This window comes from Oncorhynchus tshawytscha, unplaced genomic scaffold (assembly GCF_018296145.1).
Source record: "Oncorhynchus tshawytscha isolate Ot180627B unplaced genomic scaffold, Otsh_v2.0 Un_contig_11232_pilon_pilon, whole genome shotgun sequence".
Taxonomy (NCBI): Eukaryota; Metazoa; Chordata; class Actinopteri; order Salmoniformes; family Salmonidae; genus Oncorhynchus; species Oncorhynchus tshawytscha.
This window is the reverse complement of record NW_024608227.1, coordinates 1-54,321: the sequence shown is the minus strand read 5'-3', so window position 1 is coordinate 54,321 and position 54,321 is coordinate 1. Positions and strand designations below refer to the sequence as shown.

Here is a 54,321-nt window from a genome sequence, read left to right as displayed (position 1 = left end):
AAGCAGTCAGTTTTTATGGTAAACAGATGAGGGATGAGACTGGAGAAATGTAACCACTCTCAAATTCAGGATCCTTGGGACTTCCCTACCCTAAACACTAACCCTGACCTTGACCCCTACCATTACCCTGACCTTGACCCCAGCCCTAAACCCTGAGCCTGACCCCTACCTTTACCCTAAACCTCAACTTAAAGGGATACTTCAGAATTTTGACAATGAAGCACTTTGTCTACTTTCCCAGGGTCAAATGACTCATGGATACCATTCATATGTCTATACATCCAGTATAAAGGAACTTGACGAGTTTCGCAAGACAATGCTAACTTGCGTTAGCGCAATGACTGGAAGTCTATGGTATCTACAAGTATGCAATTTATTGATATCTCCAAACACCTGTCGTATAACTATTCTCCAATAGAGGGCACTAAACACCAAGGTTAGAAGAAGCTATATGACGGGCCTTTTTTTTTGCCTGCCACTGCAAGGTGTCTGAAAGAGGTGTCTGAAAGAGATCCTGGAGGGGAATTGGAGGAGCCTAAAGCATTGTGGAATGGGAGGAGACTAAAGCATTGCGGAATGGGAGGAGCCTAAAGCATTGAGGAATGGGAGGAGCCTAAATCATTGCCAAAACAAACAGTTAATAATAACCAGAGTTAACCTCTCCACCCTGACCGTCTGCGAGTCAGCATGTAGTGAGGGCTTTCCCTGACAGTTGGTTGTTTAGCATATTTATAGACAACTTATGTGAGTGTTTTAGGAAGCTGGGGATCACGGCTGTACTCAGCAAGGGCTTCCCCTAGGCTGGCTGACAGTATTTATGGTCTACCGTGGTGTGTGTGTGTGTGCTCTTTAAGAAACAGACGGGATCACCACTGTACATATGTGTACGTAGAAGGAAATTTAATTATTTTCCCATCCAGTTTTTTAAAACCTTAATTAGCATGAGCAGTGCAAACTGGTAATAATTATTTATAATTATAATGTATTAAACTTCTATAGCGATTTTTCAACAGAAAGAAATCTTAAGGTGCTTCAAGAGCAATAAACAAACAACCAATACATCATCATGAGTAGCTTAGCTATAGCTAGTTAGGTCAACCAATATATCATCATGAGTAGCTTAGCTATAGATAGCTAGGTCAACCAATTTATCATCATGAGTAGCTTAGCTATAGATAGCTAGGTCAATCAATACATAATCATGAATAGCTTAGCTATAGATAGCTAGGTCAACCAATACATAATCATGAATAGCTTAGCTATAGATAGCTAGGTCAACCAATACATAATCATGAATAGCTTTGCTATAGATAGCTAGGTCAACCAATGCATCAAAGGTAGGTCAACCAATCATGAGTAGCTTAGCTATAGCTAGGTAGGTCAACCAATACATCATAATGGGTAGCTTTGCTATAGCTAGCTAGGTCAACTAATACATCAACATGAGTATCCTAGCTATAGCTAGCTAGGTCAACCAATAGAGGCCAAGTATTTTCGTGCATGCATGGAGAGGGACAGTTCCTGGCTTGATCAGAGGAAGGTGGTCAGAGAGATGGTTGATGAAGATGGGAGTCTAGTGACGATCTTGTAGAGGGCTACTCTGTGAACCAGCCTGAGTCATGTAGCCACTGGAATTCTCCTCCTTTGCAATGTGTAGCACCCACTTGGGTGATTCCTCAGCAGCTCTGGGTGCCAGAAAGCTCTCCACATATACAGTTCAGAGTAGTAGCCAGTCGTCCTCACTGAGCCCTCTGCCTCAGTACTACATTCCTACTGGATCTCCTATTCCTCTCAAGCTTCAGGTGACTCCTCAAATGAAGGAACCAGCAGCCAGGTGAAACAAGAAGCTGGTACTGTGTCCAGATGCATCATTCAAACAAAAACATAAGCCAGCTAGCTAGCAATGAAGAGTTACCCTGCCAGACAATATGCAAACCTGTGGGTGAAAACCACCAGATATATGCAATAAAAACTACATGTTACCAAAAACAAAATACCTAAACATATAACTATTAAAAACACTTCAACATCCTGAGTGGTGTAGCGGTCTAAGGTGCTGCTCAGTCCAAGAGGTGTCACTGTAGTCCCTGGCTCAAATCCAGGCTGCATCACATCTGGCTGTGATTGGGAGTCCCATAGGACGGTGCACAATTGGCCCAGTGTTGTCTGGGCTAGGATGTCATTGCAAATAAGAATGTGTTCTTTAACTGACTTGCCTAGTTAAATTAAGGTTACGCATGTAAATATTTACAGAGATTGTGCAATTCAATGAGAAAATATATATTTCATGATATGCATAACATTACTCAGTGTTTAAATTCACGGATCAGTGATGACGACACAATTCAGCACAGATATGGGGAAACCAGTATCTCCGCTCACACCCTGCAGCCAGGTTTTCACACCAGTAGACTAGCCAGGTTTTCACACCAGTAGACTAGCCAGGTTTTCACACCAGTAGACTAGCCAGGTTTTCACACCAGTAGACTAGCCAGGTTTTCACACCAGTAGACTAGCCAGGTTTTCACACCAGTAGACTAGCCAGGTTTTCACACCAGTAGACTAGCCAGGTTTTCACACCAGTAGACTAGCCAGGTTTTCACACCAGTAGACTAGCCAGGTTTTCACACCAGTAGACTAGCTCGCTACGTAAGCAACGCCTTCTGCGGACATGTGATGATGGTTACAAGGCAGTGCATATTTAAATTTGTTAATATAATATTTTTAATACGTTATGGTGTATTAAAAGGAACAGTGTGTGACACAGTGGCGGCAGCAGGAATATTTCCCTGAGGGTGGATTGGTCACTGAGTAGGAGTGCTTGCAATAACAAGTCCATACCACGTTTAGAATAAAAAAAATGTTAATGTATTCGGTAATGTTACACTTATCCACGTTTACCAGAGGGTTCAAATTGCAATGAGTTAGATGCTAGATAGCGTTGTCAGCATAGGTCTACCAAACACATAACGGAGGCTTCACAGTTTTATGAGAAGGCTATAAATAGAATCCACAGTGGCGGGAGAGGTTGGAATGAAGGCCCAACAGTCAGCCAACACAGACTAGATACATGGTGTCAGAAGGCAGTCATGGAGCAGTGAGCAGTTACCTACTCTGTCAGATTACTTTAGTTGCAGGTTTTGTGAAATCTGTGGTTTTGAAACACAATGGCCACCCTCCATGCTGACAACATTGAAGACACATGCAAGTTCTCAGAACGCCTGGATTGATGTTCATTAACACATCAGCTAACCACATCATATGGTGTAGCAATCTGACATGGCACACAACCAATAAGAGACTCTGGAATCATGATTCTATGTGAGCTAAAGAGAAAGGTACTGTCCCAGGACCATGGAGTGCGAGGAAAGTTGATCAGACACATTGGTCCCACACTAATGTCACTTCAATGTGATTTTGAACATATTTAGTGTTCAACATGTAAAAATGAAGTGGATTATGAACAGGTTCTGAAAGAGGAAACATTAACTACTGGAGAAAGGAAGGTTAGCTAGAAAGTCACAGTCTCTATGTCACATTAGTGTAGCTATTAGAAAGCTATTGGGGCGGTTCCTCACCAAAATGCAACAACAAAATACAGATTTGGGAATTTTCACCTCATTTAATCCATAGAAGGGTCCGTTGGAGGAAGGATTGTTGACATATATTGGACATTTATATCTTAAAACATAATTAATTAATTAAAGTTGGAACATTTCTGACTTTTAACGACCCTGTTCTAAACATTGATCATTGGTGGGGTCATCTAGTGGATTGGGCTGTCACTTGTCCTGACTCTTCTGAAAGCCTTGGCTAGGATGAGTCCCCTGCTCCCCAGAGACGGTTGTGTTCCAACAGATGCAGCTGAAGGGAGGTTGTGGGATTCCCAGTATTTGACTAGTCTATTTAATAGCCATATCAGGTATAAGTCTGTTTTGTATATGGTCATATCCTCTGGTGCACAGCTCAAATGGCAATATATCTGTCAATAAAGCAATGCCAAATTACCTGAGATATATTGTTGTGGAAGCTGGATGTATTTCGGACACACCCGTTTTTGAACATGGCCATATTGGGATTGTAAATGATGTGTTGCTTTGGCACTCTTCTTGTAACTTTACCATCGACTGTATGGGATCAAATTGGAGTTTCAAGAACAGTTCAGCAGATGAGGTTTGATACCGTCTTTATGACGCAGGGTCATGAATCAATCCCAAACTACTTTAGGCTGCATGTATTTCTGACACCCGGTTTAGAACAAGGCCATGTTAGGAGAAGGTCGCTGGCAGGGGGTAATACTTGTGGAGTTGATGTGTAGATCTTACTGAAAAACACAACAGCTCCCCATTTGATCCAAGTGTTTCTCCTTGTAAATGTATTAGATTAATATTACATTTATCCCTCCATTAACTTCACACCGTAAGCTGAAAAGTGAAGACCACATACCTATACTGAGAGATCTGATACAGGCCAGCACATTATTTTGACCTTATTAGTCGACCATGAGGTCCTCACATTGCTGACACCATAATAAATTTACAGTGAGATATGTGACCCTAGGAAATAAGATCTGAATTATCCGAGCCAAGCTTGGTGGTTTTGTGGATACATGGCACAGCATGTGACATTTCATTTCCAGATTTAGATTTTTACTGGCTGTGACATTTGAATGGATTGAATCATGAAAATAATTCTGACGTGAGCCAAGGCTCTGGGGTGTCTCAGGTCAAACTCCTGTCTGTGGTGATAAAACTACTTTGTGAGTCGTTTCAAGCACCCTTAAAATGTATTGGATCAAGAGTTTACTATCCAATCCTTCCAATACCCTGTTAAAATATGTAAACAAGGTATAATCAGTTTTATAATGACAGTTTCCTCAACTGCTTAATGACATCTGAAACAAACTCCATCATGGCCACATAGTGAGTAGTGTGTCTGCCAACATTTTGGAGAACATTTGTGAGCAAGTTGGTAAATCTTCATGTATTTTTCAGTAGTGTCACTACCGAACATCTAATATATGAAAAAAATATGTAAAGTATGGTTTTGGGACTAAAAATTTCTGGGATGTTCATCTGTCCAAATAAAAGATAACCAGCCATATGTTAGCCAAGGGGATTTTTTAAAACAAAATGATAGTAGTTAAACACATAAATGACAACTTAATGTATTTTGATATTTTTTTTTACAAATGTTTTATGCCTCCACTGCCTTGTTGTCAATGATGTAACCCACATTGCCTTCAGAAAGTACTACCTGTTTCCACATTTTGAACATTACAGCCGTATTCTAAAATGTATTAAATAGTTTTTTCCCTTCATCAATCTACACACAATACCCCAAAATGACAAAGCAAAAAAACAGATGTACACAATATTACAAACTGAAATATCACATTTATGTAAGTATTCAGACCGTTTACTCAGTACTTTGTTGAAGCACTTTTGGCAGCGATTACAGCCTCGAGTCTTCTTGGGTATGATTCTACAAGCTTAGCACACCTGTATTTGGGGAGTTTCTCCCATTCTTCTCCAGAGATCCTCACAAGCTCTGTCAGATTGGATGGGGAGCGTCGCTGCACAGCTATTTTCAGGTCTCTCCAGAGATGTTTGATCGGGTTCAAGTCCGGGCTCTTGCTGGGCCTCTCAAGGGCATTCAGAGACTTGTCCCGAAGCAACTCCTGCATTGTCTTAGCTGTGTGCTTAGGGCCGTTGTCCTGTTGGAAGGTGAATCTTTGCTCCAGTCTGACATCCTGAGAACTCTAGAGCAGGTTTTCATCTCTCTGTACTTTGCTCCGTTCATCTTTTCCTCGATCCAGACTAGTCTCCCAGTCCCTGCTGCTGAAAAACATCCCCACAGCATGATGGTGCCACCACCATGCTTCACCGTAGGGATGGTGCCAGGCTTCATCCAGACGTGACTCTTGACATTCAGGCCAAAGAGTTCAATCTTGGTTTCATCAGACCAGAGAATCTTGTTTCTCATGGTCTGAGAGTCTTTAGGTGCCTTTTGGCGAACCATCACATTTAACCATGGTAAGGTGACTGGGAATATGGCCGAATACAAACAATGTAGTTATTCCCTCCTCAATGCAATCAAACAGGCAAAACGTCAGTACAGAGACAAAGTGGAGTCGCAATTCAATGGTTCAGAAACAAGACGTATGTGGTGAGGTCCATAGACAATCACGGACTACAAAGGGAAAACCAGCCACGTGAGGATAACACAGTGCCACCGGCCAGCTACCAAGGACTGTGGGCTCTCCTTCTCCGTGGCCAACGTGAGTAAGACATTTAAGCGTGTTAACCCTCAAGGCTGCCGGCCCAGAAGGCATCCATAGACGCGTCCTCAGAGCATGTGCAGGCCAGCTGGCTGGAGTGTTTACAGACATGTTCAATCTCTCCCTATCCTTGTCGGCTATCACATCCTTTAACATGTGCACAATTGTTCCTGTACCCAAGAAAGCAAAGGTAACTGAACTAAGCACTCACTTCTGTCATCATGAAGTGCTTTGAGAGACTAGTCAAGGATCATATCACCTCTACCTTACCTGACACGCTAGACCCACTTCAATTTGCTTACCGCCCCAATAGATCCACAGATGATGCCATCGCCTTCACACTGCCCTATCCCATCTGGACAAGAGGAATACCTATGTAAGAATTCTGAAATGGTCCACCCACACAAACAGTGTGGTGAAGAAGACGCAACAGCGCCTCTTCAACCTCAGTAGGCTGAAGAATTTGGCGTGGCACATAAAACCCTCACAAACTTTTACAGATGCACAATTGAGAGCATCCTGTCAGGCTGTATTAGCACCTGGTATGGCAACTGCACCGCCCGCAGCCACAGGCTGCTGCCCGAAATACATAGACTTGAAATCACTGGCCACTTTAATAATGGAACACTAGTCACTTTAATAATGTTTACATATTTTGCATTACTCATCTCATATGTATATACTTTATTCTATCCTATTCTACTGTATTCTGTTCTATTCTACTGTATCTTAGTCTATGCATTACTCATCACATATGTATATACTTTATTCTATCCTATTCTACTGTATTCTGTTCTATTGTACTGTATCTTAGTCTATGCATTACTCATCTCATATGTATATACTTTATTCTATCCTATTCTACTGTATTCTGTTCTATTCTACTGTATCTTAGTCTATGCATTACTCATCTCATATGTATATACTTTATTCTATCCTATTCTACTGTATTCTGTTCTATTCTACTGTATCTTAGTCTATGCATTACTCATCACATATGTATATACTTTATTCTATCCTATTCTACTGTATTCTGTTCTATTGTACTGTATCTTAGTCTATGCATTACTCATCTCATATGTATATACTTTATTCTATCCTATTCTACTGTATTCTGTTCTATTCTACTGTATCTTAGTCTATGCATTACTCATCTCATATGTATATACTTTATTCTATCCTATTCTACTGTATTCTGTTCTATTCTACTGTATCTTAGTCTATGCATTACTCATCTCATATGTATTTACTGTATTCTGTTCTATTCTACTGTATTCTATTCTATTCTACTGTATTCTATTCTACTGTATTCTATTCTATTCTACTGTATTTTAGTCTATGCCACTCTGACATTGCTCGTCCAAATATTTGTATATTCTTAATTCCATTCCTTTACTTTAGATTTATGTGTATTCTTGTGAAATTGTTAGATATTACTGCACTGTTGGAGCAAGAAACGCAAGCATTTCACTACACCCGCAATAACATCTGCTAAACATGTGTATGTGACCAATAGAATTTGATTCGATTTGAAATGGCCGATTCCATTTTATAGGGTTACAGAGGTATTCATTCTGACTAATGGGCCATGGTGGCAGCAGAAATCCTAAACCAGTCAGTTCTATAGAAAACATCCTAATACTGATCATAATCAAGTCCAGTATGTTTGTGCTGAAGTGGAAGAAATACAATTCAGTTAATTCAAGAAGTACGTAAACTGAAATAAAAAATGTTCACAAGGCTTTAAAAGAGAAATACTTTTAGTTTGCTTCCTGAATTGACCTGGATTGACCCCAGCCCAGATCTCAATACAGTGCTCACTGCATTGTGAGAAGACCATGGCTGTAAAGTCAGTTGAGGTCTTTGTGGAAAAATGCACAGTTGTCTAGTTGGGTATGACAGCTGTACATATTCCTCTGACACTGATCTAAGGTCAGTTTTATCCCGGAGGGTAACTTCTGCCCAGAGCAAGTTTGGAGCTAAACATGTCCCTCAAATACAAAAACACAGGTCATATATCATGCAAGATCTTTGCACATTAAAATGACTTGAATGTCTGCATGGTGCTAATGTTCCCTCCACCCACAAACATGGCAAGTAAATATATTGTCTAATAACAGTGGTATTGGTGCCAGAATTAGGCTGTGTTGGCAGATATACCAAACAATAAATCTTGGCTGCAGTGAAGACGAGACCACAGTCCAAGAAATGAAAAGGTCTTGATGGGGTCCCTCCAGATGGTCACCCTGCTCAACTAGTGTATCCAGCAGATATGGGGCTTCTTGTACTGATGTGCTGGGTGGACACGGACCCTGAACAAACAGGGTGTATTCAGTGAGGTGAAATGTTCTGAACATTGCTGATAGAAATGTATTGAATAGAGACAACATGATTTCCATGTATTTGATGCCATTCCATTTGCTCCGTTCCAGCCATTATTATGAGCCTTCCTCCCCTCAGCAGCCTCCCCTGATGCAAAGGAATTTGTTACTGTATTGTAACTAATCATTTTATATCAGTTTTATTGAAGCCAACTCAGCTGTGAAGCGATTAACTTCAGAGTGTAATAAATGTTTGAGGCAGCTATATCGCTGTCAGCAATATAAGTGGATAAGATGATTGAAATACTGGTATGTTGTTAAGTCATAACAATCCTACTGGACCGTTTTAGCCAACTGAAATGTGAGACAAATAAAAGCCCCTCCAGAATTCATTAGATCATACTGTAGATAAATACAGTGCCTTGCGAAAGTATTCGGCCCCCTTGAACTTTGCGACCTTTTGCCACATTTCAGGCTTCAAACATAAAGATATAAAACTGTATTTTTTTGTGAAGAATCAACAACAAGTGGGACACAATCATGAAGTGGAACGACATTTATTGGATATTTCAAACTTTTTTAACAAATCAAAAACTGAAAGATTGGGCGTGCAAAATTATTCAGCCCCCTTAAGTTAATACTTTGTAGCGCCACCTTTTGCTGCGATTACAGCTGTAAGTCGCTTGGGGTATGTCTCTATCAGTTTTGCATATCGAGAGACTGACATTTTTTCCCATTCCTCCTTGCAAAACAGCTCGAGCTCAGTGAGGTTGGATGGAGAGCATTTGTGAACAGCAGTTTTCAGTTCTTTCCACAGATTCTCGATTGGATTCAGGTCTGGACTTTGACTTGGCCATTCTAACACCTGGATATGTTTATTTTGTGGCACCTGACCACATGAATGAACAGTAGTCCAGGTGCGACAAGAGCAGCGCTTTAGAATGGACAGACCTCCCCAGCTTAGCTACTATTGTATCAATATGTTTTGACCATGACAGCATACAATCCATCCTCAATTTCCACATGATTTATTACAAGATTTAGTTGAGGTTCAGGGTTTAGTGAATGATTTTTTCCCCTAATATAATGCTTTTAGTTTTTTCAATATTTAAAATGAACATATTCCTTGCCACCCATTCTGGATCTAACTGAAGCTCTTTGTTAAGTGTTGCAGTCATTTCAGTCCCTGTAGTACCTATAGTGTCGAGTCATTCGCTTTACTCAAAGCCAGTGGTATGTTGATAAAGTAAAGATTTTATGATGTAATGTCTGACAACATATGGCTGACATCTTGACAGACAAGTCAGTGAGAAGATACTTTACTTAATCAACATTTGTTAAGTCAAACAAGTCAACGAGAGCAAAAAGTCCTTGTATTAACTTTTTAAATGACCATGGACATTTTACATTACAATACCAGCTTTGATCACGCTCTCCGACTGTGTACTCCGAACATGCGCTGACCAACTGGCAAGTGTCTTCACTGACATTTTCAAACCTGTCCCTGACCGAGTCTGTAATACCAACATGTTTCAAGCAAAACACCATAGCCCCTTGTGCCCAATAACACCAAGGTATCCTGGCTAAATGACTACCGACCCGTAGCACTCACGTCTGTAGCCATGAAGTGCTTTAAAAGGCTGGTCATGGCTCACATCAACACCATTATCCCAGAAACCCTAGACCCACTCGAATTTGCATACCGCCCCAACAGATCCACAGATGATGCAATCTCTATTGCACTCCACACTGCCCTTTCCCATCTGGACAAAAGGAACTCCTACGTGAGAATGTTATTCATTAACTACAGCTCAGCGTTCAACACCGTAGTGCCCTCAAAGCTCATCACTAAGCTAAGGACCCTGGGACTAAACACCTCCCTCACTGGATCGTGGACTTCCTGGACTTCCTGACGGGCCGCCCCCAAGTGGGAAGGGTAGGTCCTTTTTGGTCTTCCGAGTGATGCAGTGGTCTAATGCACTACATCTCAGTACAAGAGGCGTCACTACAGTCCCTGGTTCGAATCCAGGCTGTATCACATCTGGCCGTGATTGGGAGTCCCAGGACACCAGAAACAAAATTGTAGACCTGCACCAGGCTGGGAAGACTGAATCTGCAATAGGTAAGCAGCTTGGTTTGAAGAAATCAACTGTGGGAGCAATTATTAGGAAATGGAAGACATACAAGACCACTGATAATCTCCCTCGATCTGGGGCTCCACGCAAGATCTCACCCCGTGGGGTCAAAATGATCACAAGAACGGTGAGCAAAAATCCCAGAACCACACGGGGGGACCTAGTGAATGACCTGCAGAGAGCTGGGACCAAAGTAACAAAGCCTACCATCAGTAACACACTACGCCGCCAGGGACTCAAATCCTGCAGTGCCAGACGTGTCCCCCTGCTTAAGCCAGTACATGTCCAGGTGCAGGGAGACAGATCCACTGTGCAGGCTGGGGGGCAGAGCAGCCCAGAGCCGAAAAAGCCTGCATGGGTGGCTGAAATGACAGAACTCAGTTGTGCTGTGTCACTACAGGCAGCACAAAACACATGCCCTGGTCCCAGGGTCAGCTGAGGTTGTGGCCTGCCCGGCCATCTGCGCCGGGATTGCCCCATGACCCCCAGAGCTCAGGGAAACGGCTCGGGGTCCGCATAGATGGGGCACTGCGGACCCCTGGCTCTCTTTCCCAACCACCACCATCTTCAGGAGGAGCCCACCAACACGGATGGGGGAGCAAGACTCCACGTCCCCCAGAAACAGATGAGGGCAAGCGGATGGAGCCTGTTGTTGTGGTGGGCCAGACCTGTGTTGGGGACTTTTGTACTTTTGTCATGTCCCTGTCACTGTGGAGGGGGTGCCTTGGTGGACACTGGGTCCACCATAACCCTGGCGAGACTGGATATTGTGTCAGGTTGGACTCAATTTGAGCCCACAACTGTGCAACTCTGCACAGTCAAAGGTAAGCTGGCACCCATGAAAGGGAAGGTACTAACGACTTTGACAGTAGGGGGCAGGACTGTGCGTCATCCTGTGTGTGTGGCAACTGTGCAGGACCCTTGTATGCTGGGGTTGGACTTTCTTAGGAGCACAGGCTGCCAGTTAGACCTACATGGGGGCACACTGAGCTTCCAGGGAGGGGCTGCAGTCATCATGGCCTCGACCTTATGTCACATTCACTCAAAAAAACAACTTTACTCCTTTACTCCAACAGTTAAAGCAGCAGAGACCCCCCACACACATCTGTGTGTTCATTCCCCCAGCTACCTCCACGACACATCCCTCCTTGAGCAAGGGCCGCAACCCCCCAGCCTAGCTACCCCAGATGGGAGAGGAGAGGACACTGTCCGCAGTGAGGGAGTTATGGGGGAGGAACTGTGTTGGTCTTGACCCCGAGCAGCAGGAACGGTTGTGGCAGTTGCTGTTTGAATTCAGAGACAGCTTTGCGCTGAGGAAGGAAGAGGTGGGTCAGACTCATCTGGTGCAGCATGAGATCAACACAGGTGATGCTCGGCCCATCAAGCTGCGTCCCCACCGTATCCCGCTGGCACGCCAGGAGGCGGCAGACAAGGCTTTATCGAGCCCTCAGACAGCCCCTGGGCGGCGGCAGACAAGGCTTTATTGAGCCCTCAAACAGCCCCTGGGCGGCGGCAGACAAGGCTTTATCGAGCCCTCAGACAGCCCCTGGGCGGCGGCAGTCGTCAGAAGGGGGGCAAGCTGAGGTTCTGTGCAGACTATAGGCAGCTGAATGAGGTAACCAGGAAGGACTACCATGTATTAATGAGTTGCTGGACCTGCTTAGGGGGTCCTCCTGTTTCTCCTCACTAGACCTCTGCAGTGGCTACTGATAGGTGCCCCTCTCCCCAGAGGCCAGGGCCAAAACAGTGTTCTCCACTAACAGAGGACACTGGCAGTTCAAGGTCCTGTGCTTTGGCCTGTGCAACGCTCCAGCCACTTTTGAGCATTTGATGGACAGGGTTCTGGATAGCATCCCCGACATCAGTATCTGGCATACCTTGACGACATCCTGGCCCATGGCAGCTCCTTCCAGTCAGCCCTGGGGGCACTACGGCATGTGCTGGAGAGGGTGGCTGCCACAGGCCTGAAGCTCCACCCCGAGAAGTGCCACTTCATGAGGAGAGAGGTGTCCTTCTTGGGCCAATGTGTGGGGAAGGGGGGGGCGGGTTTCAGCACCATGGAGGACAAGGTGTGGGCTATCTAAGACTGGCCCACCCCCACCGACCAGCATAAGCTTTAGAGCTTCCTGGGCCTGGCCTCGTACTGCAGGTTTGTACGGGGCTTCTCAAACGTCGCTCCCCTGAACCGCCTGCTGCCGAAGGACAAGGACTTTACTTGGACAGTGGAGTGCAAGGAGGCCTTCAACACCCTCAAACGTGCTCTGATTGAGGCTGCTGTGCTTGCTCCCCCTGACCTCACCTTGTCCTTTATCCTGGACACAGACGCGAGCAATGTAGGCATGGGTGGGGTGCTGGCCCAGGTGGGACCAGAGGGGGAGAGAGTGGTGGCATACTTCAGCAAAACATTCAACAAACATGAGCGCCGCTACTGTGTCACCTGGCGGGAGCTCCTCGCTGTTGTGGCTTCCATCAAACACTTCAAGTACTACCTGGGTGGCCTACCCTTTACTGTAAGGACTGACCGCTCTGCTCTCCAGTGGGTCATGTCTTTCAGAGAGCTAGAGGGGCAGGTGGAACACTGGTTGGAAGAGCTTCAGCCATATGACTTCACAGTGGTGCACAGGGCAGGGGCATGCCACTCCAATGCCGACGCCATGTTCCGTCGGCCTTGTACTGTGCCGCCACTGTGAGGGGAGAGAGGGCCGTGAGAGAGAGCTGTGTGCAGAGGAAGGCGTCTGTGCCTCAGTGTGTCAGGCGAGCGGGCTTATCTGCTGTGAGCTGCAGACTGTCGACATGGCTGAATGGGGGCAGCAGCAGGGACGGGACACAGACCTACAGCCGGTGCTACAGTGGGTAGAGTCGCAGCTGATGCCACGATGGGACGAGGTGGCAGCGCTCCTACTCGCGACCAAAGGGTTGTGGTCAAAGTTTGAGAGTCTGCGGCTGGCTGATGGCGTGCTACAGCGGGCTTGGAAGGAGTCAGCTACGAGAGAGGAGAGGTGGTAGGTGGTGGTCCCAATAGCACTGCGGGAGGCTGTGCTTCAGAGCACTCATGGGGGGGTGGGGACTGGACACTTTGGGGTCACGTAAACACTGCGCCGCCTCCATCAGGGCTTTTACTGGGGGCAGAACAAGAGGGATGTTGGAGGACTTTTGCCACAGCGAGAAAGAGCCCCCCAGGCCGCACTCATGCTCAGCTCCAACAGTTCCCAGTTGGGGCTCCCATGGAGAAGGTGGGAGTGCATGTAGTTGGGCCGTTCCTCACCACAGACAGTGGAAACCGCTGGGTGCTCATGGTCATGGACTATTACACAAAATGGCACGAGGCCTATGCTCTGCCTGACCAGGAGGCAGAGACCATCGCCGATGCCCTGACAGCGGGGATGTTCAGCAGGTTTGGAGCTGCGGAGTCCATCCACAGCAACCAAGGCAGAAACTTTGAGTCCCGTGTGTTCGCCACCATGTGTGAAAGGCTGGGTATGCACAAGACCCGCACTACTCCTCTCCATCCTCAACGTGATGGCCTTGTGGAGCTCTTCAACAAAAATGCTTGGACAGCAGCTGGCCATTGTCTCTGCCAAACACCAGCATGACTGGGACAAGCACCTGCCTATGGTCCTCATGGCATGCCGCTCCGCTGTCCAAGACTCCACCTCCTGCACGCCTACTCATGCTGGAGAGAGATCCGCACCCCTGCGGAGATGGCGTTTGGTCAGCCCCGGGGCCGGAGTATGCCCGGAGATTTCCAGGACTGCCTGGAGAAGGCCCACACCTTTGCAGGAGAGCAGCTGGTGAATGCAGTTGTGAGGACTATGACGTGCACACCCGGGGAAGGCACTTTGTGGCTGGGGAGCTGGTCTGGGTCTACAGACCCATGAGAAAGAAAGACAGAAGCCCCAAGTTGGATAGCCACTGGGTGGGGCCCTGCAGCATCCTGGAGAGGGTAGGGGAGGTTGTTTATCGGCTGCAGCTTTCTCCTATGGGGAGAGAGGTGGCACTCCACTGGGATCTGAAGCCCCATACAGAGGGTTCTCTTCTCCCCAAACACCAGGGACGCCCACAATGCCCCTCTCTGGCAATTCCCCTCTCTGGCAATTCTCTGGCAAGTTTATATGAGTATCTTTCATTTATTTGGCGTGGGCTATGACCAAACAGTAGCCTGTGAGGAGTTGGGTTAATAAACCGTGAATTCGTATACTTAATCAACTGTCTGGACAATTGCTCCTTTAACAATCTAGCCAGTCCATTACAATATATATTGCATGCCCTAATGAACATGACATAACTCATTGTCCTTATTTAGGTCAGTGCTATCCGGGATCCTTGGGACTTCCCTACCCTAAACCTTAACCCTGACCTTGACCCCTACCCTTACCCTGAATTAAAGGCAAACTTCAGGATTTTGGCAATGAAGCCTTTTATCTACTTCCCCAGAGTAAGATGACTCATGGATACCATTTATGTCTCTGCATTTAGTATAAACTCTAGTTAGCCAAGGCTAACTAGCGTTAGTGCAATGACTAGAAGTCTATGGTATCTATTAGTATGCAATTTAGTGCAAATCTCCAAACAACTCTATTCTCCAATAGAGGGCACTAAATACCAAGGTTAGAAGAAGGCCTTTTTTGCCTGCCACTGGAGGTGCCTGAAAGAGATCCTGGAGCGGATTCGGAGGAGCCTAAAGCACCGCCTTAACAAATAATAACCACCCTGACTGTCTGTGAGTCAGCATGTAGTGAGGGCTTTCCCTGACATTTTTTTTTTTACCTTTATTTGACTAGGCAAGTCAGTTAAGACCAAATTCTTATTTTCAATGATGGCCTTCATAGTTTTAACGTCTTCACTATTATTCTACAATGTAGAAAATAGTAAAAAATAACATGAAACAGTTCAATGAGTAGGTGTGTCCAAACTTTTGACTGGTACTGTATATTTGTTGATATGCTTAAGATTACTCAGTGTTTATTAACTTAATTAATCAGTGATGACTACACCATTCACCACAGATAGGGGAAACCACGTATCTTTGCTATCTTTGTGAAGTATCTTTGCTAACACCCTACAGTCAGGTTTTCACACCAGTAGACTACAATACCTTAGTGATGATGGTTACAAGGTGGTGGAATTTTACATTTGGTAAGATCATATTTTTAATACGTTACCATTAGTGTATTGAAAGGAGTAGATAGCGTGAGTCGCAGTGGCAACACCAATAGTTTTTCACAGAGGGTGGCTTGGTTGTTGCGTAGGCGTGCTTGAAATAATTCAATAATATATTATTAGACAAGCAATAAGTCCATACCCGTTTAGGAAAAAAGCATTTCATGTGTTCGGTAATGTTACACTTATCCACATTTACCAGAGGGTTCAAATTGCAATGAGTTAGATGCTAGATAGCTTTTTCAGCATTGGCCTACCAAACACATAACGGAGGCTTCACAGTTTTATGAGAAGGCTATAAATAGAATCCACAGTGGCGGGAGAGGTTGGAATGAAGGCCCAACAGTCAGCCAACACAGACTAGATACATGGTGTCAGAAGGCAGTCATGGAGCAGTGAGCAGTTACCTACTCTGTCAGATTACTTTAGTTGCAGGTTTTGTGAAATCTGTGGTTCTGAAACACAATGGCCACCCTTCATGCTGACTACATTGAAGATGCATGCAAGTTCTCAGAACGCCTGGTTTGATGTTCATTAACAGACCAGTTAACTACATCATATGTTATTGCAATATGACGTGGCACTTAACCATTCATTGATGCAATGCAACCAATAAGAGACTATGGAATCATGATCCTATATGACCTAAAGAGAAAGGTCCTGCCCCAAGGCCTTGGAGTGTGAGGGCAAGTTGATCAGACACATTGGTTCCACACTGATGTCACTTCAATGTTGTGAATTTAAACAGACGTAGTGTTCAACAAGTAAGTAGGAAGAGGGAAGTGGATTATGAACAGGTTCTGAAAGAGGAAACATTAAGTACTGGAGAAAGGAAGGTTATCTAAAAAGTCAGTCTGTGTGCCACATTATTATAGCTATTAGAAAGTTATTGGGGTGATTCCGCACCAAACTACAACAACAAAATACAGATTTGGGAGTTTTCAAATCATTGAAGGGTCCTTTGGAGGAAGGATTGTTGACATATATTTGACATTTGTATCTTAAAGCATAATTGAGAAATAATTATAACAGGCAAGTCAGTTAGAAACAAATTCTTATTTACAATGACGGCCTACCCCGACTAAACCCTATGAGTCTCCCAATCATGTCCGGTTGTGATACAGCCTGGAATCGAACCAGGGTCTGTAGTGACGCCTCTAGCACTGAGATGCGGTGCTGTAGAGCGCTGCGCCACTCGGGGGGCCCCCACAACAGGTTTTAACGACCCTGTTCTAAACATTGATCATTGGTGGGGTCATCTAGTGGATTGGGCTGTCACTTGACCTGACTCTTCTGAAAGCCTTGGCTAGGATGAGTCCCCTACTCCCCCAGAGACGGTTGTGTTCCAACAGATGCAGCTGAAGGGAGGTTGTGGGATTCCCAGTATTTGACTAGTCTATTTAATAGCCATATCAGGTATAAGTCTGTTTTGTATATGGTCATATCCTCTGGTGCACAGCTCAAATGGCAATATATCTGTCAATAAAGCAATGCCAAATTACCTGAGATATATTGTTGTGGAAGCTGGATGTATTTCTGACACACCCATTTTTGAACATGGCCATATTGGGATTGTAAATAACGTGTTGCTTTGGCACTCTTCTTGTAACGTCACCATCGACTGCATGGGATCAAATTGGAGTTTCAAGATCAGTTCAGCAGATGAGGTTTGATACCATCTCTATGATGGAGGGTCATAAAGCAATCCTAAACTACTTTAGGCTGCATGTATTTCTGACACCCAGTTTTGGAACATGGCCACGGTTGGAGAAGGTCACTGGCAGGGGTAATCATTTATGAGTTGTTTGTCTAAAGATCTGTAAAACACAATAGCTCTCCATTTGATCCAAGTGTTTCTCCTTGTAAATGTATTAGATTAATATTACATTTAGTCCTCCATTGACTTCACACTGCATGCTGAAAGGTGAAGACCACATACCTATACTGTGGACCACAGAGAGATCTGATACAGGCCAGCACATTATTTTGACCTTATTAGTCGACCAGAAGGTCCTCACATTGCTGACACTGTAATAGATTTATAGTGAGATATGTGACCTGGAAAATAAGATCTCAATTAACCGAGCCAAGATTGGTGGTTTTGTGGATCCATGGCACAAGTATCTGACCTTTCATATCCAGATTTAGATTTTTACTGGCTGTGACATTTGAATGGATTGAATCATGAAAATAATTCTGACGTGAGCCAAGGCTCTGGGGTGTCTCAGGTCAAACTCCTGTCTGTGGTGATAAAACTACTTTGCGAGCACAGACGGTCATTTAAAGCACCCTTAACATGTATTGGATCAGGAGTTACTATCCAACTATCCAGGGCCCTGATAAAATACTTCAAATATGTACAATAACAGTTTTATAATGACAGTTTCCTCAACTGCTTAATGACATCTGGCATTTAATAACAGTATATCAGGGGCCTTCAACTCCTGCTCTGGACAGCCCATCCACATGGTGTGCAGGCTCTTGTTCCACCCCAGCACAAACACAGCGGCTCCAGCTGAATCAATCTGTTGTGAAGGGTCATGCCACTCCCACAGGAATGTTATAATATTACATTGAAAGACACTAATCTTATTAATAGTTTTGTTTATTTAGTAACATATATATTTTTTAAAATGCTGTCCCCTATTGATGTCACTACTGAAACAAACATTAAAAGACTGTCGAATGAATGTGCCTTAAGCCACCCCCCCACAAATATCAAAAGGTGATGGGATTGGACCCCTCTCCAGCATGGCCACATCATGTGTAGTCTGTCTGACAACATTTTGGAGAACATTTGTGAGCAAGTTGGTAAATCTTCATCTATTTTTAAGAAGTGTCACTACCGAACATCTAATATATAAAAAAAATATTTCAAGATTGGTTTTGGGACTAAAATGTATGTTTTCTGGGATGTTTAACTGTCCAAATGAAAGATAGCCAGCCGCATTTTAGCGAAATGTAAAGCGTCTGTGTGTAGCTGGTGAGATGAGTCAGGCGCAGGACAATTTTACTCAAATATATCATAATACACTTCGCAGAAATAGAGCTCCAGCTGGAGTAGGAACCCCTGGCATCCGGCAGCAGTCCCATCATACTCCCTCGGGAGCGCGAGCCGAATCCTGCTGGGACCAGGTGAAGGAGGGGTGGACAGTGGGACCTGCTTTAGTGGGGCTTGTGGGGGCGCTGGACGACCTCCTCCTCTCTCTCAACGATCCATCGTCTGCAGCACGCGATCCATGGCGATGCCCAGACGTTGCAACATGGTCGCGTGCTGCTGGACGCGCTCCTCTACCGCCACAGGGAGGGCGTCTGCTCCTGCTGACTCCATTCGGTGGTAAGTAATTTTGTAAAGCGTCGGTGTGTAGTTGGTGAGATGAGTCAAGCACAGGGCAGCAGATATGAGTAATGAAAGCAATTTTCTCAAATATATCATAATACACGTCGTAGAAATACAAGACCACACATACGGACCGCAATACAACAAACAATTACTCACAAACAAACATGGGGGAACAGAGGGTTAAATAATGAACAAGTAATTGGGGGATTGAAATGAGATGTGTAAGACAAAGACAAAACAAATGGAAAATGAAAGTGGGTCGGCGATGGCTAGAAGGACGGTGACGTCACCGCCGAACGCCGCCCGAACAAAGAGGGGGACCGATTTCGGCGGATCACCAAGGGGATTCTTTATAAATTGATAGTAGTTAATCACTTAGCATTAGAAAACAATATAAATTAAAGCATAATGCATTTCTGGGCTCTGGCTGGGCCACTCAAGGACATTGAGACTTGTCCTGAAGCCACTCCTGTGTTGTCTTGACTGTGTGCTCAAGGTCGTTGTCCTGTTGGAATGTGAACCTTCGCCCCAGTCTGAGGTCCTGAGCGCTCTGGAGCAGGTTTTCATCAAGGATCTCTCTGTATTTTGCCACCACTATGCTTCACCGTAGGGATGGTGCCAGGTTTCCTCCAGACATGATGCTTGGCATTCAGGCAAATAGTTCAATCCTAGTTTCATCAGGCATGAGAATCTTGTTTCTCATGGTCCAAGAGTCCTTTAGGTGTCTTTTGGCAAACTCCAAGCAGGTTGTCATGTGTCTTTTACTGAGGACTGGCTTCTGTCTGGCCACTCTACCATAAAGGCCTGATTTGTGGAGTGCTGCAAAGATGGGTGTCCTATTGGAATGTTCTCCCATCTCCACAGAGGACCTCTGCCAACTCTAAGAAGAGTCTTCGTGGTTCCAAAACACTTCCATTTAAGAATTTCATTTTATCCTGTCTCGGATTGTGTCGAGGCACAGATCTGCTAAACGGTACCAAAATATGTCTGCAGCATTTAAGGTCCCCAAGAACACAGTGGCCTCCATCATTATTAAATGGAAGACAATTGAATCAATTTTAGAATAAGGCTGTAAAGGCACTGTATAATCAAAGACAGAAAAGGTTAATGATAATATTAAGAAAATGTTTTGATTAGCAATAATGTACTTTAAAGCAGGTACGTGTAAAGGTCTATTGTGTAACACAAGTGACGGTAACACCGGTGTCGCGTAAAACTATTTCAACCTCTTTTCCCCCAATCTAAAACAGAGCCAGAATTTTGTTGAATTCCCAAAGTGTTATCACTATGCATCAAAAAGCACAACCAAATTCCAATGGAAAACAATGTATGTTTTGGTTTTGTTGTCTTCTTAATCAAATCAAATGAAAATCTAAGTTTATTTGTTGTGTACACAAATTGGCAAATGCTTAAGCAAGTGCAGCGAAATGCTTTTGTTCCTAGCTCCAGCAGTGCAGTAAATGATTATATTTCTAGCTCCAGAAGTGCAGTAAATGATTGTGTTCCTAGCTCCAGCAGTGCAGTAAATTATTGTGTTTCTAGTTTCAGCAGTGCAGTAAATGCTTGTGTTCCTAGCTCCAGCAGTGCAGTAAATGATTATATTTCTAGCTCCAGAAGTGCAGTAAATGTCTAACAGTACAATACCAATACACAAATAATCCCAAGGACAAAAAGAAAAACCAGAACAAGCAATGTCAGAGTCCGGGATATAAATACGTGGTGTGTGGAGAGCCCTGCGGTTGAGGGAGGTGAAATTGTTGGAGTGGTATGCAAATTGTAGTGAGACCAGGCCAAGATAAAGAAAAGCAGTTCGACACATACAACAACAAAGAGTTACACATGGAATAAACAAACATACAGTCAATAATACAGTAGAAAAAAGTCTATATACAGTGTGTGCAAATGAGGTTGGATAAGGGAGGTAAGGCAATAAATAGGCCATGGTGGGGAAGTAATTACAATACAGCAATTAAACACTGGAATGGTAGATGTGCAGAATATGAATGTGCAAGTAGAGATACTGGGGTGCAAAGGAGCAAGATAAATAAATAAATACAGTGTGGGGATGAGGTAGTTGGATGGGCTATTTACAGATGGGCTATGTACAGGTGCAGTGATCTGTGAGCTGCTCTGACAGCTGGTGCTTAAAGCTAGTGAGGGAGATATGAGTCTCCAGCTTCAGTGATTTTTGCAGTTTGTTCCAGTCATTGGTAGCAGAGAACTGGAAGGAAAGGTGGCCAAAGGAGGTGTTGGCTTTGGGGAGGACCAGTGAGATATACCTGCTGGAGCGAGTGCTACGGGTGGGCGTTGTTATCGTGACCAGTGAGCTGAGATAAGGCGGAGCTTACCTAGCATAGACTTATAGATGACCTGGAACCAGTTGGTGTGGCGACGAATATGTAGCGAGGGCCAGCCGACGAGAGTATACATGTCGCAGTGGTGGGTGGTGTAAGGGGCTTTGGTGACAAAACGGATGGCACTGTGATAGACTGCATCCAGTTTGCGGAGTAGAGTATTGGAGGCTATTTTGTAAATGACATTGCCGAAGTTGAGGATCGGTAGGATAGTCAGTTTTACGAGGGTATGTTTGGTGGCTTGAGTGAAGGAGGCTTTGTTTGCGAAATAGGAAGCCGATTCTAGATTTAATTTTGGATTGGAGATGTTTAATATGAGTCTGGAAGGAGAGCTCACAGTCTAGCCAGACACCTAGGTATTTGTAGTTGTCCATATATTCTAAGTCAGAACCGTCCAGAGTGATGTTGGTCGGGCGGGCGGGTGCGGGCAGCGATTGGTTGAAAAGCATGCAGTCGGTTTTACTAGCGTTTGAGAGCAGTTGAAGGCCAGGGAAAGAGTGTTATATATGTTTCCCTTACAAGTCCCAACTCCAACCTCTAAACCTTAATCAACATCCGTTCCAAACCCTCCTTCTGTGTTCCACTGTGTAATAAATACCCTAAACCTGGATTCCTACTTTAATCTCCGTCCCCTCATTGCATTCTGACTAATGGGCCATGGTGGCAGCAGAAATCCTAAACCAGTCAGTTCTATAGAAAACATCCTAATACTGATCATAATCAAGTCCAGTATGTTAGTGCTGAAGTGGAAGAAATACAATTCAGTTATTTCAGGAAGTAAACTGAAATGAAAAATGTTCACAAGGATTGTAAATGAGAAATACTTTTAGTTTGCTTCCTGAATTGACCTGGATTGACCCCAGCCCAGATCTCAATACAGTGCTCACTGCATTGTGAGAAGACCATGGCTGTAAAGTCAGTTGAGGTCTTTGGGGAAAAATGCACAGTTGTCTAGTTGGGTATGACAGCTGTACATATTCCTTTGACACTGATCTAAGGTCAGTTTTATCCCGGAGGGTAACTTCTGCCCAGAGCAAGTTTGGAGCTAAACATGTCCCTCAAATACAAAAACACAGGTCATATATCATGCAAGATCTTTGCACATTAAAATAACTTGAATGTCTGCATGGTGTGAATGTTATATCCACCCACAAACATGGCAAGTAAATATATTGTCTAATAACAGTGGTATTGGTGCCAGAATTAGGCTGTGTTGGCAGATATACCAAACAATAAACCTTGGCTGCAGTGAAGATGAGATCACAGTCCAAGAAATGAAAATGCCTTGATGGGATCCTTCCAGATGGTCACCCTGCTCAACTAGTGTATCCAGCAGATATGGGGCTTCTTGTACTGATGTGCTGGGTGGACACGGACCCTGAACAAACAGGGTGTATTCAGTGAGGTGAAATGTTCTGAACATTGCTGATAGAAATGTATTAAATAGAGCTGACATAATTCCTTGTTCTATCTGACAGACAGTCATATCTGTTCTTCACAATACATTTCTATCTGAATGTTCCGTAAGGATTCACCCTATTAAAGATTAATTTGGCTGCACCATATTAGACACAAATAACATTGAAACAATCATTTGAATGCAAAAGGTAAACTTATTAAACATATTGTAAATGTAACGGAATGACGTTAACTATTCATCTTATATCAGTTTTACTGAAGCCAGTTCAGCTGCTAAGCGGTTAACTTTAAAGTGTAATTAAAGTTTGAGGCAGTTATATGTGCTTCTACACCTGCATTGCTTGCTGTTTGGGGTTTTAGGCTGGGTTTCTGTACAGCACTTTGAGATATCAGCTGATGTACGAAGGGCTATATAAATACATTTGATTTGATTTGATTTATATCGCTGTCAGCAATATGAGTGGATAAGATGATTGAAATACTGTACTGGTGTTATGTAAGTCATAAGAATTCTACTGGACCGTTTTAGCCAACTGAAATGTGAGACAAATAAAAGCGTCTCGAGAATCTTTTTAATAGATCATACTGTAGATAAATAACACATTAGATTTAACGGTTTTATAAGCTGTTACTGAAAGCCTAAATGTTTCTGTTCTAGATTTAAATATTAATTTAATATGGTTCCACCAGGGTGATAAATCAAAGTGAGCAAAGCACGAGGTAACGACCATCTACATCACAAGCATGAGGTGAGGAGACAGTTCAGATGTGTTTACAAGCTAAACAATATAAATAACAGGTAAACATATATATAAAGTTGTTGATGAGGATTAATGCCACTAAAATGGAACTAAATAAAGTCAGATTAGATTTAATGAAAAGTATTTTAGTTGTAGTGGGGCAACATGGATCTATGAGGTTCTAGAAGCAACATGGACTGTCCATTATAGTATATGAGGTTCAGTAGAAGTAACATGGACTCAGTCCATTACAGTATATGAGGTTCAGTAGTCCATTACAGTATATTACAGGTTCAGTAGAAGTAACATGGACTCAGTCCATTACAGTATATGAGGTTCAGTAGAAGTAACATGGACTCAGTCCATTACAGTATATGAGGTTCAGTAGAAGTAACATGGACTCAGTCCATTACAGTATATGAGGTTCAGTAGAAGTAACATGGACTCAGTCCATTACAGTAAGGTATGAGGTTCAGTACAGTAATGCAACATGGACTCAGTCCATTACAGTATATGAGGTTCATAGAAGTAACATGGACTCAGTCCATTACAGTATATGAGGTTCAGTAGAAGGGACTTCCATTACAGTATATGAGGTTAGTAGAAGCAACATGGACTCAGTCCATTACAGTATATGAGGTTCAGTAGAAGTCATGGACTCAGTCCATTACAGAGGTTCAGTATATGGACTCAGTCCATTACAGTATATGAGGTTCAGTAGAAGTAACATGGACTCAGTCCATTACAGTATATGAGGTTCAGTAGAAGTAACATGGACTCAGTCCATTACAGTATATGAGGTTCAGTAGAAGTAACATGGACTCAGTCCATTACAGTATATGAGGTTCAGTAGAAGTAACATTGGGATGAATTAAACTTTTGATATTGTCATAATTATTAGTAATGACATCTATCATTTACGTAAACTCAGTGAAATTCAATTCAGAGACAAATATGACATTAAAAAGTAATGTCATGGGAGTGTGGTGCTCCTGGAAGTGGGAGGTGCTAGTGAGACACAGACACACAGAGGTCTCTCATCCAATTCATGTCCTTTCCCAGAGTGGTCCATAATTAACTTTTGCCTGGTTGGCACTTCCAACCAGATATAAGGAGGCTGAGGCCCCAGCATCCATAAGTCAGATACCTTCTTCCTCTGTGGTAAGACCTCTCCACCTCCTTAGATTTATATATTTGTCTCATCTTTCTACTCAGCATCTGAGACAGCGGCTAACTGCACTGTTTGAATTGACTTCTGCATGTCTCTTGTAAGATTTGACAATATGCAATCAAGTGTAATCCAGTAAAAAGGGCTTTATAAATACTTAATATTTAATTAATTGATTGAGTGCCATTGGTTTAAAAAAAAGAAAGTTTTTAATGAGTTTTTCTTTCTTCGTGGTATTGGTTTAATAAGTAAAAAATAAATTCAAATGACATCATATTTTTTACCTTATTAAATCTGTGACTTCCATTTTCGGTCAAAAGTGGTGCTCCTGCACTTATTTGTAAAATTGTTCTAGAATGTAACTGGGTTTTCAGGGGTATTTATTTGAATTCTTGACAGAACGTGTAGTAAAGTGAGTTGCCAATAGAAAAATGAAGGTTATCAGTTCCACCTGTAGTTGAATTTGACATGTAATGATTGAGTTAAATGTTTTCTAGCCCTTTAGGGGATTAATGATAAAGGCTTTAGACTTGTGCGTTTTTACAACACATTATGTTTCACAGGGTCCTCTAAGAAGTACACATTCATCTGTAGGAGGGGAAAATAAGGTGAGACACGGTTTGACTCTTCACTTAAAAAGTGATGAGAATATTCTGAGATACCGCTCACCTAACTCTGTTGACTGGGGAGGAAGCACCACAGAGTCAATCATGTTTCTTGTTTCATCTCTTTCCTAGTTATCCGTCACCATGAGTACGGACGCTGAGATGCAAATCTACGGCAAGGCTGCCATATACCTCCGTAAGCCTGAGAGGGAAAGGATTGAGGCACAAACCGCACCCTTTGATTCAAAGAACTCCTGCTATGTGACAGACAAGGCGGAGCTGTACCTTAAGGGTCTGGTCACTGCCAGGGCCGACGGGAAGTGTACTGTAACAGTCACGAAACCTGACGGCACTAAGGAGGTAAGTCTGATCTGAAAAGTATTCAAGTTCAAGTTTGTGTAATTACTCTGTTTTATGAAAAATCATCAAAATGATCAAAACAATGTCTATAGGCAATTAGAAATCACTAACAAAAAAAAAAATATATAAAGAAGCATTTCATTTTTTTTGTAGACATTATATAACCTTCAAACACATCATGTTTAAAGCTGCTATTTAAAATTGGCATGGAATGTTTGATATTTACAAGTCAAGAATCTCCAGATATGTGTCAGTGGGTGATAACAAAGTAGTTGGATTAAATGTGGATATACAATTTTTTAAAGACTAAACTTTTAAAAGCATTCAGTCATGTCCAATTTGATCTGTGTGTAATCTAGATTTCTGACTGTTTCAGGAAGGAAAAGAGTTCAAAGATGCAGACATCTATGAGATGAACCCCCCTAAGTACGACAAGATTGAGGACATGGCCATGATGACCTACCTGAATGAAGCCTCTGTGTTGTATAACCTCAAAGAGCGTTATGCAGCATGGATGATCTATGTAAGAAACCTGCACATACAAGCACACACCTACATGAACATAATAAATATACACATACAGTACTACACATAAATGAACGGTAGAAACCAAAACATATCAACACAGTAAACCCACATCAGTTTACCAAAGTACCCCCACATTCACACATAAATCCAGGTAAATGTCAATCTGACTTGGTAATCTCCTAAATTAATTATGCTTTCATCCAGACCTACTCGGGGCTCTTCTGTGCCACGGTGAACCCCTACAAGTGGCTCCCTGTGTACGACGCAGAGGTTGTCAACGCCTACAGAGGGAAGAAGAGAGTGGAGGCTCCACCCCATATCTTCTCTGTCTCTGACAATGCCTTTCAGTTCATGATGATTGGTACGAGCTCTCATGGATGGATACATGGTTGGATGGATCATGATTTATGATTGGATGGATGAAGGGCTTAGAGGGATGGAAAACCCCAAACAGAAGAATGGAGATGTAGGGAGGCTAGAGGGGAACCAGGCTCTGAGGGGGGATGGGGTGGATGGAGGGCCATGATCGGATGTTCATGGAGGGTGCAACAGGAGCACCTCAGGAGTAAATGAGATGGAGGGAGGGAGGGAGGGAGGGATTGGATGGTTGGTTGGTTGATTGGATGGATAGTTGGATGAATGTCCATTAAGTGCTCATGGATAGATGAACGGATGCATCAATGGAAATTGAAATATGCTTCAGAGAGGTATCTACTATTTTCTAGTCTAGGTAATAACAGTTTGCTGGGAATATCTGATTTCACTACCCTTGAATGGAAAATGTTCCAAATTGAAATTTGTGATGATTTTGGTTCCAGATAAGGAGAACCAGTCCGTCCTGATTACGTAAGTTGTTTACTAAAATGTCACTTGAGAAAGTGTTTCTATTGTAATAAGTTGGGTCACTTGGTGTGATGAAATACATGACATTATGAATTGATTAGAGCATCAAGTTATGTGTAATAACGAGTCAATGAGAATGATTATTTGTTAAAGACTTATGTCAGAACACAGGTTAACAGTGTATTTTTCTATGCTATTTCTTAGTGAAAGACAATCTGACACTCAAACATGTAACTAAAACCCCTCTTTCTCTGTCATATAAACCAGCGGAGAATCCGGTGCAGGAAAGACTGTCAACACCAAGCGTGTCATCCAGTACTTTGCCACCATTGCAGTGTCTGGGGCCAAGAAGGAAGCAGAACCTGGCAAAATGCAGGTAAGTTGTTCTTATGTTTGCCTTTTTAACACATTTCAGTTTGGTTGGCTGTGTAAACTGTTTTTCCTGTGGTGAATCATGTTTCAAGCTATTGAGAAAAACTAACTTTAAGATGTTACCAGTTTTTGAGCAACTTATGTTTGTCTCAATCAGGGGTCTCTTGAGGATCAGATCATTGCAGCTAACCCTCTGCTGGAGTCTTACGGTAATGCCAAGACAGTGAGGAACGACAACTCGTCTCGCTTTGTAAGTATGAAGGGCATACTGTGGAAGATACCTTATATTGGAAAAATGTAATTCAGTAGTCCCCATTCGTTATACAGATGTACAATTTAATTTTGATCACTGATTTGTTGCTGAAAATTCAAACTTGTAATGTATTCGAGGTTCTAAAATTGTAATTTCCATCTTTAAAATTGAATCATAATTCACATTTCCTGTTGCTGCAGGATTATTTTCCCCTGCTGTAGCAAACTGGATCCTACATCAATAACCTACATCTGTATCAATAGATCCAACATCTGTCCAACAAACTGTAACGTTTAAAGGGGTCTATCAAAGTAAATGTTAGATTAATTTGTTGGCCTATTTCTAACCCCCATGCTCTACTACAGGGTAAATTCATCAGGATTCACTTCCAAGCTGGTAAACTGGCTAAAGCTGACATTGAGACCTGTGAGTTAATTTTGATTGTTTCTCAATACTTTCCAAAATGCACACATCATTTTTTTGGGAGATCATTCAATTTAAATGTATCTCATGTTCTCTCTCTTGTTTCTCTCTCTCTTTGTGTCGTTCTCTCTCTCTCTCTCTCAGACCTGCTGGAGAAGTCCAGAGTCTCCTTCCAGTTGCCCGATGAGAGAGGCTACCACATCTTCTTCCAGATGATGACAGGCCACAAACCTGAGCTAGTTGGTACGACAAAGTAGAGGTCCAGAGGAAATTATTTCCACCCCCAATCTATGGAATATATACAAAATATTCATAGTACACACTAATAATACTATTACAATGATTACATCCAAGGTAACAAGGCATCTAGACATGGGTCAGGTCTTTGGGAAATATCTATCAAGTAATACACTGTGATGCACTAGTCTCAGTCTCCTCTTTTGATGCTCCTCTTTTCCATCTTTTGATGCTATTCATTATATACTACATGTATCATTGAGTCCATCTATTGAGTAAAGGAGGGAGAGAGAATGTAAAGTAGGAGAGCAGAATTCTAAGATATTTAACTGACAAGCTGTTCTCCATTGTCCACAGAAATGGCGCTCATCACCACCAACCCCTACGACTTCCCCATGTGCAGTCAGGGACAGATCACTGTGGCCAGCATCAACGACAATGAAGAGTTGGATGCCACAGATGTGAGTCAAACAAAGGGTTAACCAAACTCTAGATATGGAATGGATAGGACCACCATACACACTGAATGTACTGTGAAATTCCAACTTGGTGGCAGCTGGGAATGTTCATGTATGTTTTTGTTTGATACTAAATGCCTTGTTAGTTAGGCATGTACCTCAAAGAACTCTTCATGCCTTCCACAAGAGAGCACCACTAAGTGCCCTCTGGAACTGTGTAAAACAAATGTTGTGCTGCCATCTACTAATGTGTTTGCCAAGCGTAATCATGTGGAACAGAGAAGCCACTCAAATCTATCCATCCCATTTGTTCTGCAGTGAGCAGCACAGAACTGTAGTGTAATTGACCAAACTACAGTTCAGTTCATCTCTGTTGTACTTCCTCTTTAATGCCAGGATGCCATTACCATCCTGGGATTCACTAATGAAGAGAAGGTTGGCATCTATAAGCTGACAGGAGCTGTATTGCACCATGGAAACTTGAAATTCAAGCAGAAGCAGCGTGAGGAGCAGGCCGAGCCAGACGGCACAGAGGGTGAGTCCCACTCATAGATATACAATATGTAAAGCATTAGTCCCATTCCCAGTCCCCAACATAGAAATAGAACACCTAAGACAGACAGTGCCACATGAAAGTCAGCTAGGAGATCATTTTTGGAGAACAAATTCTAACCTCCAAAATGTGGGTGAATCAAAACCTAACCTACAAAGAAGTTAACAAAACTATTTTGTCAGTGTGAAATCAGAAACAAGTGATCTTGTGTCCCTGAGTCTGTTGTTGTTGTTGTTGGTTCTCTCTCCAGTGGCTGATAAAATCGCCTACCTGCTGGGCCTGAACTCAGCTGAGATGTTGAAGGCTCTGTGCTACCCAAGAGTGAAGGTCGGCAACGAGTATGTGACCAAGGGACAGACTGTGCCTCAGGTAAGGCGGCCAAACAAATCTACCATTTTCTGAGCACAGGAATTATTTTGGGGACGAGTGCATTGCTTTTGTTTTTCCCAAGCTTGTATCACCTTATCACTAGACATGGTCAATATCTCATGTATTAATTTGAGGTATTATCATTGCAGGTTAATAACTCAGTCAGTGCTCTGGCTAAGTCCATCTATGAGAGGATGTTCTTGTGGATGGTCATCCGGATCAATGAGATGTTGGACACCAAGAATCCAAGACAGTTCTACATCGGTGTGCTTGACATTGCCGGGTTTGAGATCTTTGATGTGAGTATGAGACCAGAACAAGACAATTAGTTGTGATTGAGATGGATTACAGTCTTGTATGATGAAATGATCCCTTTTAAAATTCCATCAACAGTACAACAGCATGGAGCAGCTGTGCATCAACTTCACCAATGAGAAACTGCAACAGTTTTTCAACCACACCATGTTCGTCCTGGAGCAAGAGGAGTACAAGAAGGAGGGAATCATCTGGGCCTTCATTGACTTCGGCATGGACTTGGCTGCCTGCATTGAGCTTATTGAGAAGGTAAGATGTCTGTGAGGATTATAATGGACCGTAACAGCAAAGCTCATATGGAGCGCTGTGTGAGATATTATCACAGTGGTAGAACATATACAGTATTAAAATCACTGGGGCTGCCAATCGAGTCAAAAAAATCCATATACAACCTGTGTTGTGATAATTGCGTTGTTTGCTCTATAACCTGTTAGTTTATATGCCTTGCCACTGTGATATATAGGCCTAAGACCGAGACAAAAAGAAGACACAGTGGCAGAATAAATTCAACCACATCTTTGTTTCATCACAAAACCGGAGAGCAACATCTGTCTTGTGGAGTCCACAAAGCATAATGAATGTAACAAACAGTTACATGACCTACAACATGGTCAGTCAAGTACATTTTTCTGCCATTTTCGGACCACTAAAGATCTATTGACTTAGAACCACGGAGAGTTACCGCAATTCACAAAGATAACAGGAGCTGCCTCCCTCCACTATTCCAGCGCCATTTCAATTTCAACATTTCAACATCATCAAATCACCTATGCTTAGTCTAATACAGTGAAAACTAAAAGATTCCAAAAACTATTTTAGTCCAATCAACGTAAACTAAATATCATATGGCTGTCCATGGTACTAATTTATGTGGTTGTGTGAGTAAGTAGAAAAACATGTTGACTCACCCTACTTGTAGAGAAACGCCATCAAATCTTTCATGTTGCAGAAAATACATAATTTACAATACCTATCTACCTGGCTAAAACCTTGCTCGCTAATTTAGGATTAGCCAGGTTAACCCATTTTATCTAGCTACATATTGAACTTCCAGAGGAAAAAGAACAACATGGTTGGATCAGAATTGAGATTGGCAAGTACAAATAAGTAATGGACAAATCCCTGTCTCTTTCTTTTAGGAAAGGGTTTTAGCTAGGTATCCTCCGGGGACGTTGAGATGCAACAATTTATTTCTGATGTTTGGTTTGATGTGAAGCCAAATCCAAACTGGCTTCACTTGACACGGTTTTCGGTGCACCAGGACCATTCACAGATTAGCTCACTCAGTTTAGCTCAACTCTGATTCGCTGTAATTGTACACTAAAAAAATATCAAGGGAGGCCAAATGATCACTGGCTTCTCTTGCATTCAATGATACAATATCATACTCTTTTTGACCAGACAGCATCAGATAGAAGGGCTACACATACAGAGACAGAGGGGCGCAGTTTTTCTCACTCGGATGCTTTACCTGGAGTGATACATTCAGCCTCTGGCTAAACGAGACAAAATATACTTTATTTTACATGTTAATTTTGGGGGGAAGCCTGGCTTCCCTTGGCACCCATTAATATACGCCACTGACAAGTTATCTGACTGTTGAGAACTCAATATGTTTCCTATTCTGTGTCCCTAAATTATTATAATCCTATAATAGCATGTTCGCTAAATGAATAAATGTGATCCTAAATGGAAATATCACTAATTTGATATACATCTCTTTTCGTAAAGCCATTGGGCATCTTCTCCATCCTTGAAGAGGAGTGCATGTTCCCCAAGTCTTCAGACACCACCTTCAAGGACAAGCTGTACGCCCAGCATCTTGGCAAAACAAATGCGTTTGAGAAGCCCAAGCCTGCCAAAGGCAAGGCAGAGGCCCACTTCTCCCTGGTGCACTACGCCGGAACTGTGGACTACAACATCACTGGATGGCTGGAGAAGAACAAGGACCCCCTGAACGACTCAGTTTGTCAGCTGTACCAGAAGTCCGCAGTCAAAATTCTGGCTGCCCTGTATCCCCCTCCCCCTCCTGAGGGTAAGACTAGCATCACATCACAATATTTAACTAAATACTAGTTATAACTCAGACCCAAATGTTCTTTAAAGTCTTTCAATGTATGACAATTTCTCAGGGTTTATCACCTGGTTGATTTACTCATACACTTGGTTAATTTAATCATACAATAGATGTTATTTTAAACAATCTCATTGGCAGCATTTGCCTCTAGATAAGTGTGAAGTTAACCAGAGATTCTCTGGTTTATAATTAGTGTGTTTGCTGAAGACAAGACCACTCTAGATTTCTTACATACTCTTATTATTATTCTATTTATTCCACCCGCTCTAGGAAATGTACTTTTCTAGTTATCTTTTACTTTCCCCCATTTTAACAGATAAAGCCAAGAAAGGAGGCAAGAAGAAGGGTGGTTCCATGCAGACTGTGTCCTCCCAGTTCAGGGTGAGCTTTTGAAATGTGTAGATTCAGTCCTTCAAAAGGTGCATTGATTATCATAAATGAGAACATGGTTTGTAACCCCCTTACAGGAGAACTTACATAAGCTGATGACCAACTTGAGGAGCACTCATCCTCACTTTGTGCGCTGCCTGATCCCCAACGAGTCAAAGACTCCAGGTACAAGAAATATTGACTTAAATATGTCATCTTATCAGTACAGTATCAGTAACCTTAACGATTCCAATCTATAACCTGTTTATTAGTATTAAAAGAGACTTGTTTTGTTTTACCAGGTCTGATGGAGAACTTCCTGGTTATCCACCAGCTCAGGTGTAATGGTGTACTGGAGGGTATCAGGATCTGCAGAAAGGGCTTCCCCAGCAGAATCATCTATGCTGACTTCAAGCAAAGGTACACACACACACACACCACATAAAATATCTGCTCCAAGGGTTTTCCCAGGATCAGAATAGGCTTACCTTTTACGAAATATAACCAACCTATTACAACTTGACATGTTAAAAATGTCTCCTCATTCAGGTACAAAGTACTGAATGCCAGTGTCATCCCTGAGGGCCAGTTCATGGACAACAAGAAGGCTTCTGAGAAGCTGCTTGGGTCCATTGATGTGAATCACGAGGATTACAAGTTTGGACACACCAAGGTCAGTCAAAAACCCCCAGTAAAAGCTGACAACAAAACACAACTTCAATAATAATTTAAACCCATACCATATAAAATCTCTCCAGGTGATCTATCCATCCTTTGTTCTTTCTTCTTCATTTAACTAATGGAAAAGGTGGAAAAACATTGTTCTGTTTATTCATCACAAGTATAGAAGAGAAACTAAACTCATTATCATGTGCATTGTGTTAGAGTGGTATGGCTGCAGTTATCTGTATCTGTGTACATTATTAATCTACAACTGTACAATAACTAACAACTTAGAAACAACCTATCCCATGGTTTGTTTGTAACCATTGCAAAGTTAATGTTGTTTAAATCAATCTAGTGGTTTGACCCTTTCTATCTGTCACCATCTGTGGTTCCATTGACCGTGTTAACCTGTGTCTCAGGTGTTCTTCAAAGCCGGTCTGCTGGGTGTCCTGGAGGAGATGAGAGATGAGAAGCTGGCCACTCTGGTCGGCATGGTCCAGGCTCTCAGCCGTGGATTCCTCATGAGGAGAGAGTTCACCAAGATGATGGAGAGGAGGTGAGGAATAGTAGACATCTTGGCAAAGCTTTCTGTCAACCACCTGTATCTAATGCATTATGATTACATACTGTATATGCTGTGAGTTGTTCAGAATGAGAAAGTACATCTTATAATGGTCTACAAAAGCTTTTGGGTTCATTAATTTAGTCCAGAAAGGGATGTAGCCACTAAAGGATTCTAGCTTTATAGTTGCAGTTTGGGATTTGGCTGTTCAATTGTCATTTACATTTGTGGAATTTACCCATTCATTCTTGAAGTATATAAAATGCCTCATGAGCTTAGAACGCACGATCTGTCAGTACTTGCATCTAGAGAGCTGTCTATGAATTTAAGAGGGGTTATATTTCCCAAGCCCCATTCCCCCATTTTGTTGTTCTTCGAGTCACAGAGTGTAGCTTTAACCATGTCACTCACCATGACACTCTATTCTTTCTGTCGACCAGGGAATCAGTTTACGCCATCCAGTACAACATCCGCTCATTCATGAATGTCAAAACCTGGCCATGGATGAAGTTGTATTTCAAGATCAAGCCCCTGCTGCAGAGCGCTGAGACTGAGAAGGAGCTGGCCAACATGAAGGAGAATTATGAGAAGATGACGACAGACCTGGCCAAGGCTCTGGCCACAAAGAAGCAAATGGAGGAGAAGTTGGTGGCCCTGACACAAGAGAAGAACGACCTGGCGCTCCAAGTCGCATCTGTGGGTGAAAAAACAACCTTCATTACTGTCAAATTTACATTCACATGAATACACATACATATGAACACACCTTTCTATTGCCAATATTATATACTTTACATATCTCGTCAATTTCGATTGATTTACTCTGACCTTCAATACACAAAGTGAGGCCTCTGATTTTTTTCCCCTTGTTCTGAAACCAGGAAGGAGAGAGTCTGAACGATGCTGAGGAAAGGTGTGAGGGGCTCATCAAGAGCAAGATCCAGCAGGAGGCCAAACTCAAAGAGACGACCGAGAGGCTGGAGGATGAGGAGGAGATCAATGCTGAGTTGACTGCCAAGAAGAGGAAGCTGGAGGATGAGTGCTCTGAGCTGAAGAAGGACATTGATGACCTGGAGCTCACCCTGGCCAAAGTGGAGAAGGAGAAGCACGCCACTGAAAACAAGGTCTTGTGTTTTACCATAGACAGTCTAACCAAACAATAATCAACTCAAAACATAGCTTAACAGAAATGGAATTCAAGTTGTATTGTGGGTGCAGGAAATATTATGACACAATAGAGGAATTTCAGTTGTGGGGTACTCCCAACATTCATTGCATGTTCTGCTCCCCCTCATTTATGACTTCCATTCAGTACACTGGCATGGTGAACACTGACATCTAGTGTTGAATATATAGTACAGTAATTGTTGATGCAGTGCGAATCTAAATGAAATGAATGCAATATATTAACAAATAAATCTCCCCTTTATGGTGAAGTGACCAAAGACTAATTTTGATGTTGCCGTTTTCAGGTTAAAAACCTGACAGAGGAGATGGCGTCTATGGATGAGAGTGTTGCCAAGCTGACCAAGGAGAAGAAAGCCCTCCAAGAGGCCCACCAGCAGACACTGGATGACCTGCAGGCAGAGGAGGACAAAGTCAACACTCTGACCAAGGCCAAGACCAAGCTGGAACAGCAAGTGGACGACGTGAGTGGAGTTTGACATTTTGGCCATGATAGTATGTAAGATGACATTATCTTCAGTTGTTTAGATTTTAATAATATGTGTTTTTATCTTCTAGCTTGAGGGTTCTCTGGAGCAAGAGAAGAAGCTCCGTATGGACCTTGAGAGATCCAAGAGAAAGCTGGAGGGAGATCTGAAACTGGCCCAGGAGTCCATAATGGACCTGGAGAATGACAAGCAGCAAGCTGATGAGAAAATCAAGAAGTAAACACAAACAAATGACTACAGTATTACCTGCTATAATGGTTGTTCTTGACTAACTATTGTAATTATGAATTAGCATTTACATGTGATTCTTAAAAGCAAAGTGAATGGTATGATTCTCTCCCTTTACACTATCAAACCAAAACTAACTCTGCAATCAACGTGTTTGTGTCTCTTAGGAAGGAGTTTGAGACCACCCAGCTCCTCAGCAAGGTTGAGGATGAGCAGTCTCTGGGAGCTCAGCTGCAGAAGAAGATCAAGGAACTCCAGGTACAGTACAGGATATAAGCTTCAGTACAGAAAAGCAAACACCTGACTCATTTCATGTGAAACATTATTCTGGTAGCAAACATTTTTCCAGGTGGCTTCTAATGGCTGAGTAGGTTGGAAGATGGTGTTTTATTATAATTTTGTGAGTTTCAATTGTATCAACTGTATTGTAGTGTTCATCCCCCTGCTCCTACCCCTGTTCTAGGCCCGTATTGAGGAGCTGGAGGAGGAAATTGAGGCTGAGCGTGCTGCCAGGGCTAAGGTTGAGAAGCAGAGGGCCGATCTCTCCAGGGAACTTGAGGAGATCAGCGAGAGGCTGGAGGAGGCCGGAGGCGCCACTGCTGCTCAGATTGAGATGAACAAGAAGCGTGAGGCTGAGTTCCAGAAGCTGCGTCGTGATCTTGAAGAGTCCACCCTGCAGCATGAGGCCACAGCCGCCGCTCTGCGCAAGAAGCAGGCCGACAGTGTGGCTGAGCTCGGGGAGCAGATCGACAACCTGCAGCGCGTCAAGCAGAAGCTGGAGAAGGAGAAGAGCGAGTACAAGATGGAGATTGATGACCTCTCCAGCAACATGGAGGCCGTCGCCAAGGCTAAGGTGAGTAGTGATGTTTTGATCAAGCAGTGTTGAGGAGGGTCAACTACATTACCATTCAAGTGAACTGAAGTTGACAGGAGTCACATATATAACGTAATGATGGAACATGTTTCACTAACAGGGCAATCTGGAGAAGATGTGCCGTACTCTTGAGGACCAGCTGAGTGAGCTCAAGACTAAGAATGATGAGAATGTTCGCCAGGTCAATGACATCAGCGGACAGAGGGCCAGACTCCTGACAGAAAATGGTACCATCAACAATGAACAACAAGCCAATGCTTTCCTTCAGTAGAACACAACATGTATTAGGGGCTATATCCACATAGTTTCTACTGTACTATTCACCACCTAACATTGCCCTATGATACCTCAGAATCCATTTTAAATCTTAGAGAACAGAGACCCTATTAACAAGATGTTCCTCTGTCCCTGCAGGTGAGTTTGGCCGCCAGCTGGAGGAGAAGGAAGCCCTGGTGTCTCAGCTGACCAGAGGCAAACAGGCCTTCACCCAGCAGGTGGAGGAGCTGAAGAGGGCGATTGAGGAGGAGGTCAAGGTAAGGGACCCAAGATGGAGAGTTTAGAGCCACTTCACATAGAGACTCCTACTGTGACTACCACCCTCAGACCCTCTGTCTCTCCAGACTCCTACCCTCAGAGACTCCTACTGTCTCTCCACCCTCAGAGACTCCTACTCAGAGACTCCTACTGTCTCTCCACCCTCAGACTCCTACAGAGACTCCTACTGTCTCTCCACCCTCAGAGACTCCTACTGTCTCTCCCACCCTCAGAGACTCCTACTGTCTTCCAAGCTGGGCTTGTCTATCCTCACCATAAGAGACTCCTCTGAGACTCAATTAGAAGGCATAATGTTAATGTCTCTCCATCTCAGAGACTGTCCAGATAAAGTGTCACCAAAAAGTTGTTTGAAAAAATGTATCTCACTAAAAAGTAAAACTCTTGGCAGTCTTTCTAGCAACAAACTGCACAGCTCACGTAAACAAGTCCACATCATTTGGCTAAAAAAACGCACTGGCCCACGGTGTTCAGTCTGCCCGCCATGACTGTGACCTCCTGAGGGAGCAGTTTGAGGAGGAGCAGGAGGCCAAGGCAGAGCTGCAACGCGGCATGTCCAAGGCCAACAGTGAGGTGGCTCAGTGGAGGACTAAGTATGAAACTGATGCCATCCAGCGCACAGAGGAGCTGGAGGAGGCCAAGTGAGTCGCACGCAACAGAAAAACTCAGATATGGTGTGGATGGTGAGGGTGGTAGGGGGCTCTGAGAAAATGTTACATCAATATGTATTGTAACATATCTCTCACTCCATAAAACCACCCTCTGTTGTCCAACAGGAAGAAGCTGGCCCAGCGTCTGCAGGATGCTGAGGAGACCATTGAGGCGACCAACTCCAAGTGCGCCTCCCTGGAGAAGACCAAGCAGAGGCTGCAGGGAGAGGTGGAGGACCTCATGATTGATGTTGAGAGAGCCAACGCATTGGCCGCCAACCTCGACAAGAAGCAGAGGAACTTTGACAAGGTGAAAATGAATAAACCTATATTTTTTTATCAATTGTATAATTCTTGCATATTTCTAATTTAAAAACTCTTCATCTATGACTTCTGATGAAAATCCCATGGATTCCCTAGGTTCTGGCAGAGTGGAAGCAGAAGTATGAGGAGGGCCAGGCTGAGCTGGAAGGAGCTCAGAAGGAGGCTCGCTCTATGAGCACTGAACTCTTCAAGATGAAGAACTCCTACGAGGAGGCTCTGGATCATCTGGAGACTCTGAAGAGAGAGAACAAGAACCTGCAACGTGAGCATTTGACAGCAGTTCTATTTGGCATGTTTCATGTTTTGCAAATGGAATTGCTCATTAATTAATTTCACTGTTATTATGATTCAATGTCAACTTCAGTGCATTGATTTGCAAGATCCATGAAGTGCTGTAAAATCTCCCAAGATTCAATGTCTTCTCCTGTGTGCATGTGTGTGCAGAGGAGATCTCTGACCTGACTGAGCAGATCGGAGAGACTGGCAAGAGCATCCATGAGCTGGAGAAGGCCAAGAAGACCGTGGAGACAGAGAAGTCTGAGATCCAGACCGCTCTGGAGGAGGCTGAGGTACAAACTACAGTCCAATGATCCCTGTATTGGAGTTTATTGTAGTCATATATATTCAATTCCTACATCCAAATATACTGAACACAATTGGCCTGACTGCTTCTGTTTGTCCAGGGCACACTGGAGCACGAGGAATCCAAGATTCTGCGTGTGCAGCTGGAGCTGAACCAGATCAAGGGTGAGGTGGACAGGAAGATCGCTGAGAAGGATGAGGAGATGGAGCAGATCAAGAGGAACAGCCAGAGGGTGGTTGACTCCATGCAGAGCACCCTGGACTCTGAGGTCAGGAGCAGGAATGATGCCCTGAGGGTGAAGAAGAAGATGGAGGGAGACCTGAACGAGATGGAGATCCAGCTGAGCCACTCCAACAGGCAGGCCGCCGAGGCCCAGAAACAGCTGAGGAATGTCCAGGGACAGCTCAAGGTAAAGGGACTGGGACATCAGGCTCAAAAACATGAACATGGAGTGGGATTTGTTTTTGAATCTGTGGAAAATAATACAACAGAGGATTTGAATAGAGTGGTTTATGTACTAAAGGTAGCGATACTGGGGAAATTCTTACCAGTGAACATTTCTATCACTGATCGATCCTATCACCTCTACTTCCACAAGTCCTAATGAACGTATGTCATTGTGAACCACAGGATGCCCAATTGCACCTTGATGACGCCGTCCGTGTTGCAGAAGACATGAAGGAGCAGGCAGCCATGGTGGAGCGCAGAAACGGTCTGATGGTGGCTGAAATCGAGGAGCTGAGAGTTGCTCTGGAGCAGACAGAGAGAGGCCGCAAAGTGGCTGAGACTGAGCTGGTAGACGCCAGCGAGCGTGTTGGACTGCTGCACTCCCAGGTATGGGTCAAAAGCCATTTCTAATGAAACTCAACCAAGCATACAGTTTAAACACACCTGTAATTGGACCGTGCTTGCTTTGAGAGTTTAATAATTTCAGCCTTGTAAGTTCTCTTGAGAGTCAAACAAATCGTCTTGTTTCCTCCTTCAGAACACCAGCCTTCTGAACACCAAGAAGAAGCTGGAGACTGACCTGGTGCAGGTGCAGGGAGAGGTGGACGACATCGTCCAGGAGGCCAGGAATGCAGAGGAGAAGGCCAAGAAGGCAATCACTGATGTGAGTCCTTGAATTACATCAACTTGATTTGTCCCCAAGTGCCAATGGTAGCTGGGCTGGTTAAGAACAACAAAGATCTCAGAGGGACGTTATGATTGGTGCCAATTGGTGCATAAATTAAACAAACTACTATTCCAGGCGGCCATGATGGCTGAGGAGCTGAAGAAGGAGCAGGACACCAGTTCTCACCTGGAGAGGATGAAGAAGAACCTGGAGGTCACAGTCAAGGACCTGCAGCACCGCCTGGATGAGGCTGAGAATCTGGCCATGAAGGGAGGCAAGAAGCAGCTCCAGAAACTGGAGTCCAGGGTGAGATACCAGCAGGGTGGATTAGGGTGGATTGAAAGACTGATTGCTGGAAATGTATTTGATCATATAAAAATACACAGGAGCATTTGTCATGACTTTTTCTCTCCTAGATCAGGAGTTCCCAAACTTCTTTGCATCAGGGACCCCTTCATAATATCAGAACACAACTCTTACTTTAGAGTGCGATATAAATAGCATCCACACAGATTTCCTATGACTTCTGCAGTGCATGACTGGACTAATCAAGTCCCTGGGAAATAACATTTTTAAGTCCCCCTTCTTTGCATCAGAGAGAAAATGTTGCCGTTTTGAAGGTCATTTACTGTCACTCTACACATTTGGACAAAGAGAAAATGTTGCAGTTTAAAACTTCAATTACAGTGAATTTAAGTTCATAACAAAACAAATTATATTAATTTTACACTTATTTAGTGGAGTTGATGCAGGACCTTTAAATAAATTAAAATGTATTAATCTAGTTGCTTCATTCAGGCTTAATTGTCTCAGCAGACTTCTTCTAATCTGCCATTTCATTCATAATAATAATAATAATAATAATTCACAATATGTATCAACACAGAATATAATATACATTCATCGGTTTAATGTCATAGTAATAATTTCTCTCTCTATTGTTACGTCTCATTCACTTGCCGTTGCTAGGGAAGCTAGCGTTGCTATGCGGGGCTACCGGCTAGCAGGCTAATGGCTGAATTAGCTTTTAGGCTAGCGGACGTTAATAAGTTCATAAAACCTAAAAACACAACATAACATCTCAACAAACATATGTATATACTCAAGAAACATTGCCGTCTTGAATATAGTGATTTTACACTCGCTTACCTTCAAAATAAAGACATAAAAATGTATTTATGTCGGTGCTTCTGTCTTGCTGTTGGCTCACTTGGCAAACTACTCTCAACTGCCAGAGCGCGAGCTCCATAATAGAAGCAATGTCACAACATTAAAACATGCGAGTGGCGGCCTCTAGTCGCCGTACTGGTACTGCACCATACGTCACAAAACGCATGACTAAATGGTTAAAAGTCATATTTCAAATACAAGAAGAATTGAGTTGTGAGCCTCCCAGACCCGTTGTTTATCTAAGAGTTAATAACATAAATTGTGGATGAATAATATTACATTGTACTGTATTGCACCCTCTCAACTTTTTCCAAAGATCCCTGGCTGTTTAATCTGTTCTTGCTATAAATATACATAAACAAATTGAAATGTAAATTCCACTTTGAGAACCACTGACCTAGATAATGAAAAGTTGTTGTTATTATTACAGACCCCTTCAATAAATGTTTTAAAAGAGTACATAGGAACATATTACAATTGTGCCCCTTGACTGGGTAGAAGACTATACCTCTGTTTTACAATATTTCTAATATTTGTTAATTAAGTCTGATTTCACGACCTCCAACAAATTCCTAAGTTTATTTCTTCCACAAAGGTGCGTGAGCTCGAGACTGAGGTGGAGGCCGAGCAGAGAAGAGGTGTAGACGCAGTCAAGGGAGTCCGCAAGTATGAGCGCAGAGTCAAGGAGCTCACTTACCAGGTAAGAGAAAGTGCATTCTTCACACACTTGACACTAACACAGACAGGTTTGTGTATAAAACTATTGGGGCATTGATTCTTTGATCTTCTCCCACAGACTGAGGAGGATAAGAAGAACGTTAACAGACTTCAGGACCTGGTAGATAAGCTGCAGATGAAAGTGAAGGCCTACAAGAGGCATTCTGAGGAATCGGTGAGTCACAGACTCTGAGAGCATACATTCGAAAATGTAGTTTTTCTCTACAAAACGTAATGTGCATATGGTTTAGTTGAAGTGTTGCTACAGCACACCAGTCAACAATGACAATTAATAGTGCAAGTACATGCTGGAGAAATTATAGGAGATTTTGTGAGTGTCCCCTATTCTGCCAACTTAAAGGGGGGGGTTGGTCTAGTGATCGTGCTGGAGGCAGTGGTTTGATTTGTTCCCGTTCTGCCACTCACTTCCTCTGCTGTATCATCTAGCTCCCTGTATACATTGCTATCCTAAATCTGCTAATTTTTGTTTTTATTTGTTTTTTTTTAAAATAGAATTTAATTTGCTACCTGAAGCTTCAAACTTTAAATGCTGATGTTCTGCTCTCCCTCTCCTTTCCTCACCCAGGAGGAAGCAGCAAACCAGCACATGTCTAAGTTCAGGAAGGTTCAGCATGAGCTGGAGGAGGCTGAGGAGCGTGCTGACATCGCTGAGACTCAGGTCAACAAGCTCAGAGCCAAGACCCGTGACTCTGGAAAGGTACAGAACTGCTGCTAAACCTGTACCTGACTCATGTTCAGATATGACCACATCAACACCACCTATGATTCAGTCTTCTCAGAGGTCAATACAGACTTTTACACTCAACTGTATTGAAGATCCCTAAGAAGAACATTTCAGGAAGGGCTAAACAATCTAATGAGAGTTATTCAGTTGGTACTTCAACATCAAATATCCAAGGAGTACTGAACTAAAGACTTGATCCATAAATATTTAAGTTGGTAGTTCAAATCCATGAAATTACTGATCCATTATATTCTATCTGAGCACTGATCATGTTCATTATTATTACTGATCCATTATATTCTATCCATATATTTATCATGTTCATTATTATTACTGATCCATTATATTCTATCCATATATTTATCATGTTCATTATTATTACTGATCCATTATATTCTATCCATATATTTATCATGTTCATTATTATTACTGATCCATTATATTCTATCCATATATTTATCATGTTCATTATTATTACTGATCCATTATATTCTATCCATATATTTATCATGTTCATTATTATTACTGATCCATTATATTCTATCCATATATTTATCATGTTCATTATTATTACTGATCCATTATATTATTTATTTCTTCTTACAGGGAAAAGAAGTTGCTGAATAAACAAGACCAAAGTATTGAAGATCAAAGTCTTACCATTTTCCTGTGTTGCATAAAATATGATTTTCATGGTGAAATGTTGAGCATTGATTAAAAACATGTGGATCTACATACACTTCCTTTGTGACTGTGGACTTATTACTCAGCAAACAGCTTTTTAAACCATAAATATTGTACTTTAATAACAATCATCTTTATTCAACATCGATTAATTATTGCAATAATGAAACCGTCGACCGGTCGTCCGAAATCGTCGACCGCACACTCCAAGTTGTGTTGCCGAGAGCATAGCTGATAATGAAAAAACAGAGATCTTATATAGGCCCTAAATGCTCAGTCAGTCATTTGTACCGTTCCCATAAGCCACCTTGGTATCTGGTTATCTGCACGGGATGTTATTTAACTTCCAACCCGGTTTAGTTTCCCAGATGCCAGGAAGATGAGACAATGAGGCATTGCTATAAACTCTTCCAGGCTCTCTCTATCTCGGGTCACACACACCACATCTTGTCTATAGAATGCCAGCATTTAGGTGTTTATCACCATTATCAGCTCAAGCAAAACCCATTCCTTAACCAGACGCCCAGACTAACTGCAGGAAGCTAGAGTGGACACCATAAAAACTCAGTATTAGCAGGCCAGTCTTAATCTTAGTTAAATATAGAACTGTTTACTATTAAGATCAAACAAATCAGGTAAGTATGTCATTTTTCCCTGACACTATCCATAACGTAAAAGTTATAGTTTTAACTCTTTACACTAAGTGGAAATGTAGGGATATTCTCAGAACAACCTTCTCAGAAAACAACAAACCAGATTTTTGCATTTGCAGTTTGTCACAGATTATGCAAATATGAATCTGTTGTGGACACACTGCATAAACATAAATGGTGATAGAGCATCTGACCAAATTACTGAAGATGAAAGTTTTAGTTCTGGGTTTTACTGGGGCGGCAGGGTAGCCTAGTGGTTAGAGCGTTGGACTAGTAACCGAAAGGTTGCAAGTTTGAATCCCCGAGCTGACAAGGTACACATCTGTCATTCTGCCCCTGAACAGACAGTTAGCTGTCAGTTAGCCATCACTGAAAATAAGAATATGTTCTTAACTGAGTTGCCTAGTAAAATAAAGGTTAAAAAAAAAAATTATATAAATGAGGAAATAAATCCCACATGTGATGTTGTTTTATCATTAGACAGTTTGCATTTGCAAAGAAGCTTTTCAGCAGATATACACTGCTGTAATGATTTGTGTTTTTATGGTAATAAAATTTCATTTAATTTCTAAGAGAAAGTATAGTAATACACATTATAAACACAATAATACACAAAATAAACACAGAGATAAACACGGAAATACACATTATAAACACAGTAAACACATTATAAACACAGTAATATATTGTTAGATTTCTTCCGGTGCCACAGAAAGGATTTTGTTTTCCACTGCAAAATGTTTTGAATATGTTTTGTTGCCTGAATGAACATGACCTGCCACATGGGCCTTGCTATTTATATCAAAACTCCAAACAACATTTGGTATAACAACTTTCCACTAGAGGGCGCTGAACACCAAGGGTAGAAGACGCTACACAAGGGGTTTTCTTTTGCCTGCCACTGCAAAGGTTAGTGGAGGTGCCTGAAAGAGATCCTGGCAGGGAATCAGAGGAGACTAAAGCATTGTCAAAACAGTAGTGAGGGCTTTCCCTGACAGTTGGTTGGCGAGCATATTTATAGACAACATGCGTGAGTGTTTTAGGAAACTGGGGATCAACGGCTGTACTCGGCAAGGGCTTCCACTGGGCTGGCTGGCAGGAAGTATTTATGGATTACTGTGGTGTTAGTGCTCTATTGGGGGATCACCACAGTAGAATCACGAGTAGAAGGAAACACAATGGAACATCTTTCAAAAGGTTTACCTTAAGTGTATGATTATTGCCTTTTAACTGTGTCCCATGCCTGCCAGAAATGATTGCCTTTCAGGGCTGAATGACCTTTATTACATTACATGGAAATGGGATTGATTGTTTGAAATGTATGTTACATATGCAGTTATATTTTATAATGCCAGGATGTCATTCAGGCTTTTCATCTAGTATGAATTCCCTGCACACTATTGAGAAAGAGAATAGTCTTTTCAGACTCAAAATATTGGCACATTGAACCATGTCACAGACTGTAGTATAAAACTCTGTGGATGGAGCTGAAACAATGATGTGAAACAATGATGTGACATCTGTTCTGCCATCTTGATGCACGTTCCCCATAGCCTTCATTAGATCATGCCTTCTCAGCATGGAAGAGCCTAGTGTGTTGGTATTTGCTACTTGATGCATGTTGTAAACAGAATATACTGGTGGTATGGTAAGTACATAACTAATACATTGAGTGTACAAAACATTAGGAACACCTGCTCTTTCCACAACAGACTGACCAGGTGAAAGCTATAATCCCTTATTGATGTCACTTATGTCAATCAATCACATGTATTTATAAAGCCCTTTTTACCTCAGACGATGTCACAAAGTGCTGTACAGAAACCCAGCCTGAAACCCCAAACAGCAAGCAATGAAGATGTTCAAAGGTTCATAGATGACCAAAGATATCCACTTCAAACAGTGTAGATGAAGGGGAGGAGACAGGTTAAAGAATCATTTTTAAGCCTTCAGACAATTGAGACATGGAATGTGACAAGACAACGCAGGAGTGGCTTCGATACAAGTCTCAATGTCCTTGAGTGGCCCAGCCAGAGCCCAGACTTGAACCCAATCGAACATCTCTGGAGTGACCTGAAAATAGCTGTGCAGCGACACTCCCCATCCAAACTGACAGAGCTTGAGAGGATCTGCAGAGAGGAATGGGAGAAACTCCCCCAATACAAGTGTGCCATGAAGACTCAAGGCTGTAATCGCAGTCTGAATACTTATGTAAATGTGATATTTCCGTTTTTTTGTTTTTGTTAAAATGTATTATATTATATAATGTAATATTTCTAAAAACATGTTTTTGGTTTTTCATTATGGAGTAGTGTGTGTAGATTGATGAGGTGGGAAAAAATGTAATCCATTAAAGAATAAGGCTGTGACGTAACAAAATATGGAAAAGTCAAGGGGTCTGAATACTATCAGACTGCACTGTACCGAGGCTCAAACCCAGGAAGTCTCTCACAAACACATGACCTCCTGAAGCATCTTAACCAGTCACGCCACCAAAAAGCTAACCTATTCAGCAGCACAGTGGAGACGCTGCAGGCTGAGGACTGAGGTTCACAGATCCCCATCTGCTACACAATCAATAACCAGTTTAGGAAAAAGCATTTTAATGTTTGGGTAATGCTATACTTTTACACATTTACCAAAGGGTTCTAATTGCAATGAGTTAGATGCTAAATATCTTTGTCAGCATAGTGGAGGCTTCACACATAGCGGAGGCTTCACACTTAGTGGAGGCTTCACACAGCGGAGGCTTCACACATAGCGGAGGCTTCACACATAGTGGAGGCTTCATACATAGTGGAGGCTTCACACATAGGGAGGCTTCAAACATAGTGGAGGCTTCACACATAGTGGAGTTCACACATAGTGGAGGCTTCACGTTAGTGGAGGCTTCATACATAGTGGAGGCTTCACACATAGTGGAGGCTTCACACATAGTGGAGGCTTCACACAGAGCTGAGGCGTCACAGTTTTATGAGAAGGCTATAAATAGAATCCACAGTGGCGGGAGAGGTTGGAATGAAGGCCCAACAGTCAGCCAACACAGACTAGATACATGTGTCAGAAGGCAGTCATGGAGCAGTGAGCAGTTACCTACTCTGTCAGATTACTTTAGTTGCAGGTTTTGTGAAATCTGTGGTTCTGAAACACAATGGCCACCCTCCATGCTGACTACATTGAAGACACATGCAAGTTCTCAGAACGCCTGGATTGATGTTCATTAACATATCAGCTAACCACATCATATGGTGTAGCAATCTGACATGGCACACAACCAATAAGAGACTCTGGAATCATGATTCTATGTGACCTAAAGAGAAAGGTCCTGCCCCAAGGCCTTGGAGTGTGAGGGCAAGTTGATCAGACACATTGGTTCCACACTGATGTCACTTCAATGTTGTGAATTTAAACAGACTTAGTGTTCAACAAGTAAATAGGAAGAGGGAAGTGGATTATGAACAGGTTCTGAAGGAGGAAATATTAACTACTGGAAGAAGGAAGATTATCTCGAAAGTCAGTCTGTGTGCCACATTATTGTATTAGAGGAGCTATTAGGGTGATTCCTGAAGGAACTAGAGCAACAAAAAAACGTTTTTTTTTTTTTTTTTTTTTTGGGGGAATATTTTGTTTCACAAACAACACAAAAACAAGACGCCAACTATACAAAACATTCTCTCAGATGGTCAACATGCGATTTCCAAATTCGTATCTTTGAGAAATAACAACATTTACGACATTTAACGACCCTGTTAAAATTCAGGTATGTGGTTCTGGGTAATGGCTGAACTGAACATGGCGAGAGTAGGGGAGGGTGTTGTGTACCTCCATGCAAGTTGATTTGCTAAGTTTAATTGAAATTGTTTTCATATTGGCTTAGATGTAGTGGTAGAAATATCGCGATGTTAAAGTGTACCGTTATTATGACTGTTTGACATAGTAGGACTTGTTGGTACATGGCCCTGGTATAAATTGCAGAACTATAAAGCAGAAGCTCCTATCATCAGGTCTTCAGTCATCCCAGATATAACAGCTGCCATAGAGGTCTAGCCTATTACCGAATCAGCAGTTAAAAGGTAGACTGCCCTTAAAAACCAACTTCTCGTTTGGAAAACGGCCTATAATGCATGATATGAGTCAGAAAACATTTACTCTAGTGTCAACATTGACTACAAACTGTGAATAGGATCATTTTGGTCATAAAAACGAAGTTTGGTAAGTGACTGAGTAACAACGGGTACATGAAGGTTTGGTTAGGATTACAATTATGGCAACAATTCATACAAACTAGGGTTGTGCAGATCTCATCTCAGTACTACTAATCGTATTCGTTTTATCACACTTGATACTTATAATCGTATTTACTCGTGATCGAAACCCGGACGTGCGCCCTTAAATGCCCTAAATGCATGGTAAATCCTTCACCTCACAGCGCATGTCAGATCACACCCTTATGTTCACCTCACAGCGCATGTCAGATCACACCCTTATGTTCCTTCACCTCACAGCGCATGTCAGATCCTTATGTTCCTTCACCTCACAGCGCATGTCAGAGCACACCCTTATGTTCCTTCACCTCACAGCGCATGTCAGATCATATCCTTATGTTCCTTCACCTCACAGCGCATGTCAGAGCACACCCTTATGTTCCTTCACACATGTTGTTCAAAGGTAAAAGGCTGATGAAAAGGCCTCTGGTTTACTTACTTAGTCCTATTCAATGATAAACTAAATAGGCTAATACATCGCCTAATGTATGGCTGCTTACCACTGCCTGCATGCATTCCAGAACACAGAGGTTATTGTGAATTCTCTAGCCCCATGTATTGTTTCACTTTAGAGCGGAGCAAAACCTTTCCCTCCTGACATTTACGCCACAACATTTATACAACCAAAATAAATATAATGTTATTTTTTAATGATCTGTTTCTCGGTAAACATGACTCGGTGAGAATAAATAATAATAGCAAGCAAGCATGGGTTTGGATCACGACATAACGTAACGTAACATAACAGACGTCATAACAGACGTCGGCAATGGAATAATTATACGGACAGACAAAGTAGACGTACTAAACCAGGGTTTCCCAAAGTCGGTCCTGGTAGACAGGCCGAAAAAAAAAACATAAACGCTCAGCAAAGTCAATCAGGAAATAACTAGATTTAACAACATCTGAATAGCTATGGATTCTGATTCATACACGATGTTTGGAGAGACTTTATAACCTTGAATGAAACAGAGCCGAGCGTGTGACTGGGGAATGAGAGCAGAGGAGAGCGGCCTGTTCTTATCCAATCGTTGCAGCAGGCTCAACCGATGCCACTCCCCATTTCTTTTCAAACAGAAGAACTAGCCAATAGTTGTTAGAGCACACAGCACTTCACACTATTTGAGTTAAAGAGATACGTGCTGCACATCCCATCCCCTAGGGGGCAGTGGAGGCGGGGCCAAGCAATGAAGCTCTGGTCTGCATTAGAGGTCTGTGGTGTGTACAACTGGGAGGGATTACTGAGCTAATCTGCTGATCATTATGAATAGGTTCTGAAAGAGGAAACATTAACTACTGGAAGAAGGAAGATTATCTAGAAAGTCAGTCTGTGTGCCACATTATTGTATTAGAGAAGCTATTAGGGTGATTCCTGAAGGAACTAGAGCAACAAAAAAAAATCATTATTTTGTGGATTTTCACCTCATTAAATCCATAGAAGGTCTGTTGAAGGAAGGATTGTTGACATATATTTTACATTTGTTTTGTTTTTTTGAGGGGTTAAATGTTTTGTTTCACAAATATTTTGTTCCACCAGCAGGGCTTTTATTTTGTATCTTTCTTTTGACATCCCCTTTTAGAGTTTTCTGTATTATTATGGACTGTTACAAAAGATACTCGTATCATAATGATATTTGGAAAACTCTCCATATCCTTTAAGATACCGTTTCGTCCAAGTACTCGGTACCCCCTTATTCTACAGTATGATGTGAAGAATGGTTTAATCCACATGGAACTGTTAGACTTGAAAGTTATCTGAACACTTTGTTTAGAATATCTACATGAATTCAGCAATCGCATGTTTCTCATATTACTCTGTAGGCTACTCAGTCTGAGAAGTGTTCCATCCTCCTGCTTCTCATATTACTCTGTAGGCTACTCAGTCTGAGAAGTGTTCCATCCTCCTGCTTCTCATATTACTCTGTAGGCTACTCAGTCTGAGAAGTGTTCCATACTCCTGCTTCTCATATCTGCTTGTAGTTATTGTACTCTGCTTGTAGTTATTGTAGTTATTGTACTCTGCTTGTAGTTATTGTAGTTATTGTACTCTGCTTGTAGTTATTGTAGTTATTGTACTCTGCTTGTAGTTATTGTAGTTATTGTACTCTGCATGTAGTTATTGTACTCTGCATGTAGTTATTGTACTCTGCTTGTAGTTATTGTACTCTGCTTGTAGTTATTGTACTCTGCTTGTAGTTATTGTACTCTGCTTGTAGTTATTGTACTCTGCTTGTAGTTATTGTACTCTGCTTGTAGTTATTGTACTCTGCATGCAGTTATTGTACTCTGCTTGTAGTTATTGTAGTTATTGTACTCTGCTTGTAGTTATTGTAGTTATTGTACTCTGCATGTAGTTATTGTAGTTATTGTAGTTATTGTACTCTGCTTGTAGTTATTGTACTCTGCTTGTAGTTATTGTACTCTGCTTGTAGTTATTGTACTCTGCTTGTAGTTATTGTACTCTGCTTGTAGTTATTGTAGTTATTGTACTCTGCTTGTAGTTATTGTACTCTGCTTGTAGTTATTGTAGTTATTGTACTCTGCATGTAGTTATTGTAGTTATTGTAGTTATTGTACTCTGCTTGTAGTTATTGTACTCTGCTTGTAGTTATTGTACTCTGCATGTAGTTATTGTACTCTGCATGTAGTTATTGTACTCTGCTTGTAGTTATTGTACTCTGCTTGTAGTTATTGTACTCTGCTTGTAGTTATTGTACTCTGCTTGTAGTTATTGTACTCTGCTTGTAGTTATTGTACTCTGCTTGTAGTTATTGTACTCTGCATGTAGTTATTGTACTCTGCTTGTAGTTATTGTAGTTATTGTACTCTGCTTGTAGTTATTGTACTCTGCATGTAGTTATTGTAGTTATTGTACTTATTGTACTCTGCTTGTAGTTATTGTACTCTGCTTGTAGTTATTGTACTCTGCTTGTAGTTATTGTACTCTGCTTGTAGTTATTGTACTCTGCTTGTAGTTATTGTAGTTATTGTACTCTGCTTGTAGTTATTGTACTCTGCTTGTAGTTATTGTAGTTATTGTACTCTGCTTGTAGTTATTGTAGTTATTGTACTCTGCATGTAGTTATTGTACTCTGCTTGTAGTTATTGTACTCTGCATGTAGTTATTGTACTCTGCTTGTAGTTATTGTACTCTGCTTGTAGTTATTGTAGTTATTGTACTCTGCTTGTAGTTATTGTAGTTATTGTACTCTGCTTGTAGTTATTGTACTCTGCTTGTAGTTATTGTAGTTGTTGTACTCTGCTTGTAGTTATTGTACTCTGCTTGTAGTTATTGTACTCTGCTTGTAGTTATTGTACTCTGCTTGCTGGACCCATGAAGCAAACTGTGTCACATCCCAGATGGAATGTCATGTTGTCCATGTTCTCCACCCCTCCTGCCACCTGACTACACATGAGAGCAGCTCCTACATCTCAGCAACGCACTCGACAGCTTTCATCTGTGCAGGGGACACATTGACTCTGTACCGGTACCCCTTGTATATAGCCTTTCTACTGTTATTTTATAGCTTTTTTAAAAATTACTTGATATTTTTCTATTTATTTTTTATTTGAGTTTTTATTTATTTTCTACTTCAGTTTATTTGAGTAAATACTTGCTTAACACTTATTTTTCTTAAAACTGCATTGTTGGATAAGGGCTTGTAAGTAAGCATTTCACTGTCTACACCTGTTGTATTCGGCGCATGTGACAAATAACATTTTATTTGACTTGACATCGGGTACTTTGTCTTAGGCGCACAGGGAGCAAGGAGACACTGCCTGGGATCTGTCTGTTGATGAGCTGGAAGCGTTCATTTAAATCCTTTATGGCCATTTCAATCCTGTAAATCCGTAGAGCATTCGGGGGGAAAGAGATATTTATGGGATACCTTTCTTTTGAGAAACCATGGTATGGGATCGCTTCAGAGAGATCATGCATTACCTCCGTTTTGATGACGAAGAAACGACAACGCGATGGCCGGAAACAGACAAATTCGCCATGGTATCCAACATATAGATGACTATTTTTGTCTGCTGTCATATCGACACATATTCATTATAATGCCATTATTGCTTTTGTGCTGAAGTTCACTTAGCACCGATAATCATGTTTAGGCTACTGATGTTTTCATAGTTGTAACAAAGGCACTCCACTAATAAAATAAATTGAACATTTGAATTTTAGTTTTACATATATCCCTCAGTAGCCTAACATAAACTAATGAAAATGCTATTGTGTTATTTGAAAAATACATATTTTTCATATTCTTATGTTACCGTCATAAACACAAACAAATTATATTTTTGTGATAATATATCTGAAATGTATTAATTACTCTTTTAGAATGTTGCAGTCAGAATGGGAGAGGTTCCCTCAAGACCCAGTGGTTCTTGTAAACTGAACAACCTTCTATTCAACTCCTTCTATTCAACTCCTATTCAACTCCTTCTGTTCAACACCTTCTATTCAACTCCTTCTGTTCAACTCCTTCTATTCAACTCCTTCTATTCAACTCCTTCTATTCAACTCCTTCTATTCAACTCCTATTCAACACCTTCTGTTCAACACCTTCTGTTCAACACCTTCTGTTCAACACCTTCTATTCAACTCCTTCTATTCAACTCCTTCTATTCAACACCTTCTATTCAACTCCTTCTATTCAACTCCTTCTATTCAACTCCTTCTATTCAACTCCTTCTATTCAACACCTTTTTGTTCAACTCCTTCTATTCAACTCCTTCTATTCAACTCCTTCTGTTCAACTCCTTCTATTCAACTCCTTCTATTCAACTCCTTCTATTCAACTCCTTCTATTCAACTCCTATTCAACTCCTTCTATTCAACTCCTATTCAACACCTTCTATTCAACTCCTTCTATTCAACACCTTCTATTCAACTCCTATTAAACTCCTTCTATTCAACACCTTTTGTTCAACTCCTTCTATTCAACTCCTTCTATTCAACTCCTTCTATTCAACTCCTTCTGTTCAACTCATTCACAAGCAGACAGGAACACTTTCCATTTTTTTTAAATTGGTCTTACAGTAGAGGGACTGGAAGTGATGTGTTTCACCTCTAAACATTGATCATTGGTGTGCTTGGCTAGGACGAGTCCCCTGCTCTCTCAGAAAGGCTTGTGTTCCAACAGTTGCAGCTGAAAGGGGAGGTTGTGGGATTCCCAGTTTTATTTATGTTCTCTGTTATGGACTTTACTTTTATTGTCATTGACTGGTTATTCCTGCGATCTCTGTTGTTTACATTTGAAAGTCTAAAAATAAAGCTGTCCAAAAGAAGCAGGTATTTGACTGGTCCGTTTAATGGCCATATCAGTTATATGTCTGTTCCATATATGGTCACATCCTCTGGTGCACAGCCCAAATTGCAGCACATCTACCAATAAACCAATGTCAAATTACCTGAGATATATTGCTGTGGAAGCTGGATGTATTTCTGACACACTCATTTCTGAACATGGCCATGTTGGGATTGTAAATGATCTGTTGCTTTGGTACACTTGTGACTCTGCCATCGACTTTATGGGATCAAATGTTAGTTTCATGAACAGCTCAGCAGGTTTGATACCATCTCTATGACAGAGGGTCATAAAGCAATCCAAAACTACTTTAGGCTGCATGTATTTCTGACATCCAGTTTAGGATCACGGTCATGGTTGGAGAAGGTCACTAGGCAGGGTAATAATTGTGGACTTGTTTGTCCAAAGATCTGTAAAGCTTTCTGTAAAAACACAACAGCTCCTCATTTGATCCAAGTGTTTCTCCTTGTAAATGGCATCTATATTCATTTATCCTCCATTGACTTCACACTGCATGCTGAAAGGTGAAGACTCATACTCTTACTGTAGACCAAGAGAGATCTGATACAGGCCAGCACATTATTTTGACCGCCCAGTCATAGGACTGTCTTCTGCTACTGCACGACAAGCAGTACCGAGCACCATGCCGAAGGTCCAAAAGGCTTCTAAACAGCTCTAACCCCAAAGCCTTAAGACTCCTAAACAGCTAATTCAAGGGCTACCCAGATATCTTTACGTTGTTACTTTCAAGTTTATTATCTATATGCATGGTCACTTTAACTCTACCTACATGTAAATAATACCTCAATTACCTCGACTAACCGGTGCCCCCCGCACATTGACTCTGTACTGGTAGCCCCCCTG

General features: G+C 42.1%; 1 pseudogene; it reads left to right on the top strand.

The window, feature by feature from the left end:
* The first annotated feature begins 24,857 nt into the window (after nt 1–24,857).
* Nucleotides 24,858–43,279, top strand: LOC112248076 (annotated as a pseudogene).
* The last annotated feature ends 11,042 nt before the right edge of the window (nt 43,280–54,321 follow it).